The sequence below is a fragment of the Hemicordylus capensis genome, chromosome 1, assembly GCF_027244095.1.
Source record: "Hemicordylus capensis ecotype Gifberg chromosome 1, rHemCap1.1.pri, whole genome shotgun sequence".
Lineage (NCBI taxonomy): Eukaryota > Metazoa > Chordata > Lepidosauria > Squamata > Cordylidae > Hemicordylus > Hemicordylus capensis.
The window spans coordinates 433,173,687-433,245,775 of NC_069657.1; the positions used below are offsets into that span (position 1 = coordinate 433,173,687).

A 72,089-nucleotide genomic window follows, 5' to 3' on the forward strand; every position below is an offset into this window, starting at 1 on the left:
AAACTGGCTTTAGAACGGGCTATGGGGTTGAGACAGCCTTGGTCGGCCTGATGGATGACCTTTACCGGGGAATCGACAGAGGGAGTGTGACTCTGTTGGTCCTCTTGGATCTCTCGGCGGCGTTCGATACCATCGACCATGGTATCCTTCTGGGTTGCCTGGAGGAGTTGGGAATAGGGGGCACTGCTTTGCAGTGGTTCCGTTCCTATCTCTCGGGTAGATCCCAGATGGTGGAGCTTGGTGACAGTCGCTCCTCAAAGCAGGAGCTGTTATACAGAGTCCCTCAGGGCTCCATTCTGTCACCAATGCTTTTCAATATCTACATGAAACCGCTGGGTGAAGTCATCAGGAGATTTGGTGCTGGGTGTTATCAGTATGCTGATGACACCCAAATCTACTTCTCCTTTTCATGTTCAGGAAATGGCACTCACTTTTTAAATGCCTGCCTACAGGCAGTAATGGGCTGAATGAGGGAGAACAAATTGAAGCTGAATCCAAGCAAGACAGAGGTTCTCATGGTGGGGGCTCAGAATCTGAGGAGTGAGTTAGTTCTCCCTGTGCTGGATGGGGTTACACTCCCCCGGAAGGAGCAGGTGCGCAGCTTGGGAGTACTCCTGGACCCAGGCCTCACCCTGGTCTCTCAGGTGAAGGCCATGGCCAGGAGTGCTTTCTGTCAGCTTCAGCTGATTCGACAGCTGCGTCCATTCCTTGAGGAGGATGACCTTAAAACAGTGGTGCACCAGCTGGTAACCTCCCGGCTTGACTATTGCAATGCGCTCTACGTGGGGCTGCCTTTGTACGTAGTTCGGAAACTTCAATTAGTTCAGAATGCGGCAGCCAGATTGGTCTCTGGGGTAACCCGGAGAGACCATATGATGCCTGTTTTGAAACAGTTACACTGGCTGCCGATATGTTTCCGGGCAAAATACAAAGTGTTGGTGATTACCTTTAAAGCCCTGAACGGCTTAGGTCCAAGTTACCTTAGAGAGCGCCTTCTTCTGCGCAATCCCCACCGCACATTAAGGTCATCTGAGGAGGTTCGTCTCCAGTTGCCACCGGCTCGTCTGGTGGCGACTCGGAGGCGGGCCTTCTCTGTGGCTGCTCCGGAGCTGTGGAATGCGCTCCCTGTGGAAATCTGCAATTTGAGTTCCCTGTTGGCCTTCAGGAGGGCCCTTAAAACGTATTTGTTTGGCCTGGCTTTTCAGGGTTTTTTAATTTTTTAATTTTAAATTTTAACTTGATTTAGGGGTTTTAATTACTTAACTCCCCCCCTCCTTGGCCTTGTGCAGAGGGGAGGGAGTTTGTCCCAGCCTTCTCTGCACGAGGCCCAAGAAGGGTTCCGATTGGCCCTTTTGGTCAAGGGGCGGGGTTTCGGCCAGGATCGGCCGATCCCCGCCCCATTCTCTTTTCAGTTGGGGCCAGGCAGTCACAGGAGAAGGAGCTCTCCCCTCCCTCCCTCCCCGGTACAGAGCGGGTCTAGCGACTGGTCGCCTGAAGGGGCCAAGTAGGAATTTTTTGCTCCCAACGCATTGGCCACTGTTGGGTTTTTTTTCGCCTACTCCGTTCTGTGTTCTGGGTGCGTAGTTAGAGTTAGGTTGGCCACAATGGCAGTAACAGTGCGGGCGGGGTGGTAATTTGAGGGTTAGAACATCGGTGAGCACCCTTGGATATGTAAAAGGGGTGATCGGTTAATCGCTCCTTTGTAGCCTGTGCGGCACGGGGAGAATGATTGCCATGAAACCTGCTTCAGGACTTCTCCAACCTTTGGGCTGCGCGGTCCGGGGTGGACGAATGCCTAGAAGTATCCAGATCCTCTCTTACAGAAGGGGGGGTTGGCTTTGAAGGAATTGAGTGGGGCGTACCTGCCCATTCCCGAGCCAGGGTGTGTCGCCCAGTAGGGTGATGGGTAGGACTTCAGAGTTCTGACCTGCCTCTATTGGCCCACACTGTTCTCTAAGGGTGATTAATCACCTGGTGTTCCAGTCTGCCATGCCTGTGTAATAGTTAATAAAGTTGTGGCCCTTTTCATCCATATTAAGTCTGCGTGTCTTCTTGAGCTGGGGTCTGGGGACAATGTTTAATTCTTGTTTTAAAATGTTTTTTAATTGTTGTGTTATTGTTTTTAATTTGTTTTAGCTTTTCATTGTTTTACAACTTTGTTTTAATTGTAAACCGCCCTGAGCCATTTTTGGAAGGGCGGTATGTGTATATATATATAGAGAGAGAGAGAGAGAGAGATGATAGATGATAGATAGATAGAGAACATTGTTGGGGTCAGTTTGACATGTGGAAGATGTAAAGCAGCCTGTTTGTGGACAGAAGGCACCTTTGGATCCAGTGATGCAGGTTCTGCCTGTTTGTTTGTTTGTTTGTTTGTTTGTTTGTTTGTTTGTTTGTTTGTTTGTTTGTTTGAAATCAAAGCCGTGCAGACTGCCATCCAGTCTACGCAAGTCCCCCTTTTCATCATGATCACAGTCTTAATTGAGATTCAGTTGTCTACAGTGGCCGATATGATGTGCAGTGTTATGGAGGCCTAATGCTGTGCTGTGGGCCTGCTGCAGTCCTCAAAGGGAATGTTGGGGCTGCCCAAAAGTGGTATTTGTGCAAACACTTCCACACGGTCCCCATTGTCCCAAATGGGACAACTTGCAGGTGCACCAGCCGCCCGTTTGCCCAGCCGCCTGTTTTGAACAGCCTCAGCGCTCCCTTTGAAGCCTGCAACAGCCCCACAGCACAGATTTACGTCTCCGTAACACTGCACATCTTATCAGCCACTCTTTCTGAGGTGGGAGCTGCTGCAGGGAATGGTGATAAAGGTCACTCTGCTTTATTTCTTATGCTGCTGTCTGTCACCTCTCTTGGGAAGTCCCCTGGAATTCGATCTAGAACATCTCCTTTAGTCACCCCACCACTAGCCAACTCAGCCTTTGGCCTGTGTCCAAGGTCTGAACAAAGTAGGGAGGGACCAGAAGCACACTGAGGACTGGAATAATGCAGAATTGGCTGCACCTTCCAGCTGATGAGAATGAGGCAGAGAAATGAGAATCCTTGTGAACGTTAACTCTGTACGGGTGGCCTTCACTATTTTTCAAGTGAGGGCCATTTTGGCCAAACCCCCCTCCCCCCAAAAACCCCACCCTTCAAGGTAAGAGCATTTCTCACTGCTGACTCCACACATCACTGCACTTCTCAGTGCCGGGAGGGCCCTTTAAGAGAGACGGAGCCCGTTTTTAAGAATGCTAGGAGGGAAGCACTGGGAAGGGTGACACACCTCCTGAAATTATACATGGGCTCCAGAGGGCTCGCTTTTCCCTTCAAGGAGGCCCCCACAGCACAGCATAGCCAAGTGGGAAGTTGCCGCCACATGGTGCCACTAGTGGGTGGGGTCTGTGCAGAGTATTCAGCTTTGGTGGAAGCTTCACACAAGCCCAATGGACAATTAGTCGGGGAGCTGCACTTAGGATTGATGGGGGCCACCACTGGCCCCCGGGCCTTACGATGAAGACCTGATCTCTAGACAGCCATCGTTTCCTTGTTTGCTCCCTTTCTATCTTTCTGAAGCTCTATCTCATTTGAGCTCAGCCTTTCGATAGCAGAGCATTTCAAGCTGCATTCCAAGCTTAGAGAACTTGGTGGTTAAGCGAAAGGGATGTTTCAAGTGTTGCTAACTGGTTTCAAAAAGAAAAGAAAAGAAAAAGGTGCAGTCATTTATTATGCATTTCCAATTAACGAAGCGGTTGATATTAAGAAGAGGGGGAAACCAAAAAAACCCAACCTCAGATTAGCGGAATAGACAGGATATGAACGCAATAAACAAGCAGGGCCAGATGGAAAGTGAGAAGTGTCTGTGGTTCTCTGCTCTTATTAATATATGTGCTAGGCACTTCTTTATCTTAGATATTTTTAAAACCCCAGAAGACCACAAGAGCCCTGATGGATCAAAGGTTTATCCAGTTCAGCCTCCTGCCTCCAACAGCAGGCAGCCAGATACTCTAGGAGGCTCACAAGCAGGCAGGGTCAGCCTGCTAATGAAGCAGGGTGAGGTCCGAGGAGGAGAGCTGTTCTTGCGGTAGTGAGCATGACTTGTCCCCTTTTGCTAAGCAGGGTCTGCCCTGGTTTGCATTTGGATGGGAGATGACGTATGAGCACTGTCTGCTGTAAGAGATGGGGCCGTGGCTCAGTGGTAGAGCATCTGCTTGCATGCAGAAGGTCTCGGTTTACTTCCAGGCATCTCCAGGTAGGGCTAGAAGATTCCTGCCTGAGACCTTGGAGAGCAACTGCCAGTCAGTGTAGACAATACTGAGCTAGGCGGACCAATGGTCTGACTCAGTATAAGGCAGCTTCCTATGAGGTGGACATTGAGGTGTCAGATTGGCAGCCACCACCAGCGACTAACAATGCCACCTCCAGGCACCAATGATGTTGTTCCTGGAAGCCAAATTTAGGCTGCTAGGTAGTATACTGAAGTCCAGGATCCCCAGGGTAGCGTTCTCTGAAGTGCTAACTGTTCCATACACACAGGGACAGTGAGACAGGTGGAGCTGAGGGGTCTCAATGCGTGGATGAGACGGTGGTGCTGGGAGGAGGGGTTTGGATTCATTAGGCACTGGGATATATTTGGGGGGAAGCGAAGCCTGTACAAAAGGGATGGGCTCCACTTGAACCAAGATGGAACCAGATTGCGGGCGCTTAAAATCAGGAAGGTTGCAGAGCAGCTTTTGAAATGACACCTGGGGAACAGCCGGCCTACAGGAACAGGGTTGTATCTGCTTCGGCCACCAAAATCCCCTAAAGTTGAGGGTGAACATGTTTTAGATAAACCAGAAGGGGACAGTGTAGAGCAGAAGGAAACACATGACAGCTTGCCAAATAGGTGACATGATGGTAAGGGGGATAGCACACTCCCAACACCAGGTGAGGGACGCGGCATATAGGTGTCTATATACCAGTGCCAGAAGCCTCTGAGCCAAGATGATGAGTGAGCTGGAGTACTTGGTTACAAATGAAAATATATAGTGGGTGTAACGGAAACCTGGTGGAACACTGAGAATCAGTGGGACACGATTATTCCAGGATATAAACTATAGAAGGGACAGGGAGGGGAGGAGTGGCACTGTATATAAATGAAGGGATAGATTCTAATAAGCTAGGAAACCTAGGTGGACTGGAGTCCTCCACAGAAACATTATGGGTAACATTACGAGGACTGAAAGGAAATGTGTTACTGGGGACATGCTATTGCCCTCCAGGTCAAAGCACTGAGAGTGACCTGGAGTTGGAGAAGCAAATAAGAGAGTCAGCAAAGAGGGACAGGGCAGTAATAATGGGTGACTTCAACTACCCACACATAGACTGGGTAAATTCACATGCAGGTTATGAAAGAGAGGCCAGATTTCTAGACCTGCTAAATGGCTGTTCCTTAGAACAGTTAGTCGCAGAACCAACAGAGAGATAGTGACCTTGGACTTAATCCTGAGTGGTGCCCTGGACCTGGTGCGAGATGTCAAGAGTTGCAGAACCATTGGGTAGCAGTGACCATAGTGTGATCCAATTCGGCATATATGCATGTGGAGAATTGTCAAGGAAGTCCAACACAGATGCGTTGGACTTCAGAAGCGGAAACTTCTCAAAAATGAGGGGACTGATAAGAAGGAAGTTAGAAGGGAAAATCAGGAAGGTCAAATCACTCTAGAAAGCATGAAACTTATTTAAAACCACAGTACTAGAAGCTCAGTTGGACTGTATACCAAGGCTGAGGAAAGGTACCACCAGGTTCAGGAGGATGCCAGCGTGGCTAACAAGTAGAGTCAGGGAACCCATAAAAGGGAAGACATCCTTCAAAAAATGGAAGTCCTGCCCAAATGAAAAGAACAGGAAGGAACATAAACTCTGGCAAAAGAAATGCAAGGACACAATAAGGGATGCAAAGAGATAGTTTGAGGAGCATATAGCTAGAAGGGTCAAGGGGAATAAGAAAGACTTCTTTAAATATATCAGAAGTAGAAAACCTGCCAGGGAGGCGGTTGGACCCTTAGATGATGAGGGTGTGAAAAGGATTATGAAAGAGGATAAGGAGATTGCAGAGAAGCTGAATGAGTTCTTTGCATCTGTCTTCACAGTGGAAAATACTGACCATATACCCTCTCCAGAATTGAGTTTTTTCAGGTTTAGCGGCTGTGGATCTGGGCGAATTTGAGGTGACAAGGGAAGATGTTCTAAACTGTCTTAGCTAAAAATTAACAAATTAAAAGCTACAAATTAACAAATCACCAGGCCAGATGGCATCCACTCAAGAGTCCTGAAGGAACTCAAATGTGAAATTGCCCATCTCCTAGCAAAAATATGTAACTTGTCCCTACAATCAGGCTCTGTACCAGAGGACTGGAAAGTAGCCTATGTGACCCTGGATCGGGGGGGAGGGGGAATCTGGGAAATTACAGGCCGGTCAGCTTAACTTTGGTGCCGGGTAAATTGATGAAAAGCATACTTAAGGACAAAATTGTTAAACATATAGCAGAAAAGGCCTTGCTGAAGGAGAACCAGCCTTGCTTCTGCAAGGGTAAGTCTTGCCTCACTAACCTTTTGGAGTTCTTTGAGAGTGTCAACAGGCATATGGATAAAGGTGATCCAGTTGACATAGTATACCTGGACTTTCAAAAAGCTTTTGACAGAGTTCCCCACCAAAGGTTCCTGAGTAAACTTAGCAGTCATGGGATAAGGGGACAGGTTCATGTATAGATTGGTAACTGGTTGAAGGACAGGAAACAGAGAGTAGGAATAAATGGACAGTTTTCACAGTGGAGGTAGTAGGAAGTGGGGTCCCTCAGGGATCGGTACTGGGACCAAAATTCTCTAACTAGTTCACAAATTATCTAGAAGTTGGGATAAGCAGTGCAATGGCCAAATTTGTAGATGACACTAAACTATTTAGGGTAGTCAAATCCACAACAGATTGTGAGGAGCTGCAAAAAGATCTCTCCAAACTGGGGGAGTGGGCAGCAAAATAGTAAATGTGGTTCAGTGTTAGCAAGTGTAAAGTGATGCACATTGGGGCAAAAAAGCCCAGGTTCACATATACACTGATGTGATCTGAGTTGCCAGTGACTGACCAGGAGCGATATCTTGGGGTTATGGTGGACAGCTCACTGAAAGTGTCAGCTCAGTGCACGGCAACTGTGAAAAAGTCTAATTCCATGCTAGGAATCATTAGGAAGGGGATTTAAAATAAAATTGCTAATATTATAATTATAATGCCCTTATACAAAACTATGGTGCTGCCACACCTGGAGTACCGTGTACAATTCTGGTCACAACATCTAAAAAAGGACATTGTAGAACTGGAAAAGGTGCAGAAGAGGGCAACCAAGATGATCAGGGGCCTGGAGCATCTTCCTTATGAGGCTAGGCTACAGCATCTGGGGTTCATTTCCTTAGTAAATAGGTGACTAAGGGGAGACATGATCTAGGTGCATAAAATTATGCATGGAATGGTAGGGAGAGAGAAATGTTTCTCCCTTTCTCACAATACTAGAACCAGGGGTCACCCCATGAAACTGAAGGTCGGGAAATTTAGGACCGACAAGGAATACATTTTCACACAGGGCATAATTAGTCTGTGGAATTCTTTGCCATGGGATGTGGTGATGTCCACCAGCTTTGATGGCTTTAAAGGGGGCTTAGACAAATTCATGGAAGACAGGTCTATCAATGGCTACTAGCCTGGTGGCTATAGACCACCTCCAGCCTCAGAGGCATCATGCCTCTCAATACCATTTGTAGGGGAGCAACAGCAGTATGTGCAATCTATACATGCACATACCTCTTGCCTGTCGGCTCCCCAGAGGCATCTGAGAACATCTTAATTTAAGAGAACGTCTTCTTTGCTATGAACCACACTGCCCATTGAGATAATCTGAGGTTTGTCTGCAGTTGCCTCATCTGGTGGCTACTCATGAGATGGGCCTTCTCCATTGCTGCCCTGAGGCTTTGGAACACACTTCCTGCTGAAATAAGAGCCTCCCCATCTCTTACAACTTTTAAAAGGGCAGTCAAGTCACATTTGTTCACCCAGGCTTTTAATTAGATATTTTTTTAATTGTGTTTTAATAATAGTTTTAACATTTTAAATTTTAATCGTCGAAATGTGTTCATCTTTTTATTGGTTTATTGTCTTGTAACCCACCAAGAGAACTTGTGTTTTGGGGCGGTATAAAAATGTGTTAAATTAAATTAAATTAAATTAAATTAAATTAAATAAATCTGGTGGGCCACTGTGTGAAAAAGGATGCTGGACTAGGTAGGCCTTGGGCCTGATCCAGCAGGGCTGTTCTTATGTACACCTGGCTTGCTACTCTCTCAAACCACATCTGGTGAAGGTATGCATGCCACTACTCTCCTCCTCCCCCTCCTGCTCTCCTCTCTCCTGTTTGTTCCATTCTGTGGGGAAAGGGGGGACTTCTGGGCATTCTCTCAGGATGAATACAGAGTCCTTTTTTCATGTCAGAACATGGTGCCTGAATTCTAGTATTCTACAACAGGGACAAAAATTGTTTCTCCCACAATAGTGAAATATAAATATATCAGAGGTGGCGTTCCAGACTATCCTCTTACCTGAATGATCTATCATGGGGATTCCTTTATTATGAACATTTTAAAGGAGGAATATGGTTGTCTGTGCTAATACAATGTCCAAATATTCAAGACCAATTCATTGTGAGTGAAGTGTGGACGAATAAGCAACCACGTGAAAACTGGCTGTTAAGCAAAAGGAAAACAAATTACACCATGAATAGTTGAAAGTTTTATTCATATAAAATTCATTATTAAGAACAAGATTGCATCTTAAAAAAAGATCTGCAGTTATTTACAGCAGTATTGCACAAGTAAAGTGGCAATTACCCTGTCAAAATTTCATCAGTGCAAAACACAAGTAAGCCAGGGAAACTGCAATAAAAATGCTACATATGCTGGGTCCTAGGACATACGTTAGTGATTAATCAGTACAAGATCAGTGCTACATTGATGTTTGTACCTGATCGAGAGGTGCTGCCATACAGTAACTAGTGGTCTTTCGAACAGGGTGCAAAATTTTCACTCTCCCCTAACAATTTAGTAGTTCTTGAATAAACTGCAGGTTCTTCTTGTTCATGAGGTAATAGCCATATCCTGTGCTATGTAAACTGTGGTCAAGGGATGAGGTCTTAATAGCCCTTAATGCAAGGAAGAAATAGGAAGCACCAACAAGGTTCTGAACTGGCATCTAATGAATTTTCGACATGAGTCTACTGTTGAGATGAACTGCTGGGGCAGCTGCATTCTCTGTGGACACAATGGGGAGGGGCTTGGATCTCTCTCTGTGTGTGTGTGTGTGTAAATACTTAGGACACATTTATCATTCTTAAAGACTGACTAGCTCAGAGCACTGCATGTCACTTTAGTACAACACCTTTAAAAGCCACCTTCAGTCCCCGGAATTATGTGGAACAAATTCATGCCAAAGGCTACCAGTGAGATGCCAAATGTGTGATCGAGCATGCGTGATTCCTCTCCAATCACACATCTGAATTCCTATCCCTGCCTTCACTTCATATTTGAACATCTTAAAGATAGGGAAGGTGGCAAGAGAGTCAAATTGGAAGAAAACAAGGGCTTTAAACAAATATCTAAAATATCAACTACCCCAAACTAGTAGACAGTGCTCTAAACTGATCAATCACTATTTCCATATATACTAAGTAAAATTCAAAGGAAGAGACTTTACAAGAACTTAAATAAGCAGAAAATAAATATACAACATTTCTACAAGTTACAGCATTATGGAACAGTAGAGTGCATTAATTACAAAGAAATAAAAGGAATCTACAGCATTTAACAAGGTCCATTCTACCAAAAAAAAAAAAAAAAAGAGTTTAGAGAAATCAATCCATTTGACTTTTGTTGCTATATCTTACATGACATAATAAGAAAAAGAGAGGAAACATTGCACACAGGTGACATTTGGCTCAGATGAAAAGAACAATTGCTCTAAATCTATAAATATTCAAATATTTACAATCATTGAAAGAAAATAAAAGCATAGAAAGTCTTAGTAGATGCAATTCCTCTAGGAACAAATTTGAATCTGGTTTCTCCACAACCAAAGAAAATTCTTCATAAAACATTTTGGCAGGATTAATTAAACAAAACAAAAGGGAAAGTAAGGATTTGTAGAAAAGCTTTAAAAAATCCTTCCAGTAGACAAAAATGTTAGATATGTTAGCTGACAAAGAGTTTTTTTTAAACCCACAAGTCTACTGTGGACACAGTGGGGTTGTAAAGGCACAAAACCTGCACTGAGTCATGAAAAACCAAATGGGCCTTGCTTGATTTAGCTTTTTAAGGTATATAGCTATACCTTATATATACCTTATTTATAGCTATACAAATGCCTGGCAGAGATTTCTTGATAAAACAAGAGAGCTTGGGTTTGGGCCACACAGTGCCAATATCATGACTTTTCTTGTTTACATTATAATTCACAGAATTTTAAATATCAACAGGCTTACAATAAGTTTGCTTGAAGCCACGGCAGCAAGCTAGTTGTACTCCCATGCTAGCAGTTAACACATAAGAATGTGTACACATCTCAAGGCACTGGGCCAGCCGAGCCTTACAAGAAAAGGGAAAGGAAACGTAGGGTAGGAGATCTAAAGGGCGATACGCAAGCTTCTGCTTAGGCATCAGGACTTTTCAGGCTCCCCTCTTCCCACAGCAGCTCTTTATCCCACCCCTGCCCCAGCCCTGGTAAAAAAAAAAAGCCACTCCTGAAAGGTCAAGGTGTCCTAAAGAGAGGCAGTGATCACCATGGAAGAGAAAAACAGGGAGGTCCTCCTGCCATTAGGTGCATGCATCAAACTCTCTGGATCCTAATCACGGAGGGCATGCGCTTGGGAGGACTTTGTATGAAAAGTAATTGAAAACTAAAGTGCTCCAAATGCAGAAGCGTGAGCAAAACGTTCCACTGTAAATAGAAAACACTTTGGTGAGTTTAGAGAGACAAATTCTGGGCACATAAAGATTTTAGGAAGCACAAATGGTGTGTGGGTAGTGATCAGCACCACCCATGAATTTGGCCTCAAAGAGATTTCTGATCATGATTCCCACTGAAGTATGTTTGAATTGAAACAAGGGATGCCTAAGTTCTTGTGGTATATCAACAGGATTATTGGCCAACTCCAAGCCAGGGAAAATTGATGTGGCTTTAATAGCTGTGAATCCAGCATTGCTCGGACAGGAAGGATGTCTGTGTATGCCCCTAACTTTTTAGATGCCACGAGAAGTCCCTATTGCACAGTATCCACTTGAGCAGGATAATGCTAGCGGTTATGAACCACGTCCTCGCCTTTTGCAGTCAACAAGACAGTGAGGCTGTTCTCACAAGGAGCCAAGACTGGTCTAGGGCAGCTAAGTGGCTCCCGGGAGCCAAGCCAGGAGCTGAGTGGCTCCTAGCAGTGTCTTGGCGGCAAATCCGGCTGAGAAGCTGGGCCCTTAAAACGAGGTTAAGGGAGTGAGTGCTACCTTAATCCTGTTTACTTGACCCCACAATGCACAACGCACTTGCACAGTGCATTGTGGGATTTCCAGGTGCGGAGACAGCATGTTCCGACCCCCGCACCTGCGTGCTGCCTGGGGCAGCAGCAGAATGTCTGGGGGGGGGGCATGATCCACATGCCCAGACCTGGCAGCAGGATCGTCTGCGGGGAAGGCAAGCTTCTGCAGCCTTCCCCACTGCCTGCCAGCAAGCCCACTCATGTGATCGCGAGAAAGGGCTCTGTGTGTGTGCATAATATGCAAACATGCAGTTAGGCCAAATTCCTACTTGCACTGCGGAGATTTCTGCTTGTATTTTTTTTAAAAAGTAATAATAAAACAAAGCTCTTTACCAAAAGTAGCAAAGGAAGAGGGGGAAACAGAACTTGCTACAAAGCTACCAAAGCTCTGTCACCTTGTTAGCACATTTCAGCTATTTTAGTCTACAGCTGGACCACCTGAGCAGCTAGCAAGGGCCGGTGCTTATGTGTGCAGGCCTCCTGCACATCTTCCCCTGCTGGATCTGGAACTGCAAGCACAAGAAGATGCTGGCCAACTACTGGGACTCAGTTTCCCAGTCCAGCATTTGGGGATGTACCTTCAGCTCCTGACCTGGAATCTCATGCAGTGCAAAACAGGAGGACGACTAGCACTGTCAGCTTTGACAGAGCCTGTTGGAGCAGTAGGAGCCTAAATCCAACACACTCTAACCCCAGGGCTGCTCAGCTTTGGTCCTCCTGCAGATGTGGACCTACAACTCCCATAACCCCCGGCTATCGGCCACTGTTGCTAGGGATTATGGGAGTTGTAGTCCAAAAATTGCTGGGGAGCCCAAGTTGAGCAGGCCTGCTCTAACCCTTCTCACTTGCTTCAAGGAGATGACTGGCATGGCCAGCCCTGACAGTATGAACCACCTTGTGGGCAGTTAGGTGCATGTTGCTGTATATGGGCATTTCTCTGGCTCTGGAACCTAGAATGTACTGATTCTCTGGATTAAAATCTGAAGAAGGTTAGAGTAGTACAGGAGGCTAGGGCTAGACCAGATGGGAAAGCCCTCCATGGACCCCAGACAAGCATTTGTGTCCAACACATGTAGGTACACTACAAAGAGATTCTAGAAATCAGAACAGAGAATCGAGTCCTACATTTTGTAATAGCACTTAGGTTGGATTTGGCACAGCTCAGCAAAGTTTGGAACCTTTTGAGCACAGCCACGACATTTTCAGTGGTGCTGGTGAAACCAGAAATAGGAGCTTTAGCATTTTGAAATGTGTTTCAAACAAGATTAAATCAAACCACTACTTTATGCAAAGTCTCGGCATCATTTCATGAAACCTAGCCATAGCCAGAGATATTATGTGGGCAGAATGAAATAAGGGGCCTACACACACACTGGCTGACATGTCCTGCAGTGTAAGGCAGACAAATCTGAACCTCCTGTGCAGCTGCAGGTATCTAAAACACAGGACCATGTAGCTGTGCAACAGGGCTGTTCTGCTACTACTTACCAGTACACCCTTGCACACTGCTACATAACTAGTAGCCGTCTAGCCCTGTTGTGCAGTAATGTGGGCATGTGTTTTAGGGGCCCACAGCAGCCCACATTACACTGTGGGATGTCAGCCACTGATCCTTTTAAGCAACTTATGATCTTCCAGACAGTTTATTTGCAGTTGACTCTCATGGCAAAGAAATAACTCAGTGGAGATCCACACATGAACTACTTTACCATAATGTGGTGCAGCACAAGTCAGTAGCCCCCATCCTGCCCTGCTACAAAAGCATGATTGATTCTGGATTTGAATTTTTGCAAATGCATCACCTATTAAATTCTTTTTTAAAAAAGGTTTTACCATTATCCACGACAGTTGAAGAGTTAGCAATTGAAGCAATTTGGTATATTCTTAATACTCAGGAAATATGACAAGGGATTTTAGAGAAGCCGACGTTTTCTTTGTTAAAAGTCAACATGCACATCTGTACTGAATGCTGGCTGCAGTCTGCTCTTGTGGAATTTTAACTGTTTTCTGAAGGCAGGTTGGGGTATTCAGTATGGGTTGTATGCATTGCACAATTCTTCCCATACACAGAATTTGTTCCCATATACAGAATTTAGCACCCTGACAATCTCAGCTTTCTTTTTCTTTTCTTTTTTAAAGCAAAATTTGGTGGCAAATATAAGTTTGTAGGTACCTTCTAAATGTCTGAGGAAATCTCTGAAGCCTAAATGAAGGCTCAGCAAGATTGTCAGGGGAAGATGTGAAGTGTCAGGGCCTGTCTGCTCTTTATCCAGCATTTCCCACACTTTTGATACCGGGACAGAGTTTTGTTTTTTCCTGGATTAAAACTGGGCAATACTTCTCTCTGCCACTCAAAATGTTATACATGTCTTTCCCCAATCCACTCCAGAACGGGAGGTGGCTATAGGCCACCTCTAGCCTCAAAGGCAGGATGCCTCTGAGTTCCAGTTGCAGGGGAGTCACAGCAGGAGAGAGGGCATGCCCTCAACTCCTGCCTGTAGGCTTCCAGGGGCATCTGGTGGGCCACTGTGTGAAACAGGATGCTGGACTAGATGGGCCTTCTTGGGCCTGGTCCAGCAGGGCTGTTCTTAACAAAAGGCAGCCACCCTCCTTGCAAGCACAGGATAGTTCAGTTACCATATTTACCTGTATCCAAGACTAGCTTTTTTTACAAGTTCTTTGATAGTAGAAATCAAGGGGTCATCTTAAATCCAGAATCCTCTTCCTTTTGGGTAAACAGACCCCATCTGTTTTTTAAGAGGTCCATTTTAAGTTCAGAGTCATCTTCTGTTGGGATAAATACTGTAACATTGCCTCCCATTTGCCCAAACAGACAGGGCTCAGGAACAGGATTTCTAGGAATGCTTCTGGGATTCCCCACACTTGCCAGCTGTCATAAGGTTGTGCCAGAAGTCAGCAAATCCTTAATTCTTCCTTCAAGATGATGTCATTATCTATAAATCACCAGGGAAAGGGGAAGGGCTTCCCCAATCTTACTGGCACTGAGTGGTGGATGCATCCAACATAGTGACTTGGTTTTTGAGACACACTTCAGTGCCTCAGCTCAAAGTCTGGGAATTGCTGTCCTCCTCTCCTCTACAATTTATTCATATGAGCAATTTGTTTAAGTGTTCGTAATCTATTCCGGTTGCACAATTTGGCTAGTCTTATTTGGACAACTCTTGCTACAGAATTTGTCTTTTCGCACATTACAAATAGTCCCAAATTAAGACCATTAAACACCAGCAAGAGCCCCGCTGGATACATGCAGTCAGTCACCTACTCTGTATAGATAAATGTAGCAATCTCAGAAGGGGGAAAGTTCCACTTTTTAAAAAGATCTAACTCTTTTAATAGTGGTAGCCATTTTGTTCTTGCTTACTCTTGGAGCTTTGACCCTGGGTGACCAATTTGAATACTGTGCTGTTTGTTGACCTCAAGCCCATGCAGCAAGTCAGTAGTCCTTATACATTCCACATTATGGTTACTAGGTTGTCTCTCATTGCAACAGATCTTCAGAACAAAGGCAGCAATAACAGAATCCAGAATGCTTTTTTCTTTAAAACAAAATAAAAACCAGCCAAACTGGATTTAAACGACAGTAAAATACGAAACAGAGGATCAAAACAGTGCCTGAAATTATGCAGTAGGACCCCATAAGAACACTGGGGCAATATTGCACAGGTGTAGGAACTGCTTTCACCCACATGCAATGAACTTATTGCTACAATGCCCCCACCCCACCCCATCTTCAGTACACGTTATAGAATACACGTGTTTATCTATACAAATAATAAAAAGGGAGAAAAATTGGAAAAGGCAACCTGGTGTAATTATTTGGAACATCAAAACTTTCACAGTTTAACTAACTTCCAAAGCAAATTCAAGATTTCTCCCTCTGGGCTGCAAGAGGCAGAAGAAGCTTCACCCAACAGCAGATGGATACAAGATTTTCTTGCAAGCTTCTTTCCCAGAGTAAGACAGACAAGGGCAGCTGAAATCAGGTGGCAGAAAAGTTGTTTGTTTAATGGGGGGAGCAACCACGAGTGTCAGTTCAAACCTCTCCATCTTGCTTCTACCAGTGTCCCTTTAATGATCATGCCCTTTTGGACATGAAAGTCATCTGGAATAAATGGAGGTCTTGTTACCAGAGTCTGGCCTCTTGCTGCTTGGGAAGGGGCAGGGGGAAATGCTGTACAGTAAATCTTTAACATAAAAAACTAAGGCAGCTTTACAAGGTAGCTGGCTCAGTCAATTCCGTTGCAGGATATAAGCAGAAGCAACCTACACGTTTCCAAGAGCAAACACACCATGATTCAGTTATTTTCTTGAAAGCTTTATATAGCAGGCTTAAAAAAAAAGAAAGTTTCAACAACAACAAAACGATGTCAGCTCTACTCTCACATGAAAGCCTGCTTAAAAAGCTTCATTGTCCATTTCCAAAAATCCATCATGATTTGTTAATAGGAAACTTTCATTTAAAATCTTGGTTTGTTCTAAAAAAGAAAGGCAAAAACTGCCTGGACAGGAGTCCTTCTGCTCCTTTTAATTTGCTGGATGTCCCTTAAGTCAGAAGGCCCGCTAACTGCATCCAGGCACGCTGTTCATGGTTGCTGTAAACAAGTAAACAATCCCAACTGCCTCTGTAAGCATCAGTCACTGCATTCTCCATATGAGGCGGACGATATAATGCAACAGGCGCAAAATTATGATCTGGTGGTTTACTGCTTGGTAATCCAAGAAACCCTGCAAGAGGAAATGAGAGGTTATTTTCATTCATGAAGCTTTCCTGTCTGGCAGTAATAATTACCAAATTTATAGGCCAGCCATCGGAATTGCTGCGCTAGCTCATAAGTGCTTAGGATGACAAACTACAACAGCTACACCAGCGTGAAACAGGCCAATGTCGCATATTAGCACTAGCAGCACAACAACCTGAACTAGAGGCCATTCACACAATCAAAAACTGTGTTCTACCTGGGTTTGGGAGCTGTGTGCACTCCTAATTTTTGATCGTGTGGAAGCAAGGTCGGAGGAAAACCTCAATGGAAGTGATTTTGTGGAAGCAAGGTAGGAGGAAAAGCTACCCAGGTTTTCCTCCTACCTTACTTCTACACAATCACTTCCACCCAGGTTTTCTTCTTACCTTGTTTCCACACAACCAAAAACTGGGAGCACACACAGCTCCCAAAACCAGGTAGAACACAGTTTTTGATTGTGTGAATGACCTCTCTGTCTTACACATTTATATTGCAAAACAAATAGATATTAGAGAGAGAGAGAGAGAGAGAGAGAGAGAGAGAGAGAGAGAGAGAGAGAGTAATATGCATACATTTGATCACAAGTAGCCTACATTATATTAACCTTTAATAACCGCAAGAAATCAATATTAAAATGAAGATTATCCTGCATTCACAAACGCAGAAGCAAAACTGGCCTCTCTTCTATTTCTTTCCTTTAAATAAATGAAAAGAAAAATATGAGCAAGAAAACATGTTCTGTCATGCTCCCCCTTTTCCTATGGCAGGGGCCATTCTTATTCTTTTTTAATGCAACCACTCAATTTCAGCACATTCAATTGGTACAACACAAATATAGTGGTGTTTCCCAGGCCAGGTTAACACATATTTGCACACAGCTTGATGTCTGCAACATTTAGTGATGAATTCTGTATTTCAGGGCTGCTCAACTCTGGTCTTCCAGTTGTGTTTGGACTACAACCCCCATACTCCCCAGCCACGGTAGCCAATAGTCAGGGATTATGGAAGTTGTAGGCCAACATCTGCAGGAAGATCGAAGTTGAGCAGCCCCATGGATCTGAATGGACCATCTCAGATCTATCACTACAAACAGAACTTTCATCTCCCCTCCCCTTTTGTGGAAAGGAAGGAGCCCCAAGACTCAATCCAACCTCCCCATTCCTCAACAGGTTAGCATGACTGGGGGAAAGTATTAGGTCTTGAGCAGCACTGCCACGGTCCTGATAAGTTGTTGAACTGGGATAGGGGAGCAAAGGCTCTCCCTTTAGCCCACCAGATGGCCAGTTAATCTACTGGGGGTTCCACACGCAGTCAACTGCTCCTCCATAGCCACACATGCTCTTCAGGCGATCAGAACTTCTATAGCAGAGCTTGAGTGCCTCCCCTCACCCTCCTTCTCTGCAGAAAGGAATAAGCAGCAAGTGTTTCCTCCCATCCTTCTTTAGAACCAGCAGGAGCCAAACTCTTGTGCTGCCAGACTGTTATGCAGAATCCAGATCTGGTGGTCTCAAGTGTCATCATAGCAAACCTCTTCTAGTCAAGGAAACAACTGTTTGCATCTCCCCTAATGTGAACGCTTATAGAAATATATACCCAGGTGACACTATGCAGATAGGAGAAGACTCGACTGTCAGTGGCCGTGACAAATTTGCTTTGGATGTAAAAGCCAGCCCAAAAATTTAGAAGCCAGACAATGGACACGTGACAAAAATACCAGACTTGGTGACGGACACTGTGTGGGGCGGGGGTGGGGGGATAAATGGACTTCTCTTTATTGCCTTTACCAATAACGTGCTTAGAACAGAAAGAGGGCTGCCTCTGAATATTCTAGTCCAGACACCATGGCTCCCTGGGACTGTCAACCACTGGGCTATAGTTAATCAGGGCAAGGACCACTGCACCCCCAACTTCTCTGTAGTATATGTGCCTGCCCCCCTGCCCACCATAGTGATGGGCATTTTGCTAGCAATATGTGCTAGACAAGCAAGTATATCACATGAGCGAGAGGACGTGCAACACAGGGCCACAAAGCATGCTTTGAAATCCCTAGGGCAGTGGTTCCCAACCACTGCCCTAGGGGATAGATCCTAGCAAGGAGTGTGTGTGTGTGTGTGTGTGTGTGTGTGTGTGTGTGTGTGTGTGTGTGTGTGTTGACATTGCATCTCTTGGCCCAAGATCAACCCACCTTAGAGGAGAAAGCTTGTGCTTCCCTGGCAGCTAATGCTGTCTGCTTACAGAAGCCTGCCTGATAAGTTTTCTGCATACTGGCAGCTAGAAGGATTATATTCTTCACGAATGCCTAGGCCTCTAACACTGAATATAGTGCATTGGTCTCTATATTTAATCTTGTTCTACACTGCTTAATTCACTGCTGCTGAATTTAATGTGAGGTTTGCTACAACTAACAAATGGTATATAATTTATGAGATCTGGTACAGCAGAAAGAGGGAGCCAAAAACAGGATGGTATTCTCAGAGTATAATTGTATCATTGTCTAAATTGTTGACTCTCAAAAATGTTAGAGATGCCCAAAGGATGAAATCTGGTAGCTATAATTTATCTGCAAAACCAGTGATTTGGCGTAGTTTGTGCTAAAAACCTAAATAAAGCTATAGGCAATCTGTGCCAGAGCTAATGAACTAGTGAACCTCTCAATTATTCTCAAGTGACTCCACCTGTGCAAACATTTGGTTCAGTTTTGGTGTGCATATATATATGCGAAAAAGATATATTAGAACGTCGGCAACCACGTAATGCAAAGTTTGGCAAGCACATTTTAACATGTTGACAACACTCAACTTCAGAAAAGATCCATATGCCGCAGGAAACGAGGCAAACAAGACGGACAACCCTGCCAATAATGTCTCTTTCCACTCCTACTTGAAAAAGATAGTTTCCGAAAACTAAAGGCCACCTCCGACTTTACATTTTTAAGGCATAACTGTACAAGGTTTCCCATGTACATCTAACAATGCATGCTTCCAAGCATGTGCATCCCACCAGGTACATTTACCAGGGAGCCTTGAAGCTGCATTCAGGAGCAAATCCCTCCAAATTCAGTGCAACTGGCCCTCTAACAAGTGTGTTTAGGACCACAGCCTTAAAGTCCTGTTTCAGAGGGATAATTGTATTTGTCTGTTACAGCAAGTACAAAAGGGTCTTGTGGTGCCTTAACTAACAAATGCATTGTGGCATCAACTTTGGTGCACTAGAGCACACCTCATGAGGTGCCATCACTTTTTAAAATGCCACAAGACGACATTCTTACGTTGCAAGACCCCAAGAGGCAAGACATGCGGCAATTCTAGCACTCATCTGCTAGAAAAAGCACAAGGAAATGCACTTGGACAGAGCCAGGAGGAGGAGGAGGAGGAGGAGGAGGAGGAGGTGTGACCCACCTACAGACAAACTACTGCATGCCACAACATACTTCCCCTTAGTTTCCAAGCCAGCCAGGCAATGCTTTTACTGCACAACGAATGCCGCAGACGCTTCCAGACAGCACAAGAGAGCAATAGCAGCAGCTGCAGCGTCAGGGGCAGAGTTGGCCAGCCCAGGTCCTTGCCTCAACTCACCTGACAGAATAGGACTGCGATAAGACCAAGGCACTTCCCTTCCATCTCTGCACAACAAGATGGGAGGAAATCAGCTTCGTGTCTGCAGTTCCTGTAGAAGCATTCGAACAACAGCCTGTGATTTTTATCTTGGATGTATGGGATTGTTCCAAAATTAGCCTTCCATAAGCTGACTTTACAAATAGTAAAATCTTTATTTTAAGTTGCGGCTGTTAAAAAACAAAACAAAACACCCAATACCACCACAGGTTGCCTGCCTGACTGTTCAAAACAAGCATAACACAGAAGTATCAAAGACACAGAAACAGAAATGATAGCCACAATAATTTCTTTTTTATTTTCCTGATTTTTGGTCTGATAAATATTCCCCACAATACTCCTATGTCTGTGTGCTGTTGGATTTTTTTGTTTGTGAAACTGCTTTGTGGAGGTTTACTTTTTTCTTTGGAAAAAAAAAGTAAAATGGGTCAATAAAAAATAAATTCAAAAAGGCAGCAGAAAGGCTGAATAAAATCAGTAGGGCACAGTTTTCCCCATCTGGTTGCTGAGTCCAGCATATGAGAAGCCTCAGAAGAGGGTGATGCCACCAGAAACTGATGCAAAAGACTAAAAAAAGGGCCCACAAAACTCCTATTAAAATCCTTAGATTAAAAATCTACGGCCTAATTCAGACTTTTATGGGGATGTTGATAATCTTCACATGGTAAAGAAGTGAACATGTCCACCTATCCTCCCAGATACTATTGTGACATAGGTTTGCTTTCATAGGAAGCTGCATCTACCGAGTCAGACCACTGGTCCATCCAGCTCAGTATAGTCTACACAGACTAGTGGCAGCTTCTCTAAGGTTGCAGGCAGGAGTCTCTCTCAGCCAGATCTTGGAGATGCCAGGGAGGGAACTTGGAACATTCTGTGTGCAAGCAGGCAGGTGCTCTTCTCAGAGCGGCCCCATGCCCTAAGGAGAATATCTTACATGTAGAGCATCTTCTGGGTCTGCGGGGAAAGCGGGTTTAGCCCACTCTCCCAGCAGATGATCAAAAGGCAGCCCTGGGTGGCCGGATCGGCTGCCCACACGACTGCTGGCTCCTTCATGGAGCCGGTGGGGGCTGCAGTGATAGGAGGCCATGCAGCCCCCAGAAGTTCCAGAATGCCCCACATGAGTGCGCGGGGCACCCTGGAGAGACCCCTGAGCCCAGGAAGCTGCTTGAAGCCTCTTGGTCAGGGGTCTACTCATGTGTTACTGTGCGCCGCTGCAACGCACGAGCAAAACACCCCCAAAGTTACCTCGCCTTGTTAACCTCATTTAAAGGGAGGGGGAATTAGGCAGGCTAGCTGCCTTGGGAGCACTGGGCTCGCCTGCAAGCCTGGTGGTTCCCACGATCCCTGGAAAGCGGGCTAAGGGAGCTTAGCCCGCTTTCCAGTGATTGTGGGAATAGCCTCGTAGTCTCCCATTCAAATGCAAACCAGGGTGGACCCTGCTTAGCCGAGGACAATTCATGCTTTCTACCACAAGACCACAGACAGCCAGTTTGTGCAATCCTTTCCTTTTTCTAAGGGCGAAGAATCATACAAACCAGGCATCCCAGCTGGAGTGCCTGTGGCATATATAACACCACTATCTGCGTGACAGAGAAAAGGGGAGCACCCTACTTGACCATGCCCTTGTGCAGAGACAGAACCAGAGGAGAGAGGCAGTTCAGTGGCTGAAAGTACCCCGGCTGCTGCGAGGTATTCTGCTAGAAAACAAAGCTTCGTTTTGGCAGTAGAAAATGAAACACTCATTTGAATTTGGTACAAACTGAGAATACTACTATGAAGTGAACCAAGCAACAAAACTAGGCAAGAGAGAAGGTGGCTGGTGGGAGGAGCAATCATACGGATTCCAGGCATTTCTGTGAGCAAAATTCAGTCCCAAGATCAAACCTCACACACACTTTTTCAATTGTGGTAGGGTTCTACAGACAACAGAAAATTATAAACCTGTGCATAGCTAGTCAGGTTACTATCTGAGCAGTGCCAACTAAGGGTGATGCAGATGTAATGATGGCAATTGCTTAAGTATTCTAGGTAGTTCTCGCCAACGGAGCTCTTTTTCGTGGTAAAGTTTCTTATGACTGGTGCAGAAATGACATGGATTGCTCAACCATGGTGAAACAATCAAGAGTGTGGTACAGGAGTGCATGCTACCTTCCTTTTGGGGCAGAAATTCTCTCCACTAGATCGAATTTGCCATAATACTGGCACATACATTAATCACACCTAGAACTAACCAGGTCTCCTACTTAACCCAAGACCTCAAGCCATGGTCTGTCAATGCCAATGCAATTGTTAACTGCAACTGGACACAGTGACAGACACTCTGACTAGCACTGCCTGCATGCTTCTAACAGCACAGAGAGCTAGCCCCACACTCGTTCTCTGTGCTTCCAAATGGGGATGTCTCCTAAATCTCATATAGCATTTTTAGTTGTTTTAATTGATTAAGTAGCTCACCATTAGGTGATGTTGCAGTTTTTTTTCACCCAATGTAGAGTAGTTTGTTTTAAGAACCTGTTTCAAGATTCATATTTTCCTGGCAAAGCAAAAACACTCTCCCATTGGTTGAGGAGATTATGACATCAGTGCTGCTCAACCTCCCTGCAGCCTTCAGATATGTGTGGGAGAACTGAGTTGTGTGGATTTGTTTAGTGCCAATTCCTGAAAAAAGATCTGTAAAAGGAAATTCAGGAAATCTGCCATTTATAGATTCCTGCACGATCGCCAGGTTTCTTTGCTGGCAAGGAATACACTGGAGTTAAAATGAAGGGAGTGAAGACTACTAGGTTAGTATTAAGAGCTGGTTCTATAACTAAAATAAAAATCCCCCTTCTCAAAATATTGCCCTCCTACATGCCAGGCCAGTGGGGTGGTGGTGGAGGATACTTTTTATTTTTCTCTCCCTTTAAAAAAAAAAAGGGGGGGGGAGGGCTATGCAAAGAAAGGGTGAGCAGTGCCAGTTTCCTGCTCTTTTTGCCTTTCACCCTAGTAACAGCTGAGAATAATTTCTGTCAGGGCTGGTGAAATCTACCCCCATGGAATTAGAAATCTCTTGAAAATAAAGGGCAACCATTATTACACTTGAATGGTTTAACTCATGTCTCTGAGGTAGACTGGGCATGTTCTATCACATAGACCTCAAATGCTAAGCAGTGTTAGTGTTGCTGCTTCTATACAACAGTGAACCTCTTCCTTCATTTTGTAATCCTCGTATGGTGGGTAAAGTTGCACCAGTTGGATGTTTGCCTGTCATGCCTAGAAGTCCTAGGTCCTCTGGTCCTTACAAGGAACTTAGCAGCTTTTTTTTTGTTAAGCAAGTCTGACACACACAATGTCAGCCAGTGAAATGAGTTTGATAACTATCAGCCATAATGAAGCAATTGCTAGTGTTCCATATGTATTAGCCCTTAGGAACATAGGAAACTGCCATATACTGAGTCAGACTGTTGGTCTATCTAGCTCAGTATTGTCTTCACAGACTGGCAGCAGCTTCTCCAAGGTTGCAGGCAGGAATCTCTCTCAGCCCTATCTAGGAGAAGCCAGGGAGGGAACTGGAAACCTTCTGCTCTTCCCAGAGCGCCTTCACCCCCTGAGGGGAATATCTTGCAGTGTTCACACATCAAGTCTCCCATTCATATGCAACCAGGGCAGACCCTGCTTAGCTGTGGGGACAAGTCATGCTTGCTACCACAAGACCAGCTCTCCTCTCCTTAATTGTGGAAGGCAGTGTGCAAGTCCATGACCTACTATCAGTTGTTCAACTATGGCAGCACTGCATATGCACAGACCCTATGAAAATCTTTTTCACTGAAAACAGCAGGAATCACCTACTTAAAGGGCTTTCACAACTAGATGACTCAACATTTAGAAGCTCAGTTCTGAATAAGCACAGATGTAGTACAAATCACAGTGCTGTTGTAGCTGCAATTCTGGTTGTAGAGGGGGACAAAATTCCACAGAGAAAAATAGGAGCAGGAGGATGCGATGCACTTTTTAAACTATAATCTCATAGAAAACTTGCAATTAATGTAAGTCAAACAGCAAATTAGGGCTCTGTTGAGAAGAGGTCCTACAAAACAGCATCGAAACTAAAGCAAAGAAGGGAAATAATTACTGGCAGGTGAGAAAACAGTCCAGGAGATGTGACCCACTGACATTTTTTCTCAGTAATGATCCCTTGGGCTCTGTGGTGAATGACTCATCATCATCAGCCCTAGTGGAAGAGGAACGGTTAATTTGCCTGCCTGAAATCAGGGGAATCTCACTGGCGGCAGCTCATACTAGAAGCAAACATTCCCAACCAGGAGTGCCCACCACATGTCTTCCTGGCAGTGGACATGCCTGAAAATGTTGTGACCCTTCATGCAAGTAAGCCAGGACGATCAGGTACATGATGCCATCCGGTAAAGAGGTGGAGTGGGGCAGGGCATGGAGGAAAGCTGGGAAGGTCAAGTGGGGGAGGCTTGGAAGGTCACACAGGGGTAGGGCTGGGGATGCATGGGTCAGTCACAAGGGGTCCAGCTTGCATGGTGATGGGGCTGCATTTTGGAGGGGGATATGCTTTGTGTACGGCACTGTCGCACACCAGTAAGAGTTAAAATCCACTTGCACTGCCGCCTTTAGCCTTCATGCGGATGAGCCAGGCAGAGGCCAAAACCGATGCTATTTCAGGCACAGAGACCACCTCTGTCCAAACAACAAGGATTGGGAGCTCAATCTTGCTCTGCCCTCTCTCTTCAAAACCAAGCTGCACAAGTTAACCCAGGTCCGGGTATGTCCTGGTCCCCGTTCAGATTCAGAAGAAGGCATTAGCCAGACTTCTTTTTAAATACTTTGTTTCACCTAACAAACTTAAATGGGATTATTTAAATCAGGGGTTCTCAACCTGTGATCTGCGTACCACTTGTGGTCTGTGAGGGTACTGCAGGGGGTGGGGAGAAGAAGATAATGTAGTATAATATAATCCTGGGTACTTTTCATGTATCATAGTCAATGTTACATAATTATACACAAGGAGGCGGGTCTCACAATCAAGGAGACCCACCTCCAGAGGCTTAGCCCGCTCTCCTCGCACATGAGCAGTCACTCTGCTCTGGGCGGCCGAACCGGCCACCCACAAGACTGCCGGTTCCGTGACAGAGCTGGTGGGGGCTGGGGGGATCGGAGGCTGCGTGGCCCCCGGAAGTTCCAGCATGCACGGCATGAGCGTGCAGGGCATGCTGGAGAGACCCTCGAGCCGGGAGGCTGCTTTTGAGCCTTCTGGTCAGGGGTCTACTCGTGATTAGAAAAACCGGGTTTACGGAATGCATGCTCCGCAAACCTGGTTTAAGGGCAGGGCTACTTAAGTGGGTGACCTGCTTAAGAACCACCAGGTTCTCAGCCAAGGCCGGTGGTTCTCACAACAGGAGAAAATTGGGCTAGCCTCAGCTGGCTCAATTTTCTCCCATAGTGTGAATAGCCTCAATGTAATTCACTTCACAAACATCCTTGTGAAATATAACTTAATAAGTTATTAGAAATAACTGCATTTTTAATACCCCTTGATGGAATACCCCTTCCATCAGCCGTAGGCTAAGTTTAAAATGGTTTGCTTATGTAGTGGTCTGCAATAGCTTTCAGTGACAATGTGGTAGTTCACATAAAGGAAAAGGTTCAGAACCACTTTAGGGAGAGCCTCAGGGCTGAGTCGGCCTGAAAGATGACCTTCACCAGGGAACTGACAGAGGAAGTGTGACTCTGTTGGTTCCTTTGGATCTCTTGACAGCTTTCTATACCATCAACCATGGTATCCTTCTGGATTTGGGAATAGGAGGTACTGTTTTACAGTGGTTCCGCTCTTATGTCTTAGGCAGATTTCAGATGGTGAAACTTGGTGAAAGTTGCTCTTTGAAATGGGAGCTGTTATATGGAGTCCCTCAGGGCTGTCACCAATGCTTTTTAACATTGACATGAAACCGCTGGGTAAGGTCATCAGAAGATCTGGTACTGGATGTTATCGGGATGCTGATAACACTCAAATCTATCTTGCCATGTCATTATTATTGGGAAACAACATTATCTTCCTAAATGTCTCCCTACAGGCAATAATGGGCTAGATGAGGGATAATAAATTTAATCTGAATCCAAGCAAGATAGAGGTGCTTATTGGTGTGTGTGTGTGTGTGTGTGTGTGTGTGTGTGTGTGTGTGTGTGTGTGATAGAATCTCCTGTTCTGGATGGGGTTACACTCCCGCAGAAAGAATATGTACACAGCTTGGTAGTGCTCTTAGAGCCTGGTTTCACCCCAGTGTCTCAGATTGAGGCTACAGTCAGAAGCGCTTTTCATCAGCTCCAGCTTGAAGGTCATTCCTTGAAGAGAATGACCTCAAAACAGTGGTACATCAGCTGGCAACCTCCAGGCTGGACTACTGCAATGTGCTCTATGTAGGGATGCCTTAGTCTGAAAACTTCTGTTAGTCCAAAATGCGGCATGCCAGATTGGTCTTCATTGAGGCCTGTTCTTAGACAGCTGCTCTGGCTGCTGGTATGTTTCTGGGCAAAATATAAAGTGCTAGTTATTACCCTTAAAGCCCTGAATGGCTTAGGCCTAGGTTACCTGAGAGAGCACTTTTCTCTGCAAGATCCCCTCTGCTCATTAAGATCATCAAGAGAGGTCCATCTTTGGGTGCCACCAGCTCATCTGGTGGCAATTTGGGATTGGGCCTTTTCAGTAGTCACTCCTAGGTTGCAGAATGCACTCCAAGAGGTTTATCATCCCTAGAGCTCTTCAAGAGAGTTATCAAGACCCACCTCTTTAGCTTGGCTTTTAATAATATTTAAGTGGTTTTAATGGTTTTTAAGTGAGTTTAATGTTAATATTTTAAATAGATTTGTTTTTGATTGTGCGTCACCCCGAGCCATTTTTGGATGGGCAGTATAGAAATGAAATGAATAAATAAAATAAAAGAACCATGATGACTGCGGGGAACAAACACAAAAGCAAGTGGCAGGAAAGAAGAGTCAATGTGGGGGAGCAAGCCGATGAGAGAGCCCTGTGTGCCTTGTACAGTTGCCAGTCTGAGTTCCCAGTGCTTGACTTTCCCTACCAGAGGAGAGAGAGTAGCTGTACCCTTTCAACTTTTGAGAGCCATTGTGGTGTAGTAGTTAGCAGGGTGGAGTAGGACTGGAGAGATCCCAGTTAAATTCCCTGCTCAGCCATGAAGCTTACTCAGGGTGAACAAGGGCCAGTCACCATCTCCTGGCCTGATCAACTTCACAAGATGGTTGATGTAAGGATAAAGTGGAGGAAAGACCATGCTTGCTGCCCTGAGCTCCTCAGAGAAAGCGTGGGATTTTTTTAAAAAAATGTCAACCACAAGTATGACCGAGCAGGAAAGCAGCCAGGTACAATAGGAACACCAAAGGAATCATGCCTCTTATACAGAAATCTCAGGGAGGGAGGGAGAGAAAGGCTGGCCACAAAGGAGTGTCAGCAAATCTGCCTGAGCCACTGGGGCAATCTCACTGCAATGCTGGTAAAATACTCTTGCTGGGTCCTGTCCTACTACTACATTTATTTATATACTGCTTTTTAATAAAAGTGTTCAAAGTGGTTTACATAGTAAATAATACATCTGATGGTGGTCCCCAAAGGGCTCACAAAGGAAACAACAACGATCACCGTTTGGGGGTGGATAGGACTGTCGGCTCTCCCCCGCTCAACAGAAGAGAGTCACCACTTTAGAAGATGCCTCTTTGCTCAGTTAGCAGGGGAACTCTGAGCAGAACAAGTCTAGACAATCTCAGCGGACAGACACTACTCTGAACTTGCGGAGGCCGGGGTGCTTGAAGGATGCCTTAGGCATGCCCAAGCACACACATACTCCATACCAGGGCAGGTGTCACTCTCATTAATGAGTAAGCAGCCCTTCAAGGGTTAATATCTGGGCCTTAATCGCTTTCACATACATGGAGTGATGCAAGCATCTGGACTGGCACAACAGTGGGATGGAGAAATACCCAAATCAAAACAAACTTGAAGTTCAATCCAGGGAAGCAGGTGCATAGGAAACAAAACAGACCTTGACAGCCACTCGCTCTTTCTGAAGTCTCTGGTGAGTTTACTATTGTTATCAGTAGTAACATTTAGCTGCACATTCTTAGGTTTACAGATACGAATGAGGAAACCAAAGAGCTTTCTCAGACCCAATTCATACATCAGCCAAATGACTCATCACAACATTTCACTACAGAACACCCTTTTGCACGTTATTTTGGTGTGACAAATCAGGTGTGTGATGCTCTGCCAGCTGAACAGAAAAGCGACATAGTCCAAAATAAAGGCGTGGAAAACGGGAAGGAGCTAAATATAACACACACCAAACAGCCAGAGAAGTTTAGCCAAAACAAATAGCTAACGGGAAGCAAAACAGTATTGAGGAAATATTTCTTAAGTTGAAAATTGTAGCCTGGAAAAAAATGGGTATTTAAGTCAAATAAGTTTAACCAGCACTACAAAATAACACCAGGGCATTGGCAGGGGTGGAATGGCAGGTGGGAGCTTAACCCTTCTGTCTCTGCAGCCCATTCTGCTGCTCCCCAGGAACTCCCTAAGAAGCTCACTGATATGAGAAAAAAGCCAGGAGGTTTTTTACATCCGGCTTTTAGTCCGCATCTCTTCCAGAATGGAGGTGTGCTTTCACATATCGGCCAAATTTACCCCAAAGTCCCTGCGAGCTATCAGGGAGCACTTCACATACAATTTGGGTTTTTTCCATCAGTCACTAAAGAGTGTAGCCCGATTTATAGCCTGGGTAAAAAAAAATCCACTTTTTGCATCCGGCTTTTTGGGGCAACTTTGCAGTAAAGCCTCGCAGAAAACCCACAGTAAAGCCTGCTGCCTGAGAAAGCTCCATGGGAAAGATTTAACCTTCCCCTTGTCATCCCCGCCCCCCGCCCCACAAATGCCTTTTCTCCCCCACCCCTTATATTCACATTAGGCAGCAGATATGGAGATTCCTCAGTGGAATTCTAACCTGTGAATCCTTCACATTCCCTGGGGGGAAAGGGCGCTGCATCACTGTGGCTGCCACAGATCAGTTTGTGGTAATAACAGGCAAACTTTCAAGTGAGGTTATTAGGTCTGCCAACACTGCCTAAGGGCAAAACGACTGCACTGTTCTGAATGAGGACAAGAGCAGTGCAATAGTAATGGAAAGGAGACTGCTTTACAGTACACTGGGGGGTTTTGTGAAAAAGAAAAGAAAACAGAAATCCCACAGCTTAAGCGTTTTTGAAAGATGGTTTTGTTTTAGCAAAACCATTAAATTGCAACCTTGTCACCATAAATAAAACAGAAAGAATTGGACTGTACGAAGACGAAGGGCAAGGCATACATGTCTGTACATGTCCAGGAGAGAAGCAAAAGCCCTGCCCTCCTGACACTGCCCCAACTCCTCAGCAGAGTCACCAAATGCAGGGAACAGTTATGAAATACGTGCTTTCTGAGAGAGTCTAAGAGGAAGCAGATTTTGCCCTCCCATCCACAGACAGCTCAACGGCACTGGCAGGAAATTCACACATTGTCACTCACCAGAAGCCCTGCAAACAACAGGTAGGCTCATGGAAGCTGCAGCTGTGTGTGGCTGCCTGCATCCCATGTGAAGGAATCTCCACTGCTGAACTGAAATCAAGCTGACTTTTGCTAGTAGCCAGCAAGGTGAAGCTAGTGTCGCCAGCTTTTATATTTACCCTGCTCCTCTGGCTTCTAGTAACAGTGGGAGAGAGATTTAGCAGTTCACTATCTTTATGCCAGCAAAAAAAACTTCACCTGCTTTATTACTCACTAGCCGCACAGAGCATTTGTGTGCTCTTTGGGGCTGGCAGTTCCCCCTCCCCCCACCTCTTGCCCTCCCCTCCCACCCCCACCCCCGTCATATGCACATACTCTTTATTTCAACTGAAGTCTTCCTTTGGCACACTGCCCACAAAAAGCAAAAATGCACCAAAGGCCTTTAAAAACTGGGCACTGTACAAGTAGAAGTCTTCACAAGAGAAAATACATCAATTCAAATGTTCTGCTGACTATTGCAGTGTCACGCGCAGGCTGCTGGAGGAGAGCACTGACAAGTGTCCTTATGTATATTATTTTAAACACAGTAAGGCTATTCTCACAACCAGCTGAAAATGGGCTAAGGGAGCCCAGCCCACTTTCGGGTGGTCGTGAGACCCAACAGGAGCCGTGTGGCTCCTGCCGATGAGCCCTCTTGAGTGGCCTACCGCTTAACCTGGGTTAAAGCGGGTTAAATGATCGTGTGTCAGTGTGGCGTGGCTCCGCACCGACTCATGAGTAGCCTCCCAACTAGGAGGCTACAACAAGCCTCTCAGCGTCGTGAGGCTCCCCAAAAGTCCTATGGGACTTCAGGGGCAAACGCCGCCACTCCAATTGGCTCCGTGACAGAGCCGGTAATCGTCTGGGCGGCCGGGAGGGCTCCTTGATTGTCTGCAGGGAGAGAGGGTCAAACCCGCTCTCCTTGCAAGCCTCTTTTCAGCTCTACACATGGCTCGTGTGTAGAGCCTCAGTAACTGTTTAACGTATGCTGAAAGGAAATTAGATTGCTCGAAGAAAACAAAGATCTGGTTTTGGTATACCTTGCAACAATTCAGAAATTCAGTCGCCGCTGATGAGATTAAAAAATGATCTCATCACTAGACTGATAGTGTCTCAATAATTCTGAAAAACTGTCAAGCTTACAGTTTGCAGTCAATTGCTGGGATTTAGCCCTAGTTAACGTAAGTTTCCTATTTTATTTCCCCCCTGATCATTCTCGGAGCTACTCACCTTGCACTTAGCTCCCAATGTTCGATTTGAAGAGTTCAGCCTAGCCCCAGGCTCTGAACTGTACTTTCCTTAACACACCTAGAGCAGCAGCCAGAGTTGACTTCTACATGACCTTCTGCCAAGTTTGACGCTGCTACATTCAGTTCAATTCCCAGTAGGGGCTACTCTGCTGAAATCAGACTTTAAAATAACTGAGCCAACCTACTTCATGTGCTTCCAGCACTAAATACACTTATTACAGTTGACTGAATACAAAGAAAAAGTATTGATGAAGTGAACCTGTATGCTGGTTCTAAAATGAGAACGCTAGACAATGATCTGTAGAATGTAGATATGTAGCAAATTGTGTTTGGGAACTTCAACTGCTCCAGAATATGGCAAACTGGGACCTCACTGGTTCCAGATTGTTTTCAGGCACAATTAACTAGTTCTTTTTTTTTTTTTTAAACTTAAAAACCCCTTACTTAAACAGCCACTAACTTGTGCAATCACAGCCATGTGCTACTCCCCCATCCCATTTTAAGCACATTGAGTACAGAGTACTGTAAAAAAAGGCCCGGGGATAACGAAAGAGAGGTCTGGGATGTAGGCAAATGCCAGGAGTCTGAAATAATCAAGTCAAGCTTCTGTTAACAGAAATGAGCAAGCTCTCTGTGGTTGGCTGGGTGCAATGGTGCAAAAGGAAGAGGCTGAGGGGTAATGGGAGACTTCTGTCCAGACCAACTGCAGGAGGATTTGGACCTGGTTATGTGTATTTAAACTACCTCTCTACAATGGGCTCAAGGCAATGTACAGCAGAATAGGATGGAACGTGAACTGAAAAACCATTAGCAATAGCCCAGACTAAAGTAACCAAGATCGTGACTTGCACAATGCGCATTAAGTGAAAGGTGCACGTGCTGCTTCAGAGTCCCTTTAAACCCTGCCAGTGCTGCTTCTGAAGGCAAGGCTCTGTGACTATTAAGGAGTGTGCCATCACACTTTTGGAGTACTACTGGAAGTGTGAGGGCACTCTCCTTAGTGATCACAGAGCCTCCGCCCGTGGAGTTTTAAGGCGCTCGGGAGCAGTGAGCACACCTGTCACTCTGACTGGCAGATCAACAAAGAATCCAAGTACTATAGGCTGATGTTTTAATATAATACCAAGAATGATACTACAGTGGTCCCTCGACTTACGAACTACTCGACATCCGAATTTTTCGACTTATGAACGACAAAAATGACCGGAAGTCGTTGCCGGTTTAGATGCAGCTTCCTCGACCTACGAATTTTTAGATGCGGTTTCCTCGACTTACGAATGTTTCCAGACCTCCGTGGATGCGCTTTTCGACTTACGAAAATTTCGACCTACGAACGTGCGTTCGGAACGGATTAACTTCGTAAGTCGAGGGACCACTGTATATATTTGCAAGCGGTCCTAGCTACATTAAATACAGTTAATCGAAGTCAATAAAATATATTAATATATCACAGGAAAGCTGAAGAAAAATGAACAATGAGACCTCCTAATAGTGATCACAAGATGTCCAGTTAAGAAAATTAAATCTGATGATTCATTTCGAAAGTATCATACTGTAAATAGATGGGAGAAGCATAGACAAATATTCCCGTGCGATTGCAGTGTCATGTATTGACTGAGAGACGAAATATCCAGTCCATCTTGTAATTTTGCCAAACACACTTCAATTAACCTCAGTCTTCTTCAGTGGCAATTATCAAATAATTCTCACTTCCACTAGTAGTCTCCAGGCCCATCATAGGGATTTAAACTGGCAATAGCTTCTCCCTTGCCAGTTCTTGTTTTCAGGAAAATACAGGTTATACCTATACTTTAAAAAAAAAAAAACACCACACAGGTATAACCTCTATTTCTAAAGGGAGTCATCTTAGATTTAGAGTAAAAACCGAATTAGTATAATTTCTAACATCAAATAACTTGGGGGGGGATGGTAAATACAGCACATCGTAAGTGTATTTGCATGTGGAACACCCAAATTGGGGCACTGCTTTCTCCATGGCCTGCAACACATATAAACTGGGCCTTAGCCATTTGCCAAAGTGATGAAAGTGATTCCCACTTCCTGCTTATGTATGAGCATGTACCCACAATGTATGTTTGTGCCTCCAACCCAAACACCTCTTCCTCTTTTTCTGCAATACAGCAGTTTGCCTGGAGTCTTGCTTGAGAGTTTGTTACTATGCAGCAGAAGAGGTGAGCAGTTTTGATTGGTGATGGGTGGAGCAAGTCACCACTTTCTAGAAACCAGGCATATCTTGATGAGGTTTGAGAGCTTTATAAAAAAGCAGAGACGGGTGCTTTCCCCACTGTACCAGAAGCCAAGAACCCCCTTTGGGTATGCAGAGCTACATCACTGGATTGCAACCAAGAAACAAGTAGTAAAAAGTATTTAAGATTACCCTTCTTGGAGAGTAGGAAGCATTAAATTCATCTCCAATGCGTCGTAATTCCTGTGCAATCCATATTTCTGGCTGCAAATCTTCAGGAATTGGCCGTGACTGCCACCTGGAAGCTAGATCAAAGCAACATTAAAAATATTTTTAAAAACATTCCAAAGGTGATTTCCCCACCCCCTCAATTTGCACATGCATAAGAAGGTTCCACTATGCTTTTCTGTCCAATGTACAAGACTGATAACTCTTAACAAAGAGATACAGAAAAGATAATGTTTCACTGAAGAAACCACCACGAAACCTGTGATTATGTTTTATGCTAAAGTTACCATGACATCAGAACTCCTAACTCTTTGAATATCACCTCTGCTTCTTAAAAGTTACGCTTTCTAGTATGACATTAGTGGATCTGTCATTTTCTTAGTTTAGAAACTTGGCCCAAGCATCACAGTAAGAATTCACAGTAAGATCCATGGGTACTTAGGGTGCTTAATAGGCTAGCTGCCTATCCACCCAAGGACCGTGTATAACTGCTATTTTCCAACCATCCAAGACTACTGCATCAACTGCACAAAAACACTTTCAGAAGGAGCCAGATAAGAGAATATCTAGAGGCTGTTCTCATGCACAGGGGGAACCAGGCTAAGGGAAACCTGTGCATGAGAACCACTGGGAGCTGCTGAGCTCCCAGTTGCACCGCGGCAAGAAGCTCGCCTCTGGAGCCTCCCTTCAAAATGAGGTTAAGGGAGCAAGTGCTCCCTTACCTTATTTTGGGGTTGTTTGCCAGCCCCGGCTGCTTGCAGCTGGGGCTGGGAGACGACGGGGATCCCAGCTGGCGCCAGGAGATCCCATAATGCACGATGCACTCGTGTGGTGCATTATAGGAGTTCTGGGGGAGGGCACAGATTGTGAGAAAGGGCTCATAGATTTGCAAATGCCTTATAGAATGAAACATTGGAGCTAATCTCGCCATCAGCCAAAATCGGGCTAGGCCTAGCCAGATTTTGGCTGATCGTGTAACCACCGGGCTCGCAGGCGAGCCCGGTGGCTTACAAGCGGCTAGCCCACTTTTTTAGCCCTCCCCAAAGCCCGGGTTTGCGGAGCGAGCACTCTGCAAACCCAGACTTCCCGATTGTGAGTAGCCACGACTCCGTGCCATGGCTACTCACAAGGAGACCCCCGGAGGGGAGGCGAAAAGCCGCCTCCCAGCTCCGGGGGTCTCCCCAGTATGCCCTGCACGCTTACACAGGGCATACTGGAGCTTCAGGAGGCAACGCGGCCCCTGAGCTCCCCGGCAATTGTGTGGGTGGCCGATCCGGCCGCCCAGGGCTCCCTCCCTGCTCGTGTGCGGGGAGAGTGGGCTTAGCCTGCTCTCCCCACCAAACCCGCTCTCCCCACCAAACCAGGTCTCACTGATTGTGAGACCCGGCTCAATGACAAATAAGAGGAAAACAAAAATGCTAGAGGGTCATCTTCCAAGAAAGAAATTAAGACGCAAAAGGCGGGTCTACAGCAAACATCTCCAAATGCCTTGATGGCACAGCATTCCACTCCTCCTTTACTGCCACCAGCCAACATGCCTAAACGGCAGCAGCAATAATTGAACTGAGGCAAGGAAAATGCATGTCCAGAATATCATTATGTCTGGACATGCATAAATTCTACTAGATGCTACCCAAGGGAAAGGGGAAGCCATTTTTAGTGGCAGATGTACATCTATAATGTTTCGTTTTGCACTACTGCAACCCCTTCTTCATTATATGTGTATCCTACCCTTCCTCTGAGAATCTCAAGAGTGATGGTTTAACCTTAACACCACTGTAACACCGGTTAGAACAAGACACACATCCAGGGCCTCCTGATGAGCTTCATAGCCAGGCAGAGGTTTTCTCACACTCAAACCTAACATTTTGGTTTTCTCACACTCAAACCTAACATTTTAGGCAATGCTGCACACTGGCTGTTGAGTTATTAGCATCTTAGCAATTCAGGGAATTTAAAGAGGTAGAAGTGATGTTCTAGGGATGGGACTGAGATGGAAAAACAAAAATAATGAGGCTGTTCTTACAATCAGCCAAAACTGGGCTAAGGAAGTCAAGCCCAGTCTTGGCTGATCATAAGAACCACCGAAATCACACCTGATCCTGGCAGCACTTCGGAGGCAAACCCACCAAAGAGGCCAGTTAAGGGAGTAAGAGTTCCTTTAGCTCAGTTTTTTCTATCATCTGCCAGCACCAGCTGCTTGCAGCTGGGACTGGGAGACAGCGGGACTCCTGCCCGTCTCCGGGGGATACCCAGAATGCACCACACAGTCACATGGTGCATCATGGGATTTCTGGGGGCCCCTCCGCACTGCCTGGGGCAGTGAAGGACCGTCTGGGTGCGTGATCCACACACCCAGCTCCTGTGACAGATCGTCTGCAGGGAAGATAAGGTTAGTGAAACTTCCACCCCGCCTGCTCACCAAGCTGCTTCCACAGATCGTGAGAAAGAGCTCAGTATCAACCAACTTGATCTCAGAAGTGCATGGACAATTATGTCGCTTCACAGAGAGAGCAATATAGGCTCTGAAGAGCTTTTAGCTTCAAGAGAACATTTGTTGACTTTTTCAAAAAGAGCAGCCCCTTGGCGTAAGGAGTCTCTCCGCCCCACCATGCGATAATTCAAGAGTATCAGTCAATGTGTAAACTTAAAAACTCAATAGACCTTGGTGATCAGGGAAGCACTCAAATACAATGCACAACAGAAATATCTATGATCTTTTAGTAGGTCTGCACTCACTGAGGTCATTCGCACAATCAAAAACTGAGGTCATTCACACAGGTTTGGGAGCTGTGTGTGCTCCCAGTTTTCAGTTGTGTGAAAGCAAGGTAGGAGGGAAAGCTGGGTAGAAGTGAAGCAAGATAGGAGGAGAAGCTATCCAGGTATCCACTTTAGAGCAGTAAATCTGTTCGAAAGTGGCAGCAGTATTCAGCACTGCCATTTCAAGCAGTGCATTGCTATGTCTACTCAAGTATATTTACTCTAGAGGAAGAGGAACAGGGGTTCACATATTGCACAAGGTTCCATGCACACAACACCACAACACACACACACAGAGTTATGCAAGAGTGTTTATTATACATAATGGCTTCACCACCACACAACTCAAGCCACACAATCTTTGTGCTTGTGCACCAGTGCTCTTGTGCAACTGCATGCTCATTACATTACAATGTACATGAAACTTTGTGCAGCATGTTAAGTCAGGATGCTGCTCAAACCCCAGAGGGATTCTGTCCCTCTAGGATTCAGTAGCAGGCTGCTGCTTTACCTTCTGAGTGAATTACATGTCCCGCTCTCAAAGGTTCACTCAAAAACAGATGCTGCAGCATGCCCTTTGAAACTGTGCAAATTGTTGTGCTGTTTGCTGTTATGGATCACAAACATGTAGCACAGACAATGAAATAAGAGGGGCACAAGTAAGCAATTTCAAGTCTGCTTAGGGAACACTAGGAAGATCTTACAAGAATTTAATTTATGATTCTTCCCAAGGCATAAGAGTCAAGCTTCATGCCAATCAATTAAAGGGCGTTTGGCTCTACAAGGCACACAACAATTGAACATTTTCTTAAGAGTCCATAAGAACTATACTCTAGGCCACAAAGAGCAATGCGAAAAGTGAAAAGCAAGCAAACACACTGTTTTCTAACTTTCTAGGTTGAACCAAATCTAAGAGAGCAAAATCCCTCCAATGTTCCTGATGCGACAGTAAGAAAGGAACTGAGGACCAGCTGCCCTTTGCTAATGGTCACACTGAGTGTGTGAGGGCCAAGTCAGAATCGTCTAGAGGAGTGAAGGATGTTTTCCAAAGAGCTGACTGCACAACAGAGTGACTGCACAAAGGACCACTCCAAGATCAGCAGTTAGTGGTAAGCAACCTGCTTATTCCTCCAGTACTTGGAAAGCAGGGGAACCTCAGCATTCTGTTATCACAGGAAAAATCTGGAAAAGGCCGTAACCATGAAGAGCAGTTGGTGGGCGATGGCGGGGAGGTGTCCTTTTGAGCACATCTGTGCAGGGGCAGGGATTTGGAGTGTGCTCTTGGGGCTCTTACCATGCCATTCATGAGAACAGTATCCCCAATTTGTATCGCACCTGAAGAGGGCTACTGTGTTATCCAACCTCTCCATGCCCCACTCGGCTCAGTCTTGGTACATGAATAAAAATAGTGTGTATTTTACTTCAGAATTTAAGCCAGCAGTGTGCTAGCATTTTTGCTTGAATGAATTCATTCCCCAGTACCATCACTGGCCCTTCAAATTAGGGTGCAATTCACCAAACGCTTCAATGGATCAATCCCATTGTGCCCTTAGGGTTAACTCAATCCCAATGGTGCTACTAATGTAACAGGCAAAAAAGGTCTCTTGATACACACACAAAATACTCCACTGCATAGCACGCTGAAGGCCAAACCAGGCGGAACAGTGGCAGAGCTATCTTTGTAAGTGTGGACCTGCCCCAATTAGATATAAAGCGAAGCAGGGTCTGGTTTTAAGCGAAAGGGGCCCCATGCACGAGGGGTTCTGAATTCTCCCGGTGCCTGCCACTCACTTCCCCACAGCTTCTCAGCCAGGCACTTTTCTCCTAGCCATGTTCAACCCCTGCTTTCTGTGACTGGACAGACCCACATTTAAAGCAAACTTGACACATTTTCCAGACTTCATGATAGGGATGTGCACAGAACTGGGCAGGGGTGGCTCGAAGGGGTCAGGGGTAGGACTTTAAGGTCGGGAGAGGGTGCACTTACCCCTCCCCATGCCTTGCCCCCACCGGCACTGGAGTCCTGTAAAATCTTTCGGGGTAGGACTTTAAGTTTCTACCTCCCTGCCACCCCTTCCCCTCTATGGATGGAAGTACCGGGCACACGAGCGCACGTCGTGATTGCGCATGAGCCCAACACTGCCGCCCCAAAAGATTTTACAGGACTTGAGCGCTGGCGGGTGGAAAGCAGGGGGAGGGGTAAATGCACCCTCCCCCGCCCTTAAAGTCCTACCCCTACCGCCCAACGTTTGAACCAGCCAGTGTTTGAAACTGTTCAGAGGCCCGTAAAAAGGCCTCCGAACAGGTGCATGCACATCCCTACTTAATGAAAGACACTGCAGAGGGGAAGGGTAACTGGGTTTCTCTTTATCCCTTTTACAAGAAATACTTAGGACAGAAACAGGGTTGCCTGAGACAAATGAAGATTGTATTGAATGACTGTACCTCTGAATGCCTTACTCGAAGCACCACAGTTAGTTGAGACATCATACAATGCCATTTTTTGTTTTCTACATCGTTTTGTATTTATGTCTGAACTTGGCCTGCCCACAAAATGTGGTTTGTTTCAGGCCAATTAGGATATGAAATCATGGTTTGAAATTGGTTTGCAAACCATGAGGTTTCATGTTCCGTCTGAATTCACAGATCACTGACCAATCGTTTTAACACTGCTTTGTTACAACCATTAACTTTTTTTGTAAACCACTTTGAATCTTAATGATTTGGCAGCATGAAAATGTGTTGACTGAAATAAGAATAATAAAATAAATTGCTGTCAGGGCCAAATATTAAATCAAATGGTTTTAAACTCTTTTCACTTAGGAACATGTCAGGTCCTCAGATTAATTTTATTATTATTATTTTACATTTATATTCCGCTCTTTCTCCACGGAGCCCAGAGTACTACATACTTGAGTTTCTCTTTCACAACAACCCTGTGAAGTAGGTTAGGCTGAGAGAAATAAAAATCTTTTTTAAAAGATTCTTAATAAAGAATCTTTTAAAAAAGACATCTTTTTTCAACTTTTCAAGCCTCAATTTGTCATTTCTTAGCCATTTTATTTGTACCTAGTAACAAAAAAAGGACTTGTTAGCACCTCCAAAACAACAACTAAGGAGCCATTTAAACAGATCTCTGTCAGTTAGGGCTACATCCCTTAGTAGTTGCATTCTTCGAGGTAGCACAGGACTCCTGTTGGTTGTTTTCATCAAATAAGAACAATCCTTACCCAAGTAAACAGTGGTTCTTAGAGAATGAGGCTATTCACACACATGTGCAGAACTGGGCTAAGGGAGCCCAGCCTGGTTTTGCATGCGCATGTGAACCACTGAGATCAGGCTGATCCCAGCAGCACCACAGTGGCAAACCCACCTAAGAAGCCTCTCTTCAAACCAGTTTAGGAGAGCAAGCCCTCTCCTAACCTAGTTTTCCTGTTCGTCAGCCGCAGCTGCCAGACTGTAGGGAGCCTGGGGAGGGAGGGTCCCCACGATGCACTCGCACAGTGCATTACGGTATTTCCAGGGGGTCAGGATGACACATCTCGACTGTCTGTGGGGAAGGCAAGTCTGATCTGCCTTCCCCACAGGCCTCAAACTGGAGCCCTTCTCACCAGTCTCGATTGCTCCCAAGCATCTCCTCCGATCCGCGTCAAAATTGGCCCCTTGGTGTATGGAAGATCTACGGGGGCTGAAGTGGCAAGGCAGGCAACTGGAGTGCAAGTGTAGAAAGACTCGACTTGAATCTGACAGACTGCGACATGGAGCACATTTAAAGATCTATGCTCAGGCAATACATGTGGCAAAGAAGCGGTTCTTTTCTGCCCATATTGCCTCTGCGAGTTCATGTCCAGTGGAGTTGTTCAGGGTTGTGAAGGGACTAGTATCTGCCCCCGCTCCCTTGAACCAGAATTTGGAGTCATCAGTTACCCGCTGTGATGTGTTTAAAGAGTTTTTTTGCAGATATAGCCTCTTGGATACCTGAAAACCCATCTTTTCACCCAAGCTTTCTCATCTTTTTAAAATTGTCTGTTTTAATTTTATGGTTGGTTTCAAACTGTTGTTTTGTTTTAACTTTTATATGTGTTTTAATTGTTTTAAGTTAACTGCCCAGAGACGAAAGTTTGGGCAGTATAGAAGTTTGATGAATGAATGAATGAATGAATGAATAGACATCATTTGAAAGGGCTCGATGACAGACATCCGGACTAATGTACTCAAGAGGATTGCATAGGAGTTACTGGACTACTTTAATTTCATTGGGACTACTCAGGAGTAAATTAGTCTAGATGTCAGTCAATAAGGGTATTCACAGATACAGCCTAACCCAAGCTAGGGCAGCCCTACATTTAGTAATTTTAATAATAATTTGTTTTATATTGTTTTTATTGCATTTTACGTATTTTATTTTTATTATTTATTTTATTTTAACCTAATTTTAACCTGTGATTTTAATGTTGGTATCTGTACACCACCTAAAGAGTTAGATATCAGGCGATATAAAATACGATAAATAAATAGAATAAATAAATAAAGTGTGTAAAGCGGCAGGAGCGAGGTAGCTCCCTGTGCTGCCCCTGCACCCAAGCCGCACTTCTCTACCCAGCGTTTCTCCAAGTAGCTCCCGTCACCTCGGCCAGCTCTCGTCTGGGCGATCACCAAAGGGTTAAACAGCCCCCCCCCCCCCGGTCTGGTGAGAGCTGCCACTGCACCCATGCCTCGGGGCACCCTGGGATGCAGGAGGGGAAAGCCCTCCCTCTCCCAGCGCATGTAGCACGGCAGATGGGAGGATGGTGGCTACTTGTCTGCCGGGGAAAGCAGGCGCGCTCCTGCCTTCCCCATAGCCCACCCGCCTTCCCTGGCGAGGTCACGTGAAGGACCTCAATAGATTGCAAGGCATGTTTTAAAAGAAAACATTATCAATTTTTAGAAACAAACTGTAATACTAACTAAAACCACTGTACAACTACCAGGCAAGTTAGAGTGAAATGAACCATTTTTGACCTATAAATATCAGCATTCTTCTGACGGCTTTGAGGAGACTGTATGAACATCTATCAAAGATTATTTCAGTCAACACAATACTTACACTGCAGGGGGTGTGATGAGTTTACCTTTGAGTGCTTTTCAATTCTATGATCCTGGGCTGACTTTCCCTCTCCTCCAACAAACATGAGCAGAGAATCTAAGCAAGCATGACAGCACTTTTTACACCAAGCGTACCACAAACTTGGCATTAAAACCATAAAGGGATCACAGGAGAATACACACAGCTTCCAATCTCACAATAGTCAAAAGCTAGCAGAGCAATGAAAATTTCAGCAAATGCGCCTGGCTCCAATATGGGTGGAAAATTTATTTCCGAGCCAAACTAACATTTGTTTGGCTTGCAGATGTATTGTTTTCACATTATAGTAGTAAAAGACCCTATCAGTTTTCAAAACAGAGTTTGCATCAAGGCCCAATTTTAGTCAGTTGCTTAGAGGCTGAATTTCATTCAGCACAGTCCTCACAATGCTGGCTGACTCAGTTCCTAATCTTTCCGTCATTTTAAGGGACAGGAGTGGGCAGCCAACCAACCAAACTGATCTTACTACAGCATATCCCAGAAGGAGCTTTCCACAAATTGCATATTATAATGCCAAAGAAACACCACCACCCCTGCCCCCGCCAATTAATTAAGCTATCTCACCCTGATTTGGTCATCCCTGTGCTAAACCATTAGCACAAGGCATAGCTGAGAAGGCCACTCTCCAGAAATGCGCAGAGGTGGGTGGACCACACCACCAGTCACCACTACACAAATCAGCATAGTTCTCAATTTTAAAATGTTTGCAATGGAGGAGATATTAAAAGGTGGCTTCACGCAGGGCAGCATTAGGTCCGGTGGCACCTGCTGAGCGTGCACATCCGGCATGAATCACAGGTGTCGTGCATCTTGTGATGTGTGAAGCTGGAAATGTTGGGTTGCTGAGCAGCCCTTCCCTCCACCACTTGATATCTGTAACCAAGATGCAAAGTTGAGTGGTGGATATTGGGTGGCAGAGGGAAGAGCTGCTTGGAGACCCAACATTTTTGGGTCCGCGCATCACAAAATGCACCGAACTTGCAGCTCGCACAGAGAATGTGTGCTTGGCAGGAGCCAGCAGATGCTGCTGCCTTACTTGCCATTGTGATGTCTGAAGTCACCCAAAGATTTACTGTAGCACAAAGATTGCACTCATGCCAATGGAAGGAACAAAAACCCATTCCCAAAAGCCTCTCTCTCCTCCAGACAGACCAACTCCATTTCACTCAGTGGCGGTCTGAAGTTAATCCTAGACCACAAATGCCACTCAAGTCAACCTCAACACCCCATGCAGTATGAAAGTTACACACACCACTGTGGCACCCAGTGCCAGCCCAAGCCATTTTGCTGCCTGTGGCTAAACATTCAAATGGCAAGGCTGACAGGCACTATACACAGCCACAAGTGTGGTGAAAAAGGGACATCTAACTACCCATTCGCATTTCCCTCCATGGGACCAAAGAGAGCCCAATTGCAGACCTTCCCTGGCCAAGAACAACACTCCTCCTCTGGCCAGTGGGAAAATGCACATGGGTGGGGGCCTCAGCAGTCTGACAGATAAAGGATGGCTTCAGACTAGTTCCCTCCCTTCCCCAGAATCTATTTCGGATTAGGTAAGAGGTTTCTGGGTAAATTCATACCAATTAAGGCAAGAACACACAGCCTTCTGCACCCAGGTATGCTAGGTTACTTCAGTGACAAAAGGGCTTCTTCACAGAAGACAAATTTCCTACACAAAAGTCACTTCCATGTTGGAAATGGTACAAAAATCCATTTGCTGGTGTCATCGTAATTTGCCCCATCTCAGCGCACACACTTATTTTACTGGGCACTCATGACTAGAAGCCTCCATCAGTGTAGGAAAACATATGTCTTGCAAAGCAGCTCCTGATCCTTTCTGAAAATGCACTATTGTCAGAAGTAAGGAAAATCTATGAAGCTTTTAAAGACCTGAGCAGAAGAGCTTATTTTTCTTTCTCAGCTAAGAGCATTTTTGCATGTTACACAGAGATCACTGCATATGCAGGACCCCCAGGAAGAGAGATGCTCTCTTCCCTTGAGGAGCCACCTGTTCAGGCTTTGCACATAACTTGACAAAATGTTAGTTTCACACAAGCACACAAAAGCAGAACTGTGCAACTAACAACCAGAAAAATAAAATAAAAAGCATAATGGGACCTTAGGGACTGCGTACACTTCAAAAAACCTATTATCAACTTCAAATAGGTTCCGCAAGTCAAGAAATTAATATAATGTTTCATGTGGTTAATAGTGAAATCAATCTGAGGCTTTCATAAAGGACTTTCTGCGGTACTGCAAGATCAAAAAGATCGGGAGTGTCAAGTCATTTAGCTATGCAAAGCAGAGGTACATTTTCAACATTCACATTTAGTATCATCCATATTCCAAACAGCCACCTATTGGTGCAGCGGGGAAATGAGCAAGAGGTTGCCGGTTCGAATCCCTGCTGGTATGTTTCCCAGGTTATGGAAAACACCTATATTGGGCAGCAGCAATATAGGAAGATGCCGAAAGGCATTATTTCATACTGCATGGGAAGAGGCAATGGTAAACCCCTCCTGTATTCTACCAAAGACAACCACAGGGCTCTGTGGTCCCCAGGAGTCAACACTGACTTGATGGCACACTTTGCCTTTACCACTGAGCTAGGGCCCTATCCCATAAGGGGACTACCAAGTAACATCAGACTATATTTGGCAGCAGTGATATAGAAAGGTGCTGAAAGGCATCATCTCACACTGCACAGGAGGCGGCAATGGTAAACCCCTCCTGTATTCTACCAAAGAAAACCAGATGGCTCTGTGGTCCCCACGAGTCGACACTGACTCAAGGGCACAACTTTACTTTATATTCCAAACACACATAACTGCAACCCTATTCAAACACTACTAGTTATACTGAATTGTCTCACTAACCTTACTGAACCCCCTTAAAAAAAATGCAACCACTGCTTGGAGCAAGGAAGTTCAATAGAAGACCCCTGTAGCACTTTCTCTCTTTCATCTGGGAACACTCTGAAAACCTCAGCTCTGGCCAGAAGTTACTAGTCCTTAAGAAAACCCAAGAGAAAATTCTTGAAAGCATGATTGCAGTGGAGATTCAACCAAACTCCCATAAAAACAGCTTATGCAATAATGTTCTAGCTCAGCTCCCATTCAGTTCAATGGAGTTTGCTCAGGAGAATTTCAGTTTAGGCCAGCACTCTGCCTCTGGCAGTAGTCAGCCCAATTAATGTACAGGCAGTTTACTTCTACATTTTTTTAAAAAAATTACACTTTCCCATTAGTGGTGCCTTCTCCTATGATTTGCTGGTCTCAAGATCATTATTTTTGCATGGGTATATGAATTAAATAATGGTTAGCTTCCGTTTTGCAAAGTGGTTTATAAGTTTGTATTAACTAATGCCAAGTCATACTAAAATAAAATAATTGCCAAGAAGTCTTGAAATAACTACTGGTCCCGTCACCCCTTCAAGGCAACACACACTTGTATCTCAACTTCTGTTTAAAAAAAAAAAAGTATGTCTTCTGCTAGCTATGAAACTCAAAAACATGCCTCAGGTATAAAACTTGTTGTGCCAGCACCGAAGCACAAAATGAGCCATAATCAACTCCTGGTAGAGTGTGAGCCATGATACAAATGATGCAAAGACATTGCTCCCATACTGCAGCCAGGCAGAAATGTTTAGGGCAGGGTTGTAAGAGATTTTAAATGAGGATGGCAAAGTTGTAAAACTTTTTGTTTATGATATCTAGCTTAGGATTCCAAATCCATAGATGTGGGGGTATTGCACACGTCAAACTGATACTGAACAGGGAAGAACAGAATTAAGAACTTAAGAATTAATTAAGATGCTTATGTTTATAGGACAATGGGCCAAAAAGAGTGGGGGAAGTTTCTTCCCAAATAAAATGGGAGTTTCAGAAAGGAAGCACACGTGTTTCACACTCACCAGATACCATCTACACAAGGCAAGTCCCCCAATAGAGGAGTGGTAGGCAGCTTTCTTATGCTCTCTGAGTCATGTAGAAAGTCTTTTCTTAAGTACAGATTGTGGAACCCAAGTTTTTTGGGAGGGGAAAAATATACAGTTGATAATCAGAGTTTGAACAGCTGCTGGAATGTGATGCCAGAGGTCATAAATCCTGAGCAATGCAGCCAAACTCTTGATGCTTCTAGTGAATTGCTTGCTTCCATTTACTAACACTTCAAGTTATTTCCACCAGTCTTCTGGTTTAATCTCAGAGAACTATGAGTCAAATGAAAAGCAGAGGAGATATGCCAAAAGGAAATATTAATATTATTTAGCAGTGTTTGCAGAATCCCAAGACATCATACCACATGACTACAATATTTGGCTATGCTGGTCAAAGACTGAAATAAAGACTATACTATGCAATATTTGGTATTTTTTTAACGTCTCTAATTAGAAACTGAGAGAATCTCAACTTTCACTTAATCAAAAAGTGTTTAAATTGCACAGTTGTTCAGAAGAGCTGTAAATGTTTGCGGAGTGCCGTCAGTAACACAGAAACCAAGTATAATCTCATTCTTTGTAGTGCGCCTGACTCATAGTTTCTGAACATCTGAGGTCGACAGCACAATATCAGTATGAAACTAGCCCATACTTTAAAACCCCATAAACCATTATGTAGTGCTATATATGTTTATACAGAATTCTGAAAAACACATGTTTTAGGTCAATAAATGTGTGCCCATCTTAATTTTCAGCACAGATGCATCAAATATGTAAACAATGTAAACAGATGTATTCGATTTAAAGTCTTCAAAAAAAGTTCTCACAATCCTTGCAAACTGCAGTGAATTCCAACCTGCCTGGTCTGTGGCTGTATGAGAGGAGAGAGAGAGATGGTTTTCTATTTGCCACAAACAGCTAACGGCCACCAATTACTCCTCTTCACCAATGGTACTGTGTATACGGTCCAGATCTAGTCAAACTCCAAGCAAGATCCATAGGCTTCTGGAAGTAACCACTAACAGCTGGATTCAGAAGACTGTAAAGTAAACAGCCCACTCTTCTTCTTGGTCATTATTCCTTTAGGACCTACTGCACTATTTGCAGTTGACCCAAATGCACAAGAATGAGGACAATGTAAAATAGCTCTAAGCTACCAGCAGAACACATTATTTTCTGTTCTCTCCTCTCTTCCTTCTTAAGGACTATTTTACAATGAGATATTGCTACGTCATCTCAGTATCAAGTTCAAAGCCCTATCTAAGCACTAATGATGATCAATATTAATCCTGTTCAGGCCAAGTTATTTAACACACGTAAAATTCTTACAGTAAGGCCAGAACTTTTGAACTGAACTGTGTATCCTTTTCTAGCAATGTTGCTACTTCGACACATACAATACCCACTTAACTGTAATGTTATACTGGGATAATCTGGTATATGTACTAGAACTACAAAATGATGGTAATTTCGCTATATTTCAGAATACGGACTCAGGTCCTAGAAGTGACCTATTTTTTCCACAAAGCCAAATACAGTCATACCTCATTTTAAAAATAATTCAGCATTATCAAGTACTGTATATCAGTCATCCAAAATATTTTTTGCCACATTCCAAATTTGGACCATAAGAAACCAAAGCACTGCTGTCTTTAGAGTATTAAGAGATACAAGGAGAAACTAGTTATAAGGTTGCTGGTCTCCCCCGCCCCCCCCCCCCACTTTGCAGTGAATATTAAGGCAGCTGAGCAATCGGCTTCTAGGGTGTAACCCACTTTCTGCCTCATGCCACCTCCTCCCTGTTCTTCTCCACACACAACGGGGAGGAGCAAGAAACATCAAGCGAGTTGGCAGAGAGGTCATTTGGCTGTATGCGGAGCAAGCAAAAAGCGGCAAACAGCGGCTTCCAAACTGCCAGCACATGTTGGACTGGAGTCAGAAGGACCTCTAGTGAACTCTAGGAAGTGTAGCAGCAGCTGCTGCTGATCCCATCCACGGGAAAGGAAACTACAGCCGTATTTGATGCAAGCTAGACCTCATTAAAACCGGCAAATGTTCTTTAACAATCCTGTGAAAGACAGATTTTCATGAAGGCAGAGTTTTGATAATAGTGCCACGGACTGTTAGTACCCAACAGGCTTTCCATGTTGCTGGGACGACTTAGGCCTTATTCGCATTGAGGCAGAATACCTGTGTTGCTGTAGCACTTCAGACTGCAGGTGGAGGTTCATATGACTGAATACCTCCACATGCAAAAAAGGAAAACACACACACACACGTATATACTGCATATAGGGATGTTCATGAGCCACAGTTTGAATACGAACTGGACACCATGCTGACCACACAAATGGCTTCTGCACATGCGTGAAGGCCATGTGCGTGCCAGCGACATGCACAGACTGCTGCAGGAGGTTGTATGGTAAGGACGCGCGCTGCTCATTTTTAAAGGTGCCGCTTCCCACCCCCATCCCATTTTAGACTCAAACTGCCAAACCGGCTCGTGGATCGGCCAAACCAGAACAAACCAGTTTGTATTCGAACCCTAACTGTATGTGTATGTACATACACAAGCCCCTTCACGTAGGGGTAGCTTGGACAATACGTCTAACTGGACCCAGCCACCACCCGGTTAAGAGGGAGCGTGCATATGTCCCACTCTGCCCACCTGGAATATATAATTCCACCCCACATATGTGGGGACAGAATGTCCAAACTACCACTAATCAGGTGGTTCTAATACTGCTTTAAAGTAGTATTAATTGTCCCCATGAGATTAGGGACCATTCAGATGTTCCGCCTCCCATGTAAACATGGGAGACAGAACGGTGTACTGGGGGGCAGGGGGGTGACTGTGCATCCTCTCTTTTACTTGTGCAGCAGGCAGGGCTGAGTGGACATATAACCTCAGCTGGCCCACTGAAAACTAGACACTAGGGAAAACCTGTCCCCACTGATTATCTACTTTTCATAGGAACATCGGAAGCTACCTTATACCGAGTCAGACCATTGGTCCATCTAGCTCAGTACACAGACCGGCAGTGGCTTCTCCAAGACTGTTTTCAAAGTGGAGTGAGTTTTTATCCAAAGGAGCATTTGATCAGGGTGGTGCAATCCAGCTCACGTTTACCAGCTCAGTGAGATCTATACTTCTGTTATACTTTACATTCTCATTTATAAATATTATTCTATTCAATTGTACTGTTTTTGTAAGTATGAGACTTTCTCCAAGTTACATTAAGAACAGCCCTGCTGGATCAGGCCCAGGGCCTATCTAGTCCAGCATCCTGTTTCACACAGCGGCCCATCAGATGCCACTGGGAAGCCCACAGACAAGTGGGCATGCCCTTTCCCCTGCTGTTGATCCCCTGCAATGGGTATTCAGAAGCAACTTGACTCTTAGGCTAGAGGTGGCCTATAGCCCTCAGATTAGTAGCCAATGATAGACTTCTCCTCCATGAATTTATCTAAGCCCTTCTTAAAGCCATTCAGGCTGGTGGCTGTCACCACATCTTGTGGCAGAGAATTCCATAGGATAATTATGCACTGTGTGAAAAAGTACTTCCTTTTGTTGGTCCTACATTTCTTGGCAATCAGTTTAATAAGATGACCGCGGTCCTAGTGTTGAGAGAGAGGGAGCAGAATTTCTCTCTATCCACTTTCTCCACTCCATTGCATGATTGTATAGACCTCTATCATGTCTCCCCGTAGTCACCTTTTTTCTAAACTAAAAAGCCCCTGGTGTTGTAGTCTTGCCTCTATAAGAAAGGTGCTCTAGGCCCCTGATCATCTTGGTTGCCCTCTTCTGTACCTTCTCTAGTCCTGTAATGTCTTTTTTGAGGTATGGTGACCAGAACTGTACATGGTACTCCAAATGTGGCTACACCATAAATTAGTATAAGGGCATTATGATATTAGCAGTTTTATTTTCAACCCTCTTCCTAATGATTCCAAGCATGGAATTGGCCTTTTTCACAGCTGCCACAACTGAGTCAACACTTTCAATGAGTTATCTACCACAAGCCCAAGATCTGCCCCAATATGCATCATTTTACACTTGCTTACACTGAACCGCATTTGCCATTTTGTCGCCCACTCCCCCAGTTTGGAGAGATCCTTTTGGAGCTCCTCTCAATATGTTTTGGATTTCATTACTCTAAATAGTTTAGAGTCAAGTGCAAATCTGTCTGCCTCGCTACTTATACCAACTTCTAGATAATTTATGAACAAGTTGAAGAGCACCAGTCCCAGTACTGATCCTTGGGGGACCCCACTTCTTGCTTCCCTTCATTGTAAAAACTGTCCATTTATTCCTACCCTCTGTTTCCTGTCCTTCAAACAGTTACCAATCCACACATGAACCTGTCCCCTAATCTCATGACTGCTAAGTTTTCTCAAGTGTCTTTAATGAGGAACTTTGTCAAAAGCTTTTAGAAAGTCCAGGTATACTATGTCAACAGGATCACCTTTATCTGCACACCTGTTGACACCCTCAAAGAACTCCAAAAGGTTAGTGAGGCAAGATTTACCTTTGCAGAAGCCATGCTGGTTCTTTCAGCAGGGCCTGTTCTTCTATGTGCTTAACAATTTTATCTTTAATGCTTTCCATCAATTTGCCCAGCACAGAACTTAAGCTAACTGGACTGTAATTTCCCAGATCCACCCTAGATCTCTTTTTGAAAACTGGTGTTACTTTGGCTACTTTCCAGTTCTCTGGAACAGAGCTTGATTCTAGGGATAAGTTACATATTTTTGCAAGGAAATTGGCAATTTCTAATGGGCCCTAATCCGAATGATTCACATTTTTGAAGTTTCCAAAAATCCAGATTAAGATTTTTAGAATCTGAAGAGTCCATCAAAATCCAGATGTTATGTTCTTAATATATAACATCCAGAAAGAAAGCTGCAGATCTCTCCCCCAATAAGATATGTGCACCAGATGTGGGTGCAGATCATGTACCTCAGCACAGGAGATATGCGGCTTCCCTCTTTGGATATAACACAAATTTGTAAAAAAGAAAGGATACAGGAGCCATCTGCACTTCTGCTTTGCCTACAAAATCTCTTTTTCAGACGCCACCCTTTGTTCCCACATTTAAAAAGTTGTTACCTTAAAATGATCAAGTTCTACATAATCTAACTTCATAATCAAGTTCTTTGCTGCCAAGGTTCTGGAGGATATAATCTCTGCTCACTAGAAAATTTAGCACCAAGTCATCTTTCAGGAAGCTGAAGATATTCAGAATGGTTTCCAAACTGTCCATCCCAAAAAAGAATGTTAAAAGGATTCAAGAACAAGAACACAATTTTTCTTTCTCAAAAACAAAGGAAATGCTGCTATGAATGTGTGGCTTTGATGTGTAGTGCTTAAATAACATGTGTCATCTTTATTTCAAGAACTCAGTCAACTGCATCCTTTGTCTAAACCAAGCATTCTATCTCAGTGTGCTTGCATTAAACTCTAAAAACTATAGTGATGCCAGACAAAGGTTTATTAGAGAGCATTTTTATAATTACTTGGTACCTTTGCAACTGTTATAAACAGATTTTTGTGCTGCAATGCTTATGTTATTGTTCAAAGGGACTTTTCAAAATGTAATCTTATCTCATTTTCATGAATGTGAGCCTTTTAAAATATAAGTATAGACATATAAACAAATGGACTCATGCTGAAAACAAGTCAAACTTAAAATCAGCTTTCACCTGGAAGAAAGGGAAGTGGTCATATAAACTACACAATGCAGAAGACTTCCCCTCCCCTTCAGCACTGTAAACTTAGATGTAAACTTTGCCTGACGCTACAAGGAAAAGACAGACATTCACAAGTTGGTCCTTCAGAGAGCAAGCCCACTTAAAAGAAATTAGAAGTGAAATCTCTGCTATGGGTATGGTCTTCAAAATTGACCATAGGATTAAGCGTCACAAGCCCCATTACTTGCGATAGCAGCTGTGTGGCTAACTTGCCTAGTTAATTCTTAATCGTTCATTCTGCATGATTTGTCATGCATATATAGAAAACAACAATTGTGAGCAACCCGTAATATTACAGCAGCACTGCTTACGAAAGGGGCTAGTTCAGATGGCACTTTGAACCAGCTGGCATGAACATACAGGAGAGGAGCATAAGTGTACACGTCTCTCCTCACATCTGGTGCTCTGTTGCCAAACTGTGCAGGGGGAGGGAGCATTTGGACAAACTGTCACCCCACACCCCATGCAATGAAATGATGGTGCACTGGAGGCGAGAAGGGAGATGTGCATATTCATGTTCAACTCCCACATGTTTACATGGGCCAGCCAGAGAATTGTCCAAAGGTATCTACAGAATTAAATGCAGAGAGGGAATCTAAGAACTTTTTGAAGAGCATGGGCAAGAACAATTTCCACACATGCATATTACGACCAGAGGTGGAACAGAGGTCTGCCACCTGGTCCTTCCAAGAGCAATTTTTGTGCAGCTTTATAAGACAGAATTGGGGGAATTGACGTTTACCACAGCCATGAATCTAAGGTGAATCTAAGCTGCATGTACATCTTTTTCAGGAAACGCATATTACAACAGGTGGTCATATCGTACTTGCTTGACAGTACTATAAGTTTGAAACTTTATATATATCTATATCTATATCTATATATATAGATATATATGAAACACAGGAAACTGCCTTCTACAAAGAGCAATAGTAGGTCCATCTAGGCCAGGGATTCTCAAACATACTGCAGGACTACAACTCCCATCACCCCCAGCCATCAGTCATTGTGGCTGGGGATGATGGGAGTTGTAGTCCAACAAAATCTGGGGGCCCAAGTTGGAGAGCTGCTGGTCTATAGTGATTGGGAGCAGATTTTCAAGTTTTCAGACTGGACTTTCTCCCAGGTCTACCTAGAGATGCTAGGGATTCAACTTGGAACCTTTTACACGCAAAGCAGATGTTCTACCACTGAGACGTGCACTGTCCCCACAAGTCATTTATTAACAATACACAAAATAAAATATTACTTATTTATAATTTATTTAGCAGCATCTATGTCCATGGTATTTAACACAGATGGGACAGGGACTTGGCTTTACATTCTAAAAATGACACAAGAGAGACAATAGAGGAAGGAGGGGAGAAAGGGATACATTGAACATAAAATAAAGGTTAAAGGCGGCTTACATGCTACACAGCAAAACGCTGGCCACTAAGCACTGCCCACAATGCTGCCTGTGTCTGAAACACTGCCTGTGTCTGAAACGCTGCCCGTGCCGTTGCTGTTCCGCTGTGCAGAGTCACAGGTGCACGGCGCTATTTCATTACGGAGGCGGCATCATGCAACTACAATTGCACAATTTAAGTCACAGCAGAACACCCGTCTGCAACAGTGCAGGCGGTGATTTAGACATATGCAGCAGCATGGGTGATGCTGAACTACCTGTGTTTCACTGCACAGAATGAGAGTCACTGTGATTAATTTTGAGAATTATTTGAAAAAACACACACACACCTCATGCCCCTATGCTGAGTTTTTAAAAACACTTTTGCCATCCTACTTCCTACTTTATCTCTGCAATCACGAGAGCTGGAAAAGTGTATTTAAATATTAAGAGTCAAATCTTAGGTTCCTAGGACTCCAGCCAGAGGCTGCAGGGTTTATGCAAATTGTAAGTCATAGATTGCCAATAACTGGCTTATAACTGCCAAACTTTCCCAAGACAAATACTTCAACATTCAACTATCAGAATAAGCATCCTGGAGTGTAACAACTAACACACATATATTGGCAAAGGATTCACCTGGCAATGCAAGAAGATGATAAATAGAGAGAGAAGTGGGGAGAGAGAAACATGCCATTTTCAGCCTCACAACATGCTGTGAGGTTCCTAAAGGATGGGCCCTGGGGAAAGAAAAAGATCTACAGAAACACAAGGTTGGTGTACCGATCACTAGTGCAACCATTATAGCAAGCTGGGAATATAGCCTCTAGTTATGCAATGATGGATGACAGGACATTTTCCCCACCTCCTAGGTATAAATACAGGCGTGGCATTACAGAAAATTTATACCTTCCTTAGAAATTGGCTGCATCAATCTACCAATGTCCGGGGCTGAACTAGGAACAGAAGAACTGGATTGCTCGCCAAAAGAAATGCTGGGATGCTAAATGCTTCAGCTCAGGGCAATGGATTAATTCTAAACACACTAACTAGAGAATAAGTCCCACTGAACCCACGGGACTCACTTCTGAGTAAACGTGCACACGGGCAGGCTGTAATACTACCAGTTGGTACTTAAGGACACCGAGGACATTCACGTTGTGATCAAAGGTCAATCAAGTCATCCAAACAACAAAGGCACCCAGAGAGGCATCTCTGGCATCTGTTCTAGGACTGTGGAACTCCTTTCCCTTGGAAAGCCTGATAAACCCACCTGAACATCTGCCACAAAAATATCAATCCTTTTTGGCTGAGCTGTCATTAACAAGCAGTTTGAGCAGGTGTGGTCAGCTTTTTGTTTGTTTAATATGTTTCACATTTTATTACCTTTTTATAACCTGCAGCCACATTCCCCAGCTCCTTGGAACACAGCAAGAAATTAAATTAAGCCAAAGGGTAGTGTCACTTCTGGCCAAACTGTTTACCTAACCAATTAAACACACACTCACTACCAGCAGTGTTTGGTACTTTACCTATCTGGCTTCCAACAATAATGTACAATGCCTTTGCACTTGTTAACAGCTTCATTCTTTATTAGGGTTGCCACATTTTCCTCTCTGAAAGAGCACACGTGCTGTTAAACAGCTGCATGTCAGGAAGAGATTCAGTGGGTGTCGTTTCCCCCAACACTTCATTTCCATGCATGAAAAAGCCCCCACTGTTGAATTTCTTCCTATCATACACCTATTAAAGGCAGAAAATCCTGTCAGATGATAGAAGTAACAACGATTTTGTATGCATGTTTTAGCTGCATTCCTAAAAACAGTTACCAGCCACTTTTTTTTTGCTTTGATATGTTATTTTCTTCATCCTAATACTTTATAAAGAAACAGGTTGCACAGATATTTTCACAAGTGTCCTACTTTTTGAGCTAAACCAGAAAAAAGTAAGCTCCAATACGTTTTACAGCCTATTTTTAAAAATCAAAGCAAAGAGACTATAAAAGAAAACCAAGGGATTCCCCCCTCCCCCTGCATTCTGATTGGTGGAGTTTTCAGGAAGTGCCTTCAGTTTCCATGGTAAAAACGGGAAGATAAACATGCCTGCTTTAAAATGCTCTGAACAGCTACATATGCACTTGGGAATAAACTGAGTTAAGAGCACATCTATGCAGCAGCTTCCCATGCTCTTGGTTCAGTGCTGTGTAACAAATAAGAGAACTGGAAGTATGCCTAACAAAGGGAGTTACCTTTCCCCCTTGGGACATCTCAACACTCAAAGCAGGAAACCAACCATGCTGAAGCACCCTGCTCATAAGTACTATGGGGACAGGATAAAATATAACAGCTCCTAAGCTGAAGTCAGGTGAGACACACCTCAAACGGTCTGTACATCACGCAATCAGTATGAGGTTCTGGAATCTCTGTGCCACATTAATAAGATCATATGTAAACAACACATCCTCTTAGCTTCGTACTGGATGGGATATAGGCTGGCCAATACTACTCTCGTGTGCTCTTCAGCTCTATGAAATCTAAGTGCACTTCCAAACCTTGCTAATCACATATTCAAGTAGAACGTGGACAACAATTCTCATCCCATCAATGCAACTCCACGAAGATGGGCATGCGGGGAGGCAGGGCTATTTTGCACCTAAACAAAGCCCCAAAACAGGAAGTAACTCTTTAATAAGGCACTTTCTGTTTCAGAGGCTGTCTTCCCATAGTCCTAATGTCTGGAAATGGTCGAAGAAGCAGGCTGGATATTTTGGCTAAAAGCTCTATTCACATCCTCCAGAAGAGCCCCGCTGACATTGACAGAACCACTCTAAATAAAAGGGCATAAGTATCACAGCCCTCTCTGTATATGACTAACCATACGTCAACTTCTTGCTTTTCTGGAATATTTTCCAGAAACACATTCTCTTTGGATATTTCAGCCCCTTATTTTCTATAGCACACCCAGTGAGGCGCTTCACACGGCACGTGTGAAGAGCTTGACAGGGTTCTGTGGGGAGAGTCGGCTTAGCCCGCTCTCCCTGCAGACGAGCAGCTGCTCGTAGTTGGGCAGCCAAATCGGCTGCCCACACGACTGCCAGCTCCGTCACAGAGCCGGCAGGGGCTATGGAGATCAGGGGTTGCGCGGTCCCCGGAAGTTCCAGGATGCCCCGCGCACTTGCACAGGGCATCCTGTAGAGCACAAAAACAAGAACATCCTGGAGAGCACAAAAACAAGGTTAGCGGAGCGATCGCTCCATTAACCTCATTTAAGGGGAGGGGGATTTAACGAGGCTAGCTGTCGGGAGTTGCGCGGCTCCTGTTGCAGCACACAATCGACCCAAAGCAGGCTGGGCTCCCTTAGCCCACTTTTGGGTGATCGTGGGAATAGTCTCAGTATGTTAATCCTATCAAAACATGCTAATTAATAGCATTTTTAATGCTTCAGAGTTTTCAACCTTTCTTAAGTGCACCCTTTGTATCTCAATGCTTCAGCTCGGGTACCCCATATAAGCAGCCATATAAGTCATGGGTGCCACCCTTCCCCACCTGGAGAGGGAGCCAATGGTGTCGCATACGAGTCAGGGAGGCGAGAGGGTTCTGCGTACCCTCTATGAAGAATCAAGTACCCTCAGGGTTTGGGTAGCCCTGGCTGAAAACCCGTTTTGGAATGTTTAAAATACTTCACATACACTGTTCCAGCAATCTTTACCACAACCCTGTAAGGCAGAGCAATATTGTCCCTATGTTGCAGATGGAAGGATGAGCCACAGTGGCTTGCAAAAGGCCATCTAATGAATCCATGGCACAGGCAAGATTTGACCTGGGGGACGTCATGGTTCACAAACCTCTTGGCCTCTACGCTCTACTACCTGAACCCTTCAGACATAACACAAGGACCCAAATACAAAAAAGGGAACGTGGTGTAGTGGTTAGAGTGCTGGACTAGGACCGGGGAGACCCGAGTTCAAATCCCCATTCAGCCATGATACTAGCTGGGTGACTCTGGGCCAGTCACTTCTCTCTCAGCCTAACCTACTTCACAGGGTTGTTGTGAGAAGAAACTCGAGTATGTAGTACACCGCTCTGGGCTCCTTGGAGGAAGAGCGGGATATAAATGTAATAAATAAATAATAATAAATAAATAAATAACAAAGGCGAGTTACATTCAGAACAGGAGCCAAGAAGGTTCTTACCATGGTCTTGCTTACCCATTGAGCTCAGATAATGATTGAAAGCTTGACAGGGGGGGCTTGGAGTCTGTGTGGCCTTGTCGCAACTCATAGGTGCAGGACTCCTGTCGGTGTCAAAAGAGAAATACCCACTGGAGGATCTGGACAGCAGTCGGGATCTTCTTACAAACATGAACAGCGGGGATCTGGTAGCAAATGGACTAGGGCTGGAGGGTGGTGCCAGTGGTCCCTGAGGGCTACTGGGTGAAGAACTGTCCCGCTCGCCAAAAAGATTACCTTGGTGCTCAGTTTGTAGGGAGGTAGGGGCCCCAGGCCGAAGATGCTGAGATTGAACTGGCCTCTCAGGAGGCTGCAATTGTCCACCTTCTCTATCGCACTCAGAATTCAAATCAGAAGATTGTTTTGCCATTTGGCCTTTTTTCCCCTCTCCTGGAAAAAAAAGAGAGAGAGGGAGGGAGGAAGAGAAAAAAAACACAATGCAAATTATATACAAGGTTCACCCAGACTGGGTAACAATGATGACTTGCAGCAGAGTCATTAGGTGATCACTAGAATGTGAACAATGCAGTCACTTTGCATTTTACATCCCCATAGGATTTCAAGCACTGATCAACCTTGCATGCCAAATTTGAAAGAGAAGAGAAATCAAGCACTGTTAAAAGGTGTCAATAAGTATTGCTATCCAGTCCAACACCTTGGTAAACTCCAAAGCCTTGGTAAAAAGAACAGGAGTGGAAAAAGTTTTAAGGCAGAACTTCTTCACAAGCTGAGTAGTGTTCCAAGACAGGCAATGTTTACAGAAGGGGGGGGGAATTGGCCCAATTGTGGGGGGTGTGTGTGTGTGTGTGTGCGTGCGTGTGTGTGTGTGTGTAAGTATTAAGCGGGGATCCCCACAGTCCCACCACTCCAAGTCATTAAGGGTGGGGGGAGTCAGATACAGCGTTGAAATGTTATGTGAGGAGTCGATGCCGTGATTGTGCAGGACAGGGAACCCGGCCAGGCTCCCGCTCCATTGTTCTACCGAATATGCTGATCACAGCAAGTCTGGAAGGTCTGGCAAGAGCCATCAGTTGTAGTAAAGTGCGTCACAATAGAGTTCGTACACTGCAAAGTGCTTCTCCGTACACTCCTCCTCCTTCATCCTTTTAAGGCTACTCCACCACCAAATCCTGCTCCGCATTACACGGCAAGAAAAGGCACGGGAGAGAAGACCGTTTGCACTTCGGAAGAACCTCGCAAGGCGCCCGAGAGTGCCTTGTTGGATTCGTCTCGGGGCGGGGGAGGCTTTTGTTTTGCTCTTGGGTGACGAAGCGAACTCCAAAGGCGACAACCCGCAACGAGCCGCGGCCGGTCACTCCGCAGGCGACCCGAGAGGCGACCCGCTTGCCTCGTGCACGCACGCACGCGCGCACACACACACACACACTCACCTTTATTTACTTTCTTTCAAACCGTAGTGTAGTAGCCTATGACCGGGCGAAGCAAGCGCTCGAGGAACAGCCACGAGTAACAACAGGTTGAGGGGAAGCGCCGCCAGTGTGGAGACCCAATGAGCAAACGCATGCCGAGACAGGCAAGCCGAGGGCAGCGGCGGCAACCCGGGGAGTCACGCCGAGCAAGTGCCCGGGAGAGCGCGGGAGGGGAAGGGAGGCAGGCGGGCACCCCCGGCCCCGCGCTGCGCCTTGCGGAGGCATTCCGTTGCCAGCCCAAGTCGCTTCTCGGGGGTCGTCTGCGTGAGAGCGCTGGCTGCCGGGCGACCCCGGCCCGGCTGCTGCGAGCCGGAGCGCGGAGGATCCAACCCCTGCCCCTTGAAGCCCAACAAAGGAGAGCGAGCGCAAGGCAGGAGCATAACAACAACAGACCGAGACACACACACACGCACGCACCAGCGGGGAGGGGGGAGCGCGAGAGAGGCGCGGGCGGGCGGGCGGGCGGGCAGAGGAGCCAGGCACGCACCCTAGTCCCCAGCTCGCCCCCGCTACTTACGCTTTAGGGCTTCTGAGTCATCCCCGAGGCGAGCCCGCAAACTTCTGCCCGCAGGCTGAGCCCCGCGCCCACAGAGCCCGAGAGGAGCGGCCCAAGGGGGCACGCGCGCCTGGAGAGAGCTCTCCGGTGAGGCTGGCGCTGGCACCGCTGTCTGCCGCTGCCGCTATTGCCGCCGCCACCGCACGCACTCGCACACAGCCAACCAGGAGGACAGCGCCGCGATGACTGCAGCTTTGCCTCTCTCCAAAGCAAGAGAGGGGGAGCCCTCCCCGTCGCCACTGCAAGACATTGGCTGAGGCCACAAGGCCAATCCGGCGCTGCAGGGGCGGCCCCACTCCGCCCACTGCAAGCGAGGCCACTGTTTACAAACTAGGTGCAGAGGGGGTGGGGAAGGAGGGAGACACACACACACACGCGCGCGCGCGCCCCAGCCCAGACACACACACCCGCTCTCTCCGGAGCGCGCGCGGCCTGCCACAACCCTGCCTCTGCCCTCCCCCCGCGGCCCGCCCTCCCTCTCTCCCCGCCTTCGGTCGGTCCCCAAGAGGAGTTTCCTGGAGCCGCTGCAGCGACGGTGTGTGGCGCTAAGGCGAGAAGCGCTCCGCAGCCGCCGCGCGGGGCTCTGCCCTGTAGGCTGGCCCGACGCCAACCCGCCTTCCAACGGGGCTTTGGGCTTTGCCTTTTGTCTTGTTAGCCGAGGCTCTCAAGAGTGGCCGCGCGTTTCCCGGCGCCACGGCCACGCCAACAGCCCTGCGCAACGCCCCCCTCCCGTGCCCGGGCTTCACCCCCGGCTAGCCTTTTGCTCCGCTTCGCTTAGGATCCCTCCCCATGCCCGCACCTCACGGAGCATCCGCTCCCCGTTCCAGACACAGATTCAGCAGAGTCCACCCCATCTAAAGCTCATCCACTCCCCTGGCATGGCAGCAGAGTCCCCTCTCCGCCCTCCCGCTGCCCTTTGAGGGCGGCGGCGCTGGATCAGGCCAAAGGTTTTTAGTCCAGCGTCCTGTGCCTCCCAGCGGCACAACAGATGCCTCCGACAAGTCCACAAGTGGGAGTTGATGAATGCGTGCAGCTCTCCTGCTGTTGCTTGCCTCTGAATCTGGAGGTAGTAGCCTATAGGCATCAGGCATGAAAGCCACTGGTAGATTTGCCCAGCACAAACTTCATTCATCTGTTCTGTTTCTAGGTACAATTCGGTATGCTGGTTGAAACCCTAAAAACCCTAAATGCTTTGAGTCCCAGATCTCTCAAGGAGTGCCTGCTCCCACCACCCAGCTGAATCTGCCTGACAAGATGTACTGGGAGGGTTTTGCTCTGCATGGGATGCCTGTGTGGCCTGTTTTTCATGAATGCAGGGCAGAACCTTCCCTGGGTTAGCCCCCAATTATGGAACTCTTTCCCATTTGTTCTGGAGACAAGTGAAGACAGACGGCCTTGTTTGCCCAGACATGCAGCCTTAAGTTGTGTGTGATTATTGGCTGCCTATTTTTTTTAAATCATTTGCTCCTATGCTTAAAAAAAAAAAATAATAACGTAAGTGTACTTTTTCATGTTGCTATGTTTATAGATTCCTTGACACCAACTTGTAGTACTAGGACAAAGGGTGGTCTAGAAAATACAGTCATCTCTCGCCAACCATGCGAGTTCCATTCCAGCAAAACCCCGCAGTTGGCAGATTTGCGGTTGGTGAAGCATTAAAGTCTATGGGAAACGGGGTTAGGGTAACTGCAACTCCAAAAACACCAAAACAAAAAGGGGAAAATGCTTTTAAAAGTCAGGGGGAATCACCCCAAATCCCTTAATATCACCAAGAGGAATGAGAAGATTGAACCTCTGAAAAACTTTTTGACCCCCCCAAAAACACGCATGCAATTTAAATTGGCAAAGGTCACCAAGAGGAATGAACAGTTTGAATCTCTGAACCCCGCCAAATAACAAAACCACTAAGCCCCCCCCCCCACCGCCACTAAATACCTCGCCGACTGCGGATACTCGGGTTGCGGTTGGCAAAACCAGTCACTCTGTTTCAGTCGCATACACGTAAAACCGTGGTTGGCAAGGGATGGCTGTAATTCCCTTTTAAAGCCATCTAAGCTAATAGTCTAGTCATCACCACATCTGGTGGCAGTGAATTCCATAGATTAATTCTGCGTGGTCTGAAGTGTTTCCTTTTGTCTGTCCTGAATCTCCTGCCAACAATTTTCACTGGATTGCTCCTGGTTCTAGTATTATGAAGGGGGTGGAATTCTCTGTCCACTCCATTCCATGCACCATTTCCCCCTTCATCCCAACACATGATGGCACTCTTACCCAGGTCCCCAGACTTAGTCCACCTGCCCTCAAACATTCAGCCCATCAACACACACCACAGGCTGTGCTCTCTCCTCACTGGAGACCTACTGCACAACTTCAGCTCTCCAGCTGCTGCAGTTGGACCACCATTCACACCATCACTTTACAAATAAAGTCAGCCAGCACCAGCCATGCCACAGCTTGCCAGACTCCCACTCTGTTTTGCATTCACCCTGCCAGCACCAAGTGCCAGCAACCCACTCATTCCCAGAAATAGGCCCTTCTGACCTCATAAATGCCCCTCGCTTTAGAACCTAGCACACTTCCCAGACCATACAAGTCCCTCCTCTCCAACTCCCCACAGACCTCACACTATATCTTGCTCAGGCAGACGCTTATGAATTGTTCTCTTTGTCTCCCACTCCAGACCCATGCAAAGCATACCCATACTGGTGTTGTGTGCCATGGTGGCTACCACACTGAGCTGCAAATTAGGACCTCCCTTTCTTGAACCTTGCCTCTGTCATGGAATCATTTGGTAGCCGGGGGCAGAGGCGTAACTATAATAGGGCAAGGGGAGACAGTTGTCTGGGGGCCCACTGCCTGGGCCCCCCCCAGAGGCAAGTCACATGACTGACTGACTCCCCAGCCGCGCTCCCGCCTGGGCTTCCTTCAGTTGTATTCATCCTCCGAAACTGATGTGGGCGTTAAGACCTGGAGCTACCAGAAAAGCATGTCTTTCTCTAGTACTATTAAATGACTTGCATCGTCCACAATTTACAAAACCTTAAAAAAAATAATTTAGGATGATGTTCTATTGTGGCACATAGGAGATACATATATACATATATTAAAAATATATACATTTTACTATGCTTTTTGTTACCACTATTCAGCCTCATTTAAGATTTCTTTACTTCATGAGCTGAGCAGTGGCGGGAGGCATTTTAAAATCTTGTCTCTGGGCCCACTCTGACCTTGCTACGCCCCTGGCCTGGGGCCAGCCCCTCTCACAGCTTCAGCTGCAATATGGGGACAATAATACTTACCTTACTCAGACTTGGGTGCTCCAGATGTTCTTGGACCATTGTGGCTGGGGATGATGGGAGCTGAAGTCTGACATCTGAGGACCCAAGTTTGAGAGCCCCTGCTTGACAGGGTTCTTGCAGTATCCTCAAGATAATACAGGCTACGTCCTCGTTCCATCCCCACCACACATAGGCCTCTTACAAGCAGACTCATCCCAAGCAACTGCACACTAACCTGCCCTCAGCACACCCAGTTCTCCTCCAAACTTTTCCAAGGATTCCAGTGTGTCCCACAATTCCCATTCCCAGACAGAGAACCTACTTACCACCACCTTATACATGTGCCTTGCCCCAACCCATCTCAACTGAGATCCAACGGGATGCTTGGTTTGGCTGTAGGAGATCCAGGTCCACATCTCCACTCAGTTATGAAGCCTGAGACTGAGTCTCAGGCAAGTCACAATGTCTGCCTCACCTTCTGGTGAGGCAGGCAGGTGATGCCTAGATGGCCTCATGATAGAGCTTTCACTACACACCTAAGAAGATAAGAACAGCCCTGTGGGATCGGTCCCAAGGCTTATCCAGTCCAACATCCTGCTTCACACAGTGGCCCACCAGATGCCCCTAAGAAGCCCACAGGCAGGGGGTGAGGGCATGCCCTCTCTCCTGCTGTTGCTCCCCTGCAACTGGTATTTAGAGGCATCTTGCCTCTGAGGCTGGAGGTGGCCTATAGCCACCCGAGTAGTAGCCATTGATAGATCTGTCCTACATGAATTTTTCTAAACCCCTCTTAAAGCCATCCAATGGTCTGACTCAGTATAAGGCAGCTGCTTATGTTCCTTCTGAAGACCAGCTGCTTGCCCCGACAATTTCAAATTTTATTGTTTATCACATTTATATCCTGCTCTTCCTCTGAGGAGCTCAGAGTGGTGTACATGCTTATTTTTATCCTCCCAACAACCCTGTGAGGTAGGTTAGGCTGTGAGATTAATGACTTGCCCAGAGTCACCCAGTGAGTTTCATGGTTGAATGGGGATTCGAACTCAAGTCTTCCCGGCCCTAGTCCAACACTCTACCCACTAAGCTATGCTGGTCTGTTGGGCGGTGGTGGAGGGGTCTGCCATTAAGTTTAGGTGCCCTTTGCTTCAGGTGGGAAACAGGCCTTTAAAAAAAAAAGTAAGACCTTTTTTAAAAAATCACAGGGACCTGTTAAAATAAGTTGTCACCTTAGTTCAGGATTTCCTGTAGTGTAGGTTGTAAACTCCCTTGAGTTGCTGAAAGAGAAGAGTTCAGGAGAGTAACAGCAGGAGAGAGGGCAGGCCCTCAACTCCTGCCTGTGGGCTCCCCAGGGGCATCTTGTGGGCCACTGTGTGAAACAGGATGCTGGACTCGATGGGCCTTGGGCCTGATCCAGCAGGGGGGCTGTTCTTATGTTCTTAAGAGTGGGGCTGGAGACAGGAGAGCAGATGTACAAGGGCAGGCAGCTGGGAGAAGGGAAGCAGTGGGGTGCCGACGCTGGGCAAAGGGTATGGGGTACGGCTTGGGTCCGAGATATCTTAGAGAGAGCCTTCTTCTACATGATCCCCACCGCACGTTAAGGCCATCTGAGGAGGTCCGTCTCCAGTTGCACTCCCGGCAGAAATCCGTAATTTGAGATCATTACTGTCCATCAGGAGAGCCCTTAAAATCTCTCTGTTTGGCCTGGCCTTTCAGGGTTTTTAATTAGTTTTAATTGTTTTAATGCTAACTTGGTTTTCAGGGTTTTAATTGTTCTGATAGTTTAATTGTTTTTTTAAAAGATGTTTTAATTGTTAATTGGTGTTCACATTCATATTTCTGTTTTAATTGTTATTTGGTTTTAATGGTTTCTGTTTTAATTGTAAACTGCCCTGAGCCATTTCGGAAGAGCGGCATAAAAACCGAATAAATAAATAAATATGAAAGAAACGCCTGGAGTGGTGAGGAACTCAAGTGAACATCCCAAATGGAGTTTCTAGAGGGAAAGAACTTCCAAAGTGTTGGCCATGTTAAGTCTGCTTCAGCAAAAGCAACCAAGAGTCTTGTGGTGTCTTGAAAAACTTAACACACAAATTATAGTATAATAAGCTTCTGTGGACCAGAGCCCACTTCATCAGATGATGTGAGGAGGAACACTGTTATGCTGCTACAATACATGTGCCAGTTTTTAAGGTGCCATGTGACTCTTTGTTACTTGTTCTAGATGAAGAGAAAGATGCTGTAGTTTAAGTAAGTGAAGAAGGAAAGGACAGAGGCACCGGTTTCTGCAAGGCTGAAGTTGATTCCCACCCAGAGCTGCATGAGCAGCCTAAATAAGGAACTGATTCTGTACCCTTGCACTGTCCTAAACCCTGCTGGTGACTCAAAGTAGTTTACACAGCAAAAGGTATGAGGAAATGGTTCCTTGCTCCCCAAAGGCTCACATTGTCACATGTGGCCCCATTTCAATGAATAAATCCAGCCTCCTTTATCACAACTTTTCTCCCTACGCCAAGAACTGTCCCTATGCCAGCACCTGTCCTGCCTCCTATTTATAATCGAGACAGCACCTGAGATCTCACAAGTGTGCAGGCAGAGCTCACCCCAATACGTGAGGGCTATCCACATGCTACATTGTACAGGTGTCTGTACACATGTACCTGTACTCACAATAATACCTGAATATGTGTTCATTTAAAAGAACATGGGGACTGGAGTCCAGATTGAGGGCTGCCTTGAAGATCTTCTGCTGGAAGGAGGTGCAGAACCACCCTAGGAATTGCCCACTAGAAGGCTGGCATATTTATTAAAGCCTTTATATCTCCCCTTTCAGGACCAAGTCCTTACAAAGCAGCTAACAGGGAAAACATAACAATGAAACACAAAGCATCTCAAGAACAAGACAATAAAACTAAACAACAACAACAACAGTACAAGGACCTTCAGATTGAAATTGAGCGGCTCTGGAAAAAGAAAACAATAGTGGTGCCAATAGTTGTTGGTGCCCTTGGTGCAGTACCAAAAGAACTTGAACACCATCTTGACACCTTGGGCATCAATAAAATCACAACATATCAGCTACAGGCCACACTACTTGGGACAGCACGAATACTACGATGCTATCTTTAATTTTTTAAAGTTATCCTAGACCCTTGGAAAGGGCCTGATAATTAAAGTACCAAATCCAGTCAATAACATCTGGTAGACTGTGTGTAAATATAACCACCACCACCATCCAAATCCATCACAGATTAAAAGTCGCCTGTTAAAAGCCTTGAGGAACAGGAAGGTCTTCACACCAGGCTAAAAACCACAGCAGGTGGGGGCATGGGTGCTTGTGGGGAGGGGGTTAAAGGGGACGTTGCTCCACCCTGGATTCCTGGCTATTTATGCACTTCAGTTTCTATTTATATAGATTTTTGTATACCAACACACAGGGCAAAAACTCCTGCAGATGCCCAGGGATACAGGCTGGATGGGAGTGTGAGCAGTGGGGCCACTTCACCCAAAAAGAGGGGGGGGGGAGAGCCCTGTTAAGTCCCTGTTCCTGTTAAAAGGCAGGGAGGGAGCAGAGAGCAGACAAGCCTGCAGATTGCAGTCGTTGTCCATACATAGCATACGAAGACAGTGACCCGCCACCTTTCCCCCTCCCCAGTATCCCCCCCCCGAGCCCCAAAGTGCCCCTTTTGCTCCAGAGAGACCGATTCCCCCTCCTCTCCCCCTCCCCACACACCCTGCCCTGCTTCTTCTCGGGGCAGCAGCAGCACTCTCTCTTCCCCCTCTTTTGTCGCTCTGTCTGTTGTGTGGTGGTTGCACACACAACACCCGAGACTGTCTTTGGGGTGGGCATAACTTCGCTGCCCTCCGCCCTTCCCGCCGCCTCCCCCTGGCCTGGCCGGGCCTCCGCTTCACCGAGCAGCGCGGGCGGGAAGGCGGCACCAAGGGCTCCGCAGCCGGCTGCAGCCAAGGGCGGAAGGAGGGACCCACGCAAGCCCCACTCTCGGCAGCCTCTGAAGGCGGTAGTTCCGAAGGCGTCGCTGGGGACCCTCGCCCCGAGGCCGACGGAACTCCTCTCCACTGTAGCTGCTCCTAGCCCGCCTCGCGCGCCCTCGGAGAAAGGGCGGCCGCCCGGGACTCCCTGCAGCCGCCCGCTTCCCGGTTTGGGGCGCCAGTTACGAAGCCCGGAGTCGCGCCGGCAGAGAGAAGGGCCAGGGGCACTCGCGGCGGGGAGCTGAGAAGCCCGGCGGCCGAGTGAGCGAGCGGCTGCCGGAGATGGGAAGAGTGGCCGGGGAATCTGTGCTGGACGGTTGGCACGAACTCGATGGCGAGCGCCGACTTCTGCCCCGGCAGGCTCAAGAGGCAGCCAGCGGGGACCCCGCGCGGCATTTCCTCCTCCTCCTCCTCCTCCTCACGTGCGTCCCTCACCAAAAGAGCCGAAAAGGTGGTGGCGCGCAAACGACCCCGCGCCCTCGCTATTCCTTCCACACGTGCACGATCTCCTGTCCTGCTGCTGCCCCTTCACAAGCAGGTTGATGAAGCCATGGGACTAGGGTTGGGCTTTTCGTCTCCCGGGATCCATAGACATGCTGATTTGAGGGGGCAAGATTCGAATGCATCGCTTGAGTAGGAAACTAGTGTGTATCTGGGTAGCCATTCTGGATTAATGAATTGCGAAGGCAAGACTAGTGTGTGTGCTCTGTAAAAAGCCAGAAGCAGCACTGCAAAGGTAAAGGGTGCCCTCAAGTCGATTTCGACTCCTGGCGCCCACAGAGCCCTGTGGTTGTCTTTGGTAGAATACAGGAGGGGTTTACCATTGCCATCTCCTTTCAGCATCTTCCTATATAGCTGCTGCCCGATCTAGGTTCATATGGGGATTCGAACCAGCAACCTTCTGCTTGTTAGTCAAGCATTTCCCTGCTGCACCACTTAAGGTGATAGAAGCACTCTAGAAGTGTCACAAATCTTCTGGAAGATGTGGAACTAGGTACATAGGAACATAGGAAACTGCCATATACTGAGTCAGACCATTGGTCTATCTAGCTCAGTATTGTCTTCACAGACTGGCAGCGGCTTCTCCAAGGTTGCAGGCAGGAATCTCTCTCAGCCCTATCTTGGAGAAGCCAGGGAGGGAACTTGAAACCTTCTGCTCTTCCCAGAGCAGCTCCATCTCCTGAGGGGAAAATCTCATAGTGCTCACACATCAAGTCTCCCATTCATATGCAACCAGGGCAGACCCTGCTTAGCTATGGGGCCAAGTCATGCTTGCTACCACAAGACCAGCTCTCCTCTCCATGCATAATCTCACCTTCAGGTGCATAATCTCACCTGAAAATGAGGTTCTTTAATTGCCTTGGGCTAAACCCATGTTTTTTTTCCCCACAAGCAAATTAACCCAAATTTCTTCAATAGAAGTTGGCTTGGGCAATACATTTCTAGAGGCAGTGGCCTGAACCCCATAGATCTCGAGGGACTATCTATATTGGCAAGAAACATCCTGATGCAGAAGTTTTTTTGATTTGAGACAGTTGTTGAACCATGATGCATCTAAATGCACATGCGTAAAAATGATTGGAACAGATATTAATCTACCAAATTATGAAATGTGGACATAACTCACTTTGGTGTAAAGAAAGAATGACCTTAGGATTGCTGCTGGTTAGAGCCAGAAGGCTGCGATTCTGTGCACACTTCCTCGTAAATTCCACTGAACTCAATGGGGTTTATTTCCAGTTAAACATGCATAGGATTGGGATGCACGGCTGCTATCCTAAGCACTCTAACTTGAGTCTCACTTTCAAGTAAGTGGACTTGATCCAACCAAAGTTATGTATCATCAGACTTACAGCCATCAAGTTTACTTCAGAGGAAGCAGTCAGAGGATCTACCTGCAGAGCAAGAATCGGGCTAGACATCTGGACAGGAGGAGGCAGGAACAAACAGGCATAAGACTGAAGGGCTATTGACACACTAGTTTTACTGAAGCAAATTAGTAGGGGGCTTTTGGAGGCACTAGACAGACCCCACATACAAGCAATGTGAAATAAAATGATAGCAAGCAACTTAAAACTTAAATCAGAGAAACGTCTAATAAATGAATGAACCTTTAAGGGTCATAAAATGGCATGGCAAATAAATCTTAACTGCAAGTGATTAAATATTCCTACAAGTGCTACAAATTTCTATGTATTCTCTCTACCTCCCTGTACTCCCTCCTGCCCTTCTATTTAAAAAGCTATAAAGTTTCAAGTGAGGTCAGAGCTACCAAGAACTCTCTAGCAATATAATCCTGGGATGTCCAGAGAGTTCGCTGCTAGTCTCCATCTGGAGAGGAGCCTTAAACGCAACGACAGGAAAAACATGCTGGTGACTGAGAAATAAAGATATCTTAAAGAGAACTATAGGGAACGATGATGGAAGAACAAGAAAGCAAGGGATTATTTCAGCTGAAAAAAGAGAAAAGATACTGATCGAGGGAGAAACAAAGATACAGATTTAAGAAAAATACAAAGAGATGTCTAAAGAAGAAGGGGAGCGAGAGATTAAAGAGGGAACAGCGGAAAGGAGAGACACTCGAGCAAATGATTCCTCAAAAAATAAAAATAAAAATGGAGGAATCTGCCTGGGTGCCTTATCTCTTGATTTTTATATCCAGAGGGAAAACCATCTCTCATCAAAGTCACAGCAATGCTTGTTGTTCAGCATCCTTTACTGTATCATGGACAAAGGTTAGACAACCAGGCGTTTCCCAGCAGTCCTCAGAGTTCCAGCATTGGTTCATTACAGCTGAGCTAACTACTATTAGGCAAGGGGAAGCGGCTGCCTGGGTGCCCCCACGCCTTGAGGGCCCCCCCCGAGGCAAGTCACACGTGAAATGTGTGTGTGTGTGTATCAGCGAGGGGCCCATTTTAAAATTTTGTCTCTGTGCCCACTCCAGCCTTGTTACGCCCCTGAGCTGCACGTTAGTAGTGGTTCTTCTAGTTAATTAAAATTTGGTTTAGCAGGTCGGCAAATCTTTCAGGGATGGCAGAGGTGAAACAGAGATCCCAGCAATAGATGATCACATCTTCCATCCTGATGGCCCTCCTGTGAGTTGGAAAAATAAACCAGAGAGGTTTCTCCCTGTCCCCAACCTTATCACATGTGCCAGGCAGTGCTCATCTGAACTGCCCCAAAGAGGACATAGAAGAATAGAGGAATAGCTCCCTCATATGAACCTGCTTGAACACTGAGATCTGTAGGGAAGCCTCTGCTCCGAGTCCCACCACCCTCGGAAATTCAATTGGCAGAGACCCAGGACAGGGTCTTTTTGGTGATGGTGCCTAGGATATGGAACTAACTTCCCCTAGAAGTCCAACAGGCTCCCTCTTTGGTACTCTTCAGTTAGGCAGTTAAAAACCTTTTCTTCAGGCAGGCACTTGCCTCTTGCTGAGCTGCTCATGGAATTCTGCCTGGACATGTCTGCATCTTCCCACCTAACCTGATTGATAGCTTAAGGCCAAAAATATGGCCCTAGAGGCTGTTTTTAGACAGGAGTCTCTGCAAGCCCTACCCACATAGCTTGTCATATGACTAGGTAATGGAGGACCCAGCTGTCCATTTGACTGAATCACATAATGTTCCACATTACTTCATCACAGATATGAAAAATATATTACCTGTGATCAAACTTAAATGATTTGAGAAAAAAGCTTTCCTCTCTTCAAAGCAGATTTTAAAAGTTTGATGTCTCTTCATGCTAAAGAGGTTTCTGGAATTGTTTGGTTTACGGTCGTCCGAATTCAGGACCCCTCCGTTCTGTCCAAAAAGCAACCTGAAGTTTCAGATCACAAACCTGTATTGTCACCCTTGGGTGCACTTCAGTTCACAGGTGATAACTCCAGTTAGAAAGCGATGGCATGGTGTTCGAAGGCTACTACTGCTTCTAACCAGAGTTCAGGATCGTAAGCTCCTTCCTCTCTCCGTATCTGGTTGGCTGCCGTGGCTGTCCATCATTAGAGGGAGGAAGCCCATGCAGCCAGTTCCCCACTACTCTCAGTCTCCCAGGCTCCAGATCAGATCGTCTGGGAGTGCGGTGGGGGGACCTGCGGTTTCCCATTATATGCGAAGGCGGTCACTGGGTTGCCAATTGTGGCTGAACTTAATATTTCACTAGGGATGTGCACCGACCGGTCCGGAGCCCATTCTAAGGACCTCCGGACCAGTCCGGACCTGGGGCCGGGCCGGTACTGGGGAGGGTGGACCTTTAAGGGCGGGGGAAGGTGTACTTACCCCTCCAGCCACTTTCCCCCCTCCAGCACTCCTGCTTCTGAACGCATTTGGGGTGGCAGGGTACCCGTTCCTCAGCTAAAAGCTTCAAAAGGCTGACTGCGCGCATGCACGTCACATCTGTGCATCACGTGCGTGCATGCATCAGACGTGTACACGTGTGATACACGGGATGCACAGGACATGACGTGCGCATGCTGCATGCACATGCGCAGAGCCTTTTGAAGCTTTTAGCTGAGGAATGGAGGAAGGGGCTATCCTGCCTCCCCAAATGTGTTCAAAAGCAGGAGCGCTGGAGGGGGGAAAGTGGCGGGAGGGGTAAGTACATGGATTTTTAAAATGCTGGTTTTAAGCTACTTTTTCTGAGAACGCTCCGGAGCAAATAGGGAGAGGCACTGATGTAAAATCATTAGCATGATAAGAGGGATGTTATCTTTAGAAATGCAGATATCTCTCTTTAGGAAGCTCTCCCCCACCCCCCATTAGCTAGAAGGAAAACTCAGAGCATGCCATGTGAACTTGTTTCAAAACAAAATCCGAGAGCAGAGGGGAGGGGCTGCTTCCCTCAATGCCGCCAGTGTAGTTCGAAGTGGCTTCACTCAACATTTACCCTGAAGCATGAAGCCATGTGTGAATAATTCCCTGGAGCATGATGCTGATTCCTGGAGGCTCCAAGCCAATCCTAGTTAGTTTACATAACAAGCCACAGTTACCTGAGTTTGTAGAGGAAGAACAAGCAAGAATATCAAACCAAACTATGGTTTGATATCCTGACTTCTTCTAGCTCTAGGTAGTTAAGAAACTGCAAGTCCCATTTTTGCACATAAAGTGGAATTGCAGTTTGCTATAAAGAGAAAGCAAATCATTCACTCTCACATACAAGATAGAGGGAGAAGGTGCCTACATGCTCATAACCCCCTTTGGCATGTAAATGAATTGCTAACCCTGGTTTAGCATTGCATGAACCAGGCCATCAAATCTATTTCAGTTTGCGACTTGTAAAATACCTCAGGATACTCTGAGTAATCAGCCGTTATCAGATTTATTGGGCCAGAGATAACGGGATTCAGTGCATGTAAATAAAACAACTGCCAATGCTTGTGTTGGGAATGGGACCTATAAAAACACAAGAACCCTGTTGTGTCAGACTAAAGGTCACACCTCCTGCTTCCTTCAGTGACCAGGAGTACAGACAGAAGCATGAGGAGCAACTCCTCACTTACATTCTTTTTGGAGGAAGAGGGAAGACACTTTGTGGGGGAATGACCTGAACTGGTCATGGAAGCAACCAGAGGGGAGGCCACTTAATTCTTAGTAGTGACCAGGACCTGGTGCAACACATATGGTCCATACCACCACACGTGACTTGCCACTGTTGGATTTTTGCAAGGTCAGCAACATTTACCAAGGAGCATCTACACTAAATTACTCCTGAGTAGTCCTATTGAAATTAAGTAGCCATGGAGAGTAACTCCTGAGTAGTAATGTTGAGAAACTTAATCAGGATGCTGCCCACCCATTTTTCAGCACCAACTTTTACTGCCCTGTGATGTTCAGCTTTCATAGTTGCCTTCTGCTATCTTCCAATATGCCTTTTAATTAATCAATTCCTGTTTCAAGCTCATTCTGTCCAATGACAGGAGGGAATGATCGTCAAGGACAACACTAACTGTATTACTCAGAAGTAGGTCCCATTGGTTGCAGGTCCTTAGGATTTGAGGACAAGGCATGAAAATGACTGAAGATGAAAGAGAATCTCTAGCAGCCCAACTGATCCAAGCTTATGGGGAGCTGAGCATGATGAAAAAACTGAAATCCCCGCCAACCTTCTTCCTCTATGGAATCCCCAAAAACTCAGCAATCAGGAGTTGCAACAGACTATTCGTCAGCTTTTGTTCCCAGCAATCTGAGTCATGATGGATCACTGGCTTTAGCTTCTCCGTGCCTGTCACAAAGGCACAGAAGGCATTTTGTTTTCTAGGGTGCTTCTGCATGGGCATTTTCCCTCTTTAGGTTTAGTGCTTTAGCACCAAACTAGAAACACAGGTGAAATGATCCCCCCACCCCAACCACCAGACACACATCTGAAAAATGGTCTGATAATGTAGCACTGGAGAGTCCATATGAGATGTTGGCCATA

At 45.8% G+C, this 72,089-nt stretch overlaps 1 protein-coding gene across 8 annotated transcripts; it reads right to left on the minus strand.

Annotated features, from left to right (window-relative positions):
• Window positions 1-8,787: 8,787 nt before the first annotated feature.
• On the minus strand, window positions 8,788-59,250 carry BCL2L11 (BCL2 like 11). Of its 8 annotated transcripts, none has more exons than XM_053313576.1 (4): window positions 59,206-59,250; window positions 56,385-56,810; window positions 33,197-33,309; window positions 8,788-16,334 (listed from the first exon to the last, which is right to left on the minus strand). In XM_053313576.1, the coding sequence occupies exons 2-4, from the start codon at window positions 56,788-56,790 to the stop codon at window positions 16,245-16,247; spliced, it is 609 nt and encodes a 202-aa protein (XP_053169551.1). In that variant the 5' UTR covers window positions 56,791-56,810; window positions 59,206-59,250; the 3' UTR covers window positions 8,788-16,244. The 8 variants fall into 8 exon arrangements, with proteins under 8 accessions (XP_053169551.1, XP_053169561.1, XP_053169522.1 ...); XM_053313586.1 differs by lacking the exon at window positions 59,206-59,250 and adding an exon at window positions 58,368-58,733 and having other exon boundaries at window positions 56,400-56,810; XM_053313547.1 differs by lacking the exon at window positions 59,206-59,250 and adding an exon at window positions 58,368-58,733.
• Between the last annotated feature and the right edge of the window lie 12,839 nt (window positions 59,251-72,089).

Bases quoted from the DNA above. Each gene is read 5' to 3' on its own strand.
- BCL2L11 (XM_053313576.1), bottom strand. From the start codon at position 56,790: ATGGCAAAACAATCTTCTGATTTGAATTCTGAGTGCGATAGAGAAGGT. The intron at 33,310-56,384 runs GTAAGAACCTTC...GCTTTGATCTAG, and splicing joins AATGGGTAAGCAAGACCATG to CTTCCAGGTGGCAGTCACGG. The intron at 16,335-33,196 runs GTAATCTTAAAT...TTCCTCTTGCAG, and splicing joins CTTCCTACTCTCCAAGAAGG to GGTTTCTTGGATTACCAAGC.